The sequence below is a fragment of the Ambystoma mexicanum genome, chromosome 3p (assembly GCF_040938575.1).
Source record: "Ambystoma mexicanum isolate Mex_15411 chromosome 3p, UKY_AmexF1_1, whole genome shotgun sequence".
NCBI lineage: Eukaryota > Metazoa > Chordata > Amphibia > Caudata > Ambystomatidae > Ambystoma > Ambystoma mexicanum.
This window is the reverse complement of record NC_090925.1, coordinates 235,602,950-235,675,038: the sequence shown is the minus strand read 5'-3', so window position 1 is coordinate 235,675,038 and position 72,089 is coordinate 235,602,950.

The following is a 72,089-nucleotide window of genomic DNA, read 5'->3' as shown; positions in this document are numbered from 1 at the left end:
AAATTGTAAACTGAGCCCAATACATTTAAGGAGGAGCATGTGGACATGTGCAGTTATTACAAGTTTCAACGCGTCCGCGTGTTGCTATACTGCTGTGGTCTTCTAACTGAAGTGAGGGCAACATTTGTAAAAACGGCCCAGCAATAGATGTTACCCTTTGTATGGGCCCAGTCTATCTCTGAAATACACCAGGCACTGCTTGCCACGGTGCTGTTTATCATTTCACCACTAGGAGTGCTCTTTGCAAATGAACAGTGGTTGAACCTTCACGCTTCTGCCCTATCCACAAAAGCGCTGCACTGATGAGGAGAGTGTGGTGTAAGCACATGAACTGATGCCTCATCAACTGGGCAACACCTACATAAACTGGGCTCCAGGCATCAATGTGCTCCACTGGTATTAAGTTATATGTGTTCATAAACTGTACATTTGCCTCCTATGTTATTTATATTTGCTTGTATTGTTTTTAATTGTCCAAGGCTTTTTTTTTTATTTCACAAGCCGTGACATACGCCGTTCTAGCATATCTTAAAGGTCAATATCAGTTGGTAATTTATAGGGTCACTTCTGTCCTCCTTCAAAATATTGGGATTACCACTGATCGCTTCCAGGAAGATGGCGTAGGTCCCTGTGACGTATTGATGGTCCTTGAAAAGGTTAAACGTATAGGTAGATGTCTTCTTTTGAATTTGAAAGGAGTAATTGTATGAGATGGAATGAGAGGGATATAAAAACAGTATCTAGGTTTAATCGATTACACAGGCCTCTATGATATGTCTTTGTAGATGCGTAATTGTCAGCCTTGTTCCATTGCAGAGTCCCTGTGATGGTGTAAGATTGTGTAGTAGCATAATAACAGCACCTACTTTAGGTTTTAGCTCGTGAGGAGGCATTCGTCCTACAGCGTTTCGCTCTTTTGAGACTGAAACATTGAGCTCATAATTAACTGTTCATTGACGCTGGTACCCACGTAACCTGTGTGAAGACAACTTGAAATTATTCCGAATTTTTGAGAAAGTGGAAGATGAAGGTGACCGCGTAGAACCGTGATCATCCTGTTTGTTAAAATGATAGCTGTTGTTGAATTGGAAGGGCACACAGAGGTGCACTTTGCCATTTGGACAGCAGAGTGCATTCTAAACTTGCATCAACTGAGTACGGAAACATGCCAAAGCATTAGATAGATGTGGTTGTATGTGTTTTGTTTGGTGCAGGAAACAAGGTTGGGCTGCCATAGAATGTTTTTGGTATTGTTATTTATTGTATATCATTTTTGTATTTACTGTTTCTGTGCTGTTTTTACTCTGTATAATGCTATTGATGCTTTGATTATTTCTTGATTTTTTTAAAAATAAAATACAGACACACAGTTGCATTTGAGTATTTTACCATTGGACAACTGCTTCTCTAAGAATGTGTAAGGTTTATTGTCATGTACTACATAAAACACACACATGCTAAGCTTCCAAATGCATGTGGAAGGTAACAACTACTGTAGACAAGAATCGACTCCACTTTTTAATGACTTTTCAAAACATGTGTTTCTTCAACAACAACAAAAAAATCACATACAACTGCATTCCTCTCGCTGCCTTTCCCACTGCCACGCACACAACTCTGAGTGGAAGCTGATTGCTGGCTGATGCTTTCAGTTTTTAGCCCATCACAAATACTTGGTGCGGTGGCTCTGAAATCGAGTCCCTGGATGTGGTAAAAACGAGCGTAATGGCAGTGAATAGTTTGAACGCATTCAGTATGTATAGCTACTTTATTATTTATTGTACATCTAACACCTCTGTTGTCAAGGTCCATTGCATAAACATTCTTGTCATCTACATTATGTATTGTTTTATAGCTGCATTTAATTTTGCATGCTCGGACTAAATGTCCTTGAATGAAAAGGGCATCTTGGCATGCACTCTACAAAACACATTGATCCTGTAGTTGGAAAGACATTTTACAGGCCTTCTAAACATTTCGAATATGCTATTGCATTGAAGCTGTCCTCCATTTACATCCCTTCTTACCCCATATGTTCATATATGACTGAGTGATGAGTGTGGCGCTGGAAGCAGACCTATCCTCCTTACCCTCCCAATCACCTTATTTGTTTTAAACATTTTTTATTGGTTAAGTGATTTTCAACCTTTAACATAATCACATACCCTATTTACATATCATTATCCTCATCAACCTCCTGTATCCATTAATCAACCTCTATATCAAACTCTAGTCAAATCATTCTTATTGAAAGTCAAGTGAGTTCCTCAATGGAGGTCTTACTGAAAAGTTTCTCTGCAAATTTGAGTGCATTCATTTTCCGACCTAATCTATTTGCTGTTAGAATGTTCTCCCACAACTCTTCCTCCTCCTTTGAATCATAGACCCGAAGCTGGAGATTCATTTCCTTTTCCCTTCTCTTGTTTAAAGCAGGGCATCTCAAAGTCCAATGTGTTATGGTTTCAATTGAGTGTCTTTCTTAGCAGTATCTACAACCTGCTTCTTTTGTTGTTAATTTCTTCCTTCTCAGCATAACTTCTCCAGTTGCCACGGAATTTAACCTTATCCGTAGTAGTAGGTCTTTGTAATGCGCTGATGGAAATATTGTCTTGTAGAGTGGCAATTCATTGATCTTCGCATGTTCCCAAATGAAGCTATAGCATAATTTGCTTTGAACTTTTGAAATGAATAGTTCCTATCCAAACCTTTTCCTGAAGCTTTTTCTTCACATGGTCAGGATTCGCTTTCAGGATTTCAAGATCAATGCTTATGCTGTCCAAAACTGCTTTGCATCTATCTCTCCATCTCTGAAGATAAGTATCTCAAAAGGACCAGGAGGAGTAACTGATAGTGACCCATCTCATTGATGTTTTTATTAATCCATATTCCGAGGTAAATTATAGAGTCAACTACCTCCTGTCAATAGACCATTTAAAATGCCAATTCTTTCCCATCTTGCTTGATGCAGACCTCATGATAAGTACCTTAGATTTATCTACATTGACCTTCAAATGATTTTCCTCCAGATAAATGTTAAAGGCTGCCAACCTTGTCTGGAGACCTATTGCGGTTTGATCAATAAAGACCAGGTCATCCGCATATAGGATCCAGGGAAGTTCACCTCCTTCAATTTTTGGTGGGAAAGCTCTAATTTGCTGCTGGGAGATCTTCATATCCACCAAGTATAGGGCAAAAAGGAATGGGGCGAGGGCACACCCTTGCTTTATCCCTCGATAGATGTGTATTTTCCTGGTTATAATCCCATCTCTAGCCAGTTGGATCTGGATACTAGTTACAGTGTAAAGGGCTTTCATTGTATCCAGCAGGTCGTCCGGGCAATTCCATGACTTTAGCTTTTTCCAGAGCCATTCTCTACTTAGAGCGTCAAAAGCTTGTTCCAAGTCTATGAACCCACTTTTTCCTTTGTTTCCAGTGCCTGCTGTTTAAGGCGATTAAGAAGAAATAGGTTGAGTGACGTACCAACTCCACTTATAAAGGCCGTTTGGCACTTTTCCAAGATGGTTTCCTTAATTGCCCAATATTTGAGATCTCTTAACAGTATTTCTGCAAAGATTTTCCCGATGGAATCTAATAGGGCAATTGGCCTGTAATTCGTAGGTTCGCTACAGTCTCCTTTTTTAAAGATTGGGACTATAACCGCGTCCTTCCATGATGGTGATACTGTTCTTGTTTCCTTCACCCTGTTGAAAATCAAGTATATCATATTAGCTCAGTTCTCTTTACTTTCTTTTAGCATCTGATTGGAGATGCCATCGGGCCCGCTGCCCGTGATTAACTAAGTTTATTTATTCTTTCTAGTATTTCCAGGCGATCAAACTTGATGTCCCATCCCTTCAGGTTTTGGATTTTACCCATAACCTCTATTTGTTGCTTACATTCAATGAGGGCCATATAACATTGTATCCATCTTTCCTCTGGAACTTGATTTATTATTGAAGCTGCTTGACGGTCATCCCCTTTGTTTATAATGTCCCATAGATGTTTTGGATTACATACACGGACCGCCACTAGAATTCTTTCTGTGTCCTTTTGTAATCTTATGATCTTTGTCTCCTTCAACCAGTGTTCATAAGATTTTTAGTTTTTCTAATCAGCTGTAATGCTCACCTGGTATCCACAGGACGTCACTCAGCCTGTTCTGATCTCTTACGACCTCAAATCCTTCCCTGGAGGCTATTCGACTGGCGACTGGGCCTGAAACACAGGATTGGTAGAGTTTAACTCCCTATTGTCTCTGTGTGCTTGAACCCCTTCTTCCCCGGGGTCCAACCCTTCCCTTTGATCCGCAGCTCACCTTGTTTTCTTGGATAGTGTGCTCTCCGTCGTGCTTTCAGCGCAGGGGCGCGTTCATTGATGCAGGCTCGTTGCTGCCTAGTTACTTCACTGGCAAGAGTCCGACAGGTAAGTATAATGAGTTTTTTGAACAGTTCTCTAACTTTGTCCTTTCCTTCCTTAGATGATGGCCGGCATCCGGGGATGGCGGCGTGCTGCTAAAATGAGTAGCGCTGAAGGTGAGTGAGAGCACGATGCACCTCTTTCGTATTTGTGGTATGCGGCGCCTCTAGATGTTTTCACGCTAACCTGGAGTGTCTTTTCCCTCTTGCAGATAGATGAGAAGTTCAGGAGACAGAGTTCCCCCAGAGCGGCTGGGATTCAGGTAAGCATTTGAAGCTCGTACAGTATTTACAAATAAGCAAAGATTTGCAGAATGTTTACTAATGCCTTTTTTCTGTTCTTTTCCCTTTTCCTTAGGAAGCGGCATGCCGGGATGGGAATGACACCGCCGAAGATGCCCGCAGAACAGAAGTAGTGATGAATGATGGGCAGAAGCGCTGCAAGGTAAGGCTGTTCCTAACGGTGTTCTTGTTCTTGCAGGAGCTGAGCGCAGAAGAAAGATGCAGGCCTACTGGAGACCGATCCGAACACGGTGAGTGTCACGCTGCAGGTGCAGAAAACACAAAGCATGTTTCTCAGCCTGGGCATGGCTTAAATAGTCTCTGGGTATCCCAGGTGTCTCTGGGCTGAACCACACCCAAAAGACTAGACTGCACATGCAGTTCTGGGAACCGTAATATGTCGGGGCATCCATCTTGTCCCCATCAATGCACTACAAGTCCAATCCCCAATGTTATCCTATGGGAGTGAGTGAGTCTGGTGCCACAAGCGCCAAGTCTGACTCCAAGTGGGTCTTTGGAGGGATGGAGAGGCCCTTGAGGGCCATGTAGGTGATCGTGGCCTGGCTCCAGCCTGACATCGTGGAGGGCTGGGGACATGAGGGGCAGGAATCATGACAGCAGCTCCATTTTTTCTGGCACATCGCTCTTTGTCAACTTTTGCAAATGTGCTCTGTATTCTTTCCTTTTCCCTACCAATTATTTATGGTATGCATGTATCCTATTAGCAGTCATGATCTTACATGAGTTTTTCCGGATTTCCAAATCCTTCAGCAGCCATCGATAGTCTACTTCTGTTGGATTTACGGCCAGGTTATGGTCAAAAGAGTCTACCATTTTAGGAAGCAAATCCTGTTTGATTCTGAGTTTATTCCTGCCTCTTGAGATTTCAAATAGGGGTAAGTTAACTTTTTAACTTTGTTAACTGTCCAATTCATTTCAATGTCCGACACGGCATGATCACTCACATGTTGTTTTCTAACAGTTAGAGCTTTAATATATTTCACAGAATTTCCAGCCACAAAACAATAGTCCAAACAAGCTCCACTGGATCCGTTGAACCAAGTATTAACCCCCTTAACATCTCCATTTATCGATCCATTTAACATTTTCATCGAGCGAATGTCCATCTCTAATTTCCTGGGTTGAACCTTCTTTTCTAATTCTGTGATTTTTTATTGGCTTTCCATCCTTATTTAGTAGCTTGAAGTTCAGATCGCCCCATACCAAATCAGCTGGTTTGGAATATCTATCATGGATTTATCGATTGCGTCTGTGATGTCACTGATGTATTTATTGTTTTTCTCTTCCATCTCACTCCAATAGGTGTTTACCAAAATGATCTTATCTTTCTTACTCCTAGTAACTTTATTGATACTAAGGATCTGTACATAGGGATTTGGAATGATGCACTCTACATGTAGATCACTATTTATTTTTACCAGTAATAGGAGACCAGCATATGGCCTCCCCTTTTCACCTTTTCTTGCAGGGTTCATGAAAACCTCATAGCCTTCACATACTGATTTTTCTCTAATCCAGGTTTCTTGAAGACAGATAATCTTGTATTCCCCTAAGAAATTGTCTTCACCCGTTTAAAGGTGTTTAAAACCCTGCGTGTTCCAAGAAGCAATTCTCATTTTCTTTTTCTCCTTTCCTATTGCTTCTTCTTGGCCACCAGGGCTTTGGCCATCCAGGACCGGTTGGCCTCCGTTGAGACCTTTTGTTCCGAGGGCTTCTTAACCCCACTCAAGTTCTTAGAGTTATCTATCGTAAAAGATTAGTTTACCAACTTTGTCCCTCAAGGGGTTAGGTCTTTTATTTGCTCGCATCGCCAGTTTTTTTTGGTTCATGATTACCCCCCTCTTTCTTCATCATCTCTCTTATCATCTGAATCTGATTTTTTTTGTGAGTCGGCATGACCTTTGTCCTTGTCCATTCTGTCCCCTATTTTGTGGGGGATTTTTGACTAACCCTTTTCCCGAGTTACATCTTTAGCCCTCTCCTTTCTTTTGGATATCAAGTTCTCCAAGGATTTATCAACCATAACTTTATAACCCAGTTGAGCAATTTTGACCTTCATTTCCATTAGCTAGTCTTTGATCATGCTGGTTCTTAGATGCAATATTGCCCGATTGTCAAGTCTTGAGGATCGCATAAAGTATGTATACTTCTGTCCCTAAGCAACCAAAAGAGAGATACAAAAACTTGCTGTTCAAGGGTTAGGGCCACAGGTGGCAAGTACAGGAACACCAGGACCTCTGAATGGCTGCTTCAAAGGAAGGGCAGGTTATGTATAGAACATACTAGAGGCAGTGTATTGGTAACAGAACAACAAGAAGGGGAACTACCAGAACAAGAGCTGCAGGTCGCTTACCGGGAGGAACTGAGTATTGATACCAGAAAAGCAAGGTAAGGAACCCATTCCCTCAGTGGGCTAGAGATGAAAGCAGGGAGTGTACCTGGATGTATAGACAGACACTCTGTTAGCTCACTGGAAGCAGCTGAGGACCATGAAGGGTTACTGAGGCAAAGACTGAGGGGTAGGATTCAGCAGAGTTTGTGGGTTCCGAGAACAGGATTCAAAGGTATGTCAAGGAAGAATATGTACAAAAGGAGAATCCAAAGGCAGTCCGTGGTTCAATCCGAGGTCGAGCAGAAGAGGAAGTCTTTGTAACGAGGCAACGTAGCAGGTAATGGCAAGGCAAGGAAAACCCAAGAAAACATAATACAAGGTTGTATTAACAGTGAAACAAGATCCAGAACACGAAACACCAAACTGCGAATTACAACAGCTGAGAAGCAATGTCCGACAGGAACCACAGCTGTTTTAAGGTGTTGCTATGGGCAGCAGGTCACGTGAGCCTGAGGCATGCATCACCTGTTGGGGCCCACAGTTCATTGCCAGGAAAGCGTGACCGTTTGAAGGGCGTGAGGCATTTCGAGACGGCATGTCACGTGATCGTGGATTCAGGAAGTGTTGCCTTCTCACGCATGGGATTGCCATAGAAAAATGCTTTTAGCCGATCGTGTATATAATCGCCATGGGAGTTGCCATCTATGAAACAGGCGATGATGTCCCACCCAGCATGTCATTCGCATACCCTTATGCCAGAAAGCCGGTGGAACAGACCTCTAATGCTGCAGCTGAGTAACAGGATGTCTAAACTTGAGTGGTGTCTGTGATCTAGGGAGAGAACCCGAGTGAACTTGTGTATGTATGGCTGAGCCTGGGAACATGTATGGATGACACCGATCCAATCTTTTGTCTGTTTGAAATTCCACACTTGTGATATCATTGGGAGTTAAGTATCACAGAATTGGATTTTGCCATAAGATGGACATCACCTTTTTGCGGTTTAGCAGTATTTCCCCTTTCTCTTTCCCAATTTTCTCCATTTTCACTTTGTGAGCACTCCCGGAGTTCTTTTTGTTGGTGGTATTTTTTGTTTTCTGCCCTCACCTGTCTCTCACTGATTTTTATTTGCGTCTTCTCTAGACTTTTAAGGGCATTGTTTTTTTCCCCCCGTCTCCATCATGGCTCTTTCAACCTTATTTAATCGGCTATTTTCCCCATCGGACATTTTCTTCTTTTTCTTTTGTTCTTTTATTTTATCATTTGTCCTTTTACTTGGCTCCTTTTGTCTTGTTTTACCCTCCTCAGAGAGGTCAGAGACCTGTATTTCAATCTCCAGCCAGTCTGACGGGTCAAAGCTATCGCAGGCCTCTGCATCTTTGTTTTCATCCAGACGGTCTATGAGATCACTTAGGCAGGATTCTGAAATTGCAGATTCATCAATAATTATAGTTGTCTCACTTATATTCACTGTCCCAGATTCTTCCAAATTGTGTATGTCTTTCTCTAATACCATTTCTCTTCTTGTTTTTTGTGCCTTTCGATGCTCTTCTAAGCTTGGAGGAGATCTCATATTCCTTAAAAAGGCTCTTGAGTCATTTTGTTTTCTGCATTTAATTATGTTTTTTTGTTTTGTTCCCTTTTTCCAATTCTGGCAGTTGATTTTCATTATGTTTAGCCAACCCCAGGGGGTTTAAAATCAGGAAACTTGATTTATTGCTAGCTTTCTCTTTCTCTTCCCAAATTTAGACAATTTTTTTGCTCCTACATCTGTTTTCTCCTTTATGTTGGGGAGATTTCCCGACAATTTCTTTGGGCCTGACTTTGACTTGTTTTGAGGACTAGATTTTTTACCATCAGTTTGGTTTTCCTTGTCTGGGTTCAGTCAATGACATTCTGATTCCCTATTTTCCTTTTCATTCCGTGGTGGATCCCTGCTCTTTCCTTCCTGGATATAGTATTTTTTCCAATGTATGGATGCTTCTCATCCATGTACAGTCTTCTAATACCACCTCCATTAGCAGCATTTTGTCATTTGCTTCACTCCTGGCTAAATCACTTAGGTGGTTTTGCCACAGTCTAGTTTGCTCCGCTTCTACGTTCAACCTTTGATCCACTGTTTTCACAAAATTATTAAAATCTGCCAATTGTTCCTTAGACTGCAACTCATTTGTGATGAAATTGTGTAAGGTTTCATTCAGATTTTCATATAACTTGAGAAAAGGTGCAACAGCTATCGTTAGGGCTGCCATCACAGTGTTTTGTGTATGGGATAAGTCTTTCAATCTATTGATGCTGAGGTTTTCATTCAAATTTGAGGGGGCAGGTTTTTGCGCCAAAGCACCATCATCTCTGTCTGTCAATTCTGAGAGGAGATCATCATCACTATTCACCAGCTGCGCTAGTGGTGGTGTCCTCTCACTTTCTTCGGGCAGCAGAATCTCATCCATGTCCAAGCTTTTTTTGCTTTTCCCTCACAATTTTTCCCGTCAAGTCTGAAATGTCTTTAATTAATTTTTCTGCCAAGAATGAGTTACTCACATTTCTGTCACCTGTTTCTTCAGGCATATTGATGTCAAGGATACCAATAAAGGTTCATTAACTAACTAATCCTTGTTCAAGGTATGTGTGACCCTTTTTTGTTCCTCCACTTGGCCCTCTTGGGTGGCGCTTTCAAACACATCCCAGTCCTCCAGGTCTTCCCAATTTTCCATTATATGGGGTTCGTGAAACTCTTCATTTTTGATCGGATTTGCAGAGTTTGTATGTTTTTTCCCTCTGTTTTTCCCTTTTCTCAGTGGCATTTTGCCCTTCCTTCCTTAGGCAGAGGAGGGAGTTTTACAGTATGTAGATTTTCCTCTTACTTTGCCCCACCTCACCCCTCCTTCCAATAGATTTTTCTTTTCCCCTCATACCCTCAAGCTCCCCCCTCCCCTGCATGCTCTGCTCCCCTACACCGCCTAGACACAGCACCTGCCACAGGTGTGGGGCCGGAGGAACAGGAGGAGAGGAGGCAGAGGAGGGCGGAGGGCGGAGGGCGGAGGGGAGGAGCTGGTGGGGCTGGAGGGCGGGCCTTGACTCGCTCGAGTCTGCAGCCCGATGATCCTCTCCTCTAGACACAGGCGTCCTCTGGGCCCCTGTGCAGCCATCCCACTGGATGCCATCCGCCAACACATTTGGGCCCTCGAGGCCCGCCGAGTGCGCCGAAGAACCCCTCACCGCCGGTCATGGCAGCCTCTAGGAGGGCGTCACCCACTCCACCACTCTGCTGCGGCACACAAACAGCCTGGGATGCCACGCGGACCGGTCTTTCTGCCGGCACTATGCCTAAGGGGGGAACCCCCCCACCAACCCCGGCAACGAACCGCTGCAGCTCAAAGTCAGGCTGACAGTCTTCCCTGGCAGCCGCACTCCCTTCCCCCACTCTCATCTCCTCTAATACAGAGCTCAGCTCAGTTGGAGCCACAGCCAACTCGCACACAATGGGTTCAGCCCCCTCCACGGCGGATGCATGAACCGGCTGTCTCGCGTCCATCGATGGTAAGCAACAGTATTTTATTCCTTCGTTCTCTATCCCCAGCAGTTTTTTGTCTCGCAATGTATGTGCTGCCGCTTCTTCCCAGACGAAATCAGAGACCCTCATCAGGGGGATTTACTTTCTTTCCTGGTGTTATTGAATCCAATTGCTGTATGTTGTTTGCCAGCAAGTTTGGCGCAGCATTTTCTTTCCCCATTTGCTTTCCATTTGATTTTGAGAGTGGGGTCTGATCATATGGTAGAGAATTAAGGTCGCAAACATTAAAGGGGAGGCGCGATTGTTTTAAAGGTGGGAGCGCTGTTTTTAAAGGGACATAAGGGGAAGTTTTTGATGGACAGGAAATTCCCCTTTGCCTCATCTGAAGCCGTGTACGAGATCCTGTGTTATCCTGTATTTCTGAAAGACTTCCAGCAATCTCCTCCACTCTTTTCATTTTGTTGTGCAGCTCCTCACACAATTACCCCAGGAGATAAGCGGCACCACTCCCACCAGCAAACACCAGACAACACCTCTTGCAGACCACTTTCACGGTGGTCTGTGATTTTATGGGTAGATTTCCAGCAGCCCACAGGATTCAAGCCCCACCTCCAGACAGGGTTAAAGTGGTAGTAGCAGCAGCAGCAGGTCCACACACCAGACAACACCACTTGCAGACCACTTTTCCCATCACCTATGCCTATTCAGTAGTATTCAGATTAAGGCACTGTTTGGTGCAAAGAAGCCAGCCAACTACACGGCGCTCTGGATCCTCATGTGCCAGGAAACATTGCAGTGGACGTTTCAGTCCAATTCGTCCTCTATGCTTCCAAAAATAAAATGTCAATCATGAAATTATATGGAATAACATATTTCATCAACATTGAAAACAAGAATAATATGAATAGTTAATGTACTAAAATAAACCCAAGATACACACAGGTAACACATTCTCTGGTGCCCCATTCCTTTTGATGATCACTGGCAAGACATTTTAATTTGGGGGATTTATCTGCAGCAACTATATTGAGTAAGTATTGAGACCAAAATGTGTAGATGACAATAATTATCTTTGCCCTGTTCGTGGGTTTATGAAGTCACATATCGCTTAAGGTGTGTTCACACCATTCCAATTGGTTCTAAGTCACGGAACTCAGTTGAGTCCAAATCCAAATAAATAACCAAGATAAGCGTTGCCTAGCAATCATTGTCCTGTAATAATTGTCCTGTGTTATCCTTCAATTGTAAAGATGCCTTTGCACATGTGGGATCAAGGACACGTGTGGGATCGGCAGCACACAGACCATATGTTTCTATTAAGGCTATGCACAAATGGAGAGTCTGCCCTCCAGCAGTAATTACTCATATAAGGTATGTATGGGCACCCTGACATCCAACAGCATAAAGTATTAAACCACACAGCACCCACCATGTTAAAGGGCACTATACTACCCTTTGTCATTCCAATGCTTAATTCTTCCCATCGGTGGATGTGCCTGTCTATTTATGGGATAGTCATTGGCAGACCCAGTGAGGGAAATCGCAAGAGTAACAAAGCATTGTTCTATTTTGGTAATGGAATACCCAGTGCCAAAAAGTCTTACAAGTTCACACATGTATCTCTGGGTCAATAGTTATAGGCATTGCTCCAAACGTACAGCAGGTACAGTGCCTTATGATTTGAAATGCACAATTAACAACTCTACAGCCATCCTCAAAGTGGGGTGATTTAAATATGGAACTGTTATGTGTTCACACCACACACGAAATACAACCAACTTGTAGCACATTTTGCAATAAAGAATCATACCTTTTCTAGACTGGCAGTTCTGTGTTTGAAATGTGTGATTCTTCGCAGAGCATGAACAAAACGTGGTGTTGGATGCCAGCATTGTTGCACAGGCTCTGGCATATCCACTTCAGCCACCAATGCACGCCAAGAGTACATAACCCACGCCCCCTGGGTGCATATGTTTTTACACTTTCGTACATTGCAATAGGCAGAGAAATACAAGAAATTGGCTTTGGAGGAGATGGGATTCAAACCTAGCTCTAATAGCTGTATGATATTTGAAGGACTACACATTAACATTGCCAACCACTCGTCATGCAAATGGCATATCAATAGGAACACGAATACAGCTTGATGTCAGCTAAAACTTCTCAGCTAAATTAATCCTTTCTTCATACTTGCGGACATTAGGACCAGTGTCCAATTGTGAGTGCTCGCTTAGATGGTGTAGACACACTCATATCTCTGGTCCTAGTTTCAACCATGTCATTTGGATTAGTGAAAAATGTTGCTGAAAGTATAATCACTGAAATCCAGATGTTTGAGCATTACTTTCCAACGCTATGGGAAATTGGCTGCCAATAATATTCTAGATTGCCTCCTAAACCAGCAGTACCCAAGCACAACCCTATTTATCTAAAAACCGAGCCATTTCTTGGAGTCAAAATAATTCTATAAGTGGGAGGGGATCATGAGACTGGAAAACAATACATGCCAGAACGAATAAAAAAAAAACATGAAACGTGCCTTCTCTTGTTACACACCTGCAATGTGAAACACAATAACACCACATTTCCATTTGGCTCCTGCATTGTAACTCTTCAGGAAAGAAGTTAAAACCCTCTATTTTGGACAGATTCCCAGTTACTGTCACCTTGTACACTGCTCTGTTGCCACACTAGCTAGATTTTTGCTATATACAAACCATTTTTACATATATGCATTTGTCTTGGGGGAGCTCTGCTTTACTCCAGGTGCCAGGTGTAAATGATGGATCCATCAGGTTTGCAGCCCCTCTCTATTTCCCATGTTTGCATTGTTCTGACATGGAATCTATATATATATTTGTAAAAGTGTGTTTGTATGTTTGTGCTGGGTTTCAGCCCCATAACAGATAGTGTGCTGAAATTTTGGTCCGAGGTTGGCATACTGGGGTGTACTGGCGATAGTGACTTTTGACCAATACCACCCATTTGCCCTGCAGAGGACAGGGTCTGGGCCTTTGTTATCAGTATAAGCAGTTTCGGGAGATTGCTGATTTTGCTATTGTTTGTTCTTGCCCCACCACAGTAGGTGGGCTGCCATTTTGGCCTGAAGTTGGCATACCAATCTGAGTTATACTGGCGATGGTGAAATCTGACCAACCCCATCCGTTCGACCTGCACAGAATAGGTGATTTTGGGAGATTGCATGTTGCGACTTTTGCACAAATAGGAGATAAGGACACAAGGTCGGCATATCAGTCTGGGGTACACAAGTGATAGTGAAATTTGACCAGCCCTACCCATTCGCCCTGCATAGGGGTGGAGTGGTATACGCCCCTTTGCTATCAATATAGGTGATTTCGGAAGATTGCTCATTTTGGGATTTTTCAAAAATAGGAAGTTATGACACAATCAAATGTACACAAGGCTATAGCCCCCCACGTGCATGTCAGCTACAGACCAGTGCAGCGCTGGGTGGTACGGCTAGTATAGCAATTAAACCTATCAAGCTATTCCAGATGGGCAAACATTTCAACAACACCTGTAATTAATGTAAAATACCTGGGATTTGTTTAGCTGTAGAATTCCAGCAATGTTAATTGAACATCCCTGATTCATTCCAATTAAACAATGGCAGGGATGTAGCCACAGCTTTAGAGGCAATCAATGCTGGGATTAAATGATTCAACAGATGTTGTCTAAAAGATCATTCTGCAAAACTTGTCATTTGCTTGGAAAATCTATTTGGCCAAGTCATTATCGTTTCCATACATGGGTTCCTCTTGACTAGTGCCTGAACTAAGGATGCTGACTTTCATTGGGAGGATACCATTTACCATACAAATGAAAACTACATATATTGACAATGGATATGGAGTATGGCTGTAGCTCCCATTTCTGTCAAGTCATGCATATAATAGTACGGGCAGGGTAGATCAATGCAGCTTTAACCAAACTGTCCAGGAAGAGTTCCAGACCAGTTTGATTTCATCAGACGTTTCATAAATATTTCATATGAAAATTTGATTTTGTGGTTAGTTCAGCGTTTGATGAATGGAACAGATTAATACATTCTACATACTACACCCTCCAAGAAGTCCATTAAAATTGGAGAAACCTTTCATACCTGCATTTGTGAAAAGAAAAGTTGTGTTTGACATTGAGTGGAGATTATTCGGTTCTGATTTAAGCTTTCCCAGAAAGTGGATCTTGCTCTGTTTCTATTTATGCAGAGTCACCGTTCTTTCATCCATTGATATATGTGATATAGCTGCTCATGCATAATCATCTAAATAACCAACGTGTTTTCCAGTCGTAAAATGATTTGGGCATTGTTAACATTCATTTGGAGATGAAACTTGTACAGCCCCTGGTTCCCTGCTAGTGGGTCAATAGATGTGCTTTACTGGTGGAAAAAGAGAGAGGACCCCGTTGGCACACTGCTAGCAGCCATATTTGAAGACAAAACATCTAGGTTCATTTGTACGTGTTGACTATGATTGTCAAAGGTGGACATGATACATTTTCAGCTGATGCCCTCTACCCTTGCCCATTCTGTGAGCTGTCTGATGAGGACCCGGTGCTCAACAGTATCAAATGAGGCCTACTGTGCAAGATGAGCAAGATCTGCTTACTGATCATCATCAAGGGTGGTAAAGGATTATTCTCTGATGACGGATGCTAGGGCAGGATTTGAGCCTCTCTTTTTTTAATTTTCTACAAAATCATCGCTCACAGAAGCTCTTCTGCAGTCTCACTAGATAGCGAGGGATTGCCTTCTGGAAAAGGTCCTTCTGTTGACGGTATCAATCCTAGTCACATTTATGCATAATATATTTACATTTTATATAATCAAATGAAACCACAGACCTAGTACCCCAGATATCAGGGATCTAAAGTGTTTCCAACTTTATCCAGCTTTTACAGATTAACTTTTTTATCACTAATGGCTGATATGGATTATTCCAGGTGAAGATGTTTAAATATGAATAGTATTCTCATTGATTTGTGTGTAATTACCCTCTCAAGCAATATAATATCAATAGGGCAATGTTTCCCTTACTGTCATGATGTTTCAATACAAAGGTATCCATTTATGTAAAGGAAGCCACCCCCCTTTTCTTATACTGTAACACATATCACTCCAATACTTTAAGGTGAGTTGAAGTTCATTCCAACTGTGATAGTTGAATTCATCTGAGATATCAATTTTTCAAAGTTTGTTGGGATTATCTGTTTCACTTACCTATTGCAACAGAGTCTGCTTTATGTAGCTTTCTGTTGAGTCTGAGATGGCAGTGTGGACCATGTGCTGCCACCTGTTGTGTGATGTTTAGTCCAGAGGATATACGCAGAGGATCCCCTAAAATACCCCACAACCCCCTGGTTCTTGGCAGGGGCTTGTCACATGGATCAAGAACATGCCCATGTCCCTTTAAGTAATTCTATATAGTTACAGCGGGAATCCGATCGCCTGCAGGCTGTTATTATATTCCCTCATAACCCCAGAGACGATAACATTGTGATTGCCAATAAAAAAAGGGTTAGCCATGTCTTGCCCATAAAGACAAAACACTGAAAGAAGTGTCAAGAACTTGAGAAAACAATGTCCCTGGTAAATGTACTGCCACCATATTGAAATGCCTTGCATGGATAACTTCTCTCTAAGAAACATGCATGCTGCTGTATTTTATGCGCAGCAGAGCAATACCTACTTTTAGCTCTAGGCATAGCGATCTGCTGCAACACACCTGCTCCTGGCAAGTAAAACATTTATTTTCAAGATAGTAGATGGCCTTAATAAAGGCTCAAAACGTGGGTCCACACAGAGAGGAGTTAAGCAACACATGCTCCAGCGTAGCAGACACAAATCAGAATCTTGACTATCCAATTCCAAGAGCAATAAGGGTGAAAATGTGAGTGCAGTTAAGCAAGGAGGGTTCATGGGGGATGGGCCAACCAGGTCTGTAGCTTTGTGGAATTTTCACAAGTATTGTGCATGATTGGAGATGGAGAAGGACTTTTGGGGAGAACTGGAGGTGAAATAAGTAGGAATGCGAACTGGAGGAAGGAGGCTGGAAAGCGGTTACCATAGAGTACACACGGAGAGGGGAGATGAAGCAGTAGGAAGGTGGTGAGAGGAGATATGAGGATGAGCGAGGGCACATAGAGTAAGAACTAAGGAGGGGAAAGAAGTATAGTAGTGGTGGCAGTGACATCAAGGGAGAAGTTGAGGAGTGTTTATGAGGATGTTGGAGGTAATATCAAGGAAAGGGTAGAGGAGTATGTACAGAAGGATGTTGGAGTTGATATCGAGTGGTGGAGTTGGAATAAGCAGTGATTGGAAGTGAAATATAGTGAGAGGTTGAAGCATCCATTCAGACGGTGGCTGTCTAATGATTGCCTGGAAAAACCCAAGATTATGCAGAGGATCAGGAGCCAGAAAAACTCAGACTCAATAACGGAAATAGACGAAGTTAAAGTCAAACTTAACTTTTGTAACATCCAAAATAAAGCAGGCACAGCATACAAACAACAAATTGTCACTCTCGGAGATACAAAACAACATGCATTATATAGAAAACACATCAGAATGACGGCATAGTGATATGAAACCTATGGGCTCGGGGATTGGTTAGGGTAATTGACTATATACAATTTCTATATCAGTTAAACTATAATTTGGAAAATGGTTAACTGATGGCTCCTTCTAAGACCACCTCTAAATAGATAACAACAAGAATACATCATTTATATTAGAAACTATACACGGCAACACGCTGGAGCCTGTGCGCTTTTCTATGCCAAAGGCAATTAGTGAATGGTAACTCAGTTTGGCCAAAAGGTAAGTGCCTGCTGCAGGTGGTTGGTAGTTAATGGAACCAGTGGCCCACGGTATCCAGAATAAGCAGATGGATTTAATATGCGCAAGGAACAAAATATAAGGATGAATATAGCCGACATGTGTTTTGACCCAACAGCCTTCTTCCAGGCTACTATTCCCAAAATCATAGGTTACATACAAATTTGAGAGTATGTATGTAAAACAAAGGGTCATGCATGTTTAGTCACAGGGCATTCCAGAGGCATATGGGATGACATGATTTTTCCCCATAATATCATGAATGAATAAAATGATACAATTGTGTAACAGCCAATATACAAATTATCAAAGTAATGACACTGCATAATGCAAAAGATTTAGATTTCAATTTTGTAAAGGATACACAGTATCATCCCAATCGGGTGAAGTTGGCCATACATTGAGAAAAACAATGAAAGAAAAAGCAAAGTTGTTGACAAGCATAAGCATATATTAGCTAATCTTGGATATCATTAATACATCATGAATTGTAAAAATTCAAATACATTAGTATTCCATTACATGCGTGTTTCAGACACGCATGTACCCACTGCCAAAGCAGCTATCATATTTAAACTGATGTATTCCACCAGATTAGTAATGTATTTGGCAATATTATGATCCCAGTATCCTGACAGCAATATTCCACTAATACCATTTTGGTTTTTATCTAATTCCATCTAACAACAAGCAATTTCAGCCTACCTGCAATGTTCAAACACACCCTCTTAGTTGAGAGGGGCCCTTAAAAGAAGACAGTAATTAGTAAACAGTCACCAGATAAACTATCAAGTCCTTGTTAAAAACACCCAACCATTGTCTAAAGAAATAATGCCACTTACCACAGATAGCTAATCTCCACCTCTTGTTCGTTAAGAATTCTACAAATGCAGGCTAAAGAGCAGGAGGTTGCCGAGTATCATATTACCTGAAGTAACTGAAATTATTCAGACCGCTAGTGTGGACCGCCACTATAGGTTCCCAACGTGCATGTACGACTCTTTGTTTTAAATACATACTCGCAAATTTTTATGTAACCTATGATTATGTGAATAGTGGCCTGGAAGAAGACTGTTGGGTCGAAACACGTGTTGACTATATTCATCCTTAAATGGTGTTCCTTGTGCATATTAACTCCATTGCAATAGCGCAGTGTGGCTGTGTAACTTTTTACATACATCATTTATAGGTTTAACTATTGGATAATACAATACGTAATGGGTGGCTTGTCACCAGGAATTTTGATTGGTTGACATTGCACTGACCAACCATGGGCAGCTGCCAGGTCATCAAGACATGAGCCAAAGGGATTAGGGGAAGAGAGGTCCACAGGCTACTTGTCTTAATTCAAGACAAATACCATCCCTCATTCCTAGGCCATGAGCCTGGATAATCGCTTTTGAAGTTAGCTTTGTGCGATGCATCATGTCTGGTAATATGTGTAAGGAGTGAGGTAGGTGTTCAATATCTGTTCTTCACTAATGAATAGACAGTGTTCTTCAATTATGGGCCATATGTGAGAGGACTGCATTTGAATTTTATTCACTCAGTTTCTGAGAGTATTTTAGCTAATATGATTGCATATAAGGAGCTTATTCTTCATGGGTTCTTCTGACTAGTAATTACCCTGCACCTGGCTCACAATGGTCGTTGCACTTTTCCAAACTTGAATTCATTGGCACATGGACCTGCCTAATTTCTTAGTAACCTTTCCTCAAGATACAAGCTACTGCCTGAGGATCTTAATTTTGTTATTTCAACGATTTGAATTCTCATAAAACCTTGAGAGCTTTCATTAACTTAGATGCAAAATAGAGTTTCGATTTTATAAAAGATAGCTGTCCATTATTGTTGCATTTCTTTATTAGTGAGCTATACTTGTGTGCAGTTTATGTTGCATTCAGCGTATATATTGCTTATGTTAGTATTCTTCATGTCTTTATGGCTACAATATTAATATTTTTCATGTATAAATGCATTTTTTGACCTAATGCATTTTCTTCAGGGGGAGCGGGTGTGTGCTTTGTGTCTAATGGGTGCATATGTGTTATTCTAGGATCAGATTTACGTATTTTCGCCATCTTCAGCTTACATCATATTCATCCCTTGTTGCACCTGTCTAGGATAAGGATGGTATTGTTATCTTAAATAATAACGTTTCTCACTTTTATGGTTTTGGACTGGGGGAGGGGCCAGAGTCATAGATGATGTATTCATCTGTCTAGATTAGACTGGAGTATTTACAGGTGCTGATTGCAGGAGAAACGAAAGGGGAGGTGGCAGAGTCTCTTGAGGAAGGTTGAAGAAAGAAACTGGGCAATATTAGAGATAGAGCATTGGGGAGGGCCAATGGGGAGGAAGATAGATGTAATATCTGCAGAAAGCAGTAAGGGGGTGTAAGGGAGGACGTCAGAAAAGGTGCTCTATAGGAACAGAGGATTATAGGAGAGGGGGCCAGTAAAGAAGACCAGAAAGAGGGAAGAAAGGAGTAGACACACCTTACGCCTGAGTGGAGCAAGTTGTCGAGGAGTGGGGATGCAATATGTGGGGATGCAAGGATGCAAAGATGAGAGAGGGTATAGGCAGTTTAGAATTATTCCACTTACATATGAGGCTGTGGTGACTAATGAAGCTGGCAGAAGACGTTGGGGTTTTGGTGGTGAAGAACCCATTGAGAAACTCATCTGGTCAGCATCTTTGTGGAAGCTCCTTCAGGGAGAATTCTCCAAAATTGCTAATTTTCCTTACCTACTAAGTCCCTCAGCAGCTTTGCTGGATTTCTAGGATTTATTTTTTTCACCTGGTAAGAGTGTGAGCCTTTTTTCCCACTCTTACATGTGTTTTGCTGTGTGTGTTTGACATGTTCATAGACTGTGGAGCCTCACCTACTCCACAGGCATCATCTTTTTGCTGTGTGTTACACAGCACCCTCAGTGCAGTGACACAAGGTTGTCTTTTAGACTTCCCAACTCAGACTCCATTTTCTGGGACTGACTACTGTCTCCCAGAACATGTAAAGTTGCCATTAACTTTATTACTCTCTTTTAATCCACAGACCCAGTACAAGCTATCTTACATAGAGTACTGGAAAAGTGTAATACTTATTCCTTGTTGTCTGTTTCTCTTGGAGCCTTGTTTCTCCCTCTTTTCATAAAAACTTGGCTGGTGGCAGTGGTAACTACCCTATTTTTCCTACCGCGGTTATCTTTAATAACCTTGGTATAGTTTAAGGCTATCTTGGTGGCCTCGAACTAAAATCCGCTGGACCATACTTGTTTTAATTTTGTTCCGGCTGGGTTTATTCGCCATTTCTTTTTGAAAAAGTCGTTCTCTTGTTTTTCTGTGCATGCCAAACCAGGTTTGGATCCTTTGTTCACCGTCTTTCACGGGCTTCTGCACAGAAGCCCTCCTTAGGCGCCTGAAAGTGTGGGTAGGCTGGATGTGAAGGAGGGGTCTTAGGACCCCTGCCGTGGGTTCCCTTGGTAACCAAAGTCACACTCCCGTTTGATTGGCTAGGTGACTATCCCGCCAGGACAGCCACCCTGCTGTGTGAATGATAGCCAGGCTGTGTGAATGGGGGAAAACTGCATAAAAAAGTAGGTCTCTGGGGCTGGAAAGGCAGAGTCACCACTGGAACGAAAGAACCGAAAAGGAGATGACAGAAGAGGACCCCTACAACGACTGAACTGCCCGGTGAAGCCCTGCTGCAGGTCCAAATCTTCAGACTCCAACGACAGGAAAGATCTTCAAGGAATCTTCTCCCCTTGAGCTGGTGGGAGCAACCAGTTCACCCAAACTGCATGCCAGGTCTCCCTCCTCTGGTCGAATTTGCTGTACATGAAATGAAATTAAATGATAAATCAAATGATATTATATTTATATCGCACTCATGTTTCAGAGCGTGACTAGGCAGAAAGGGAGGGGAACAAGGGAGATAAAAAAAAAAACAGAAAACAGCGATCTTACTAGGCCTAGTGACATTTAAGAAAGCGCAAGTGCACGGGAAAGGAAAATGGGGGAAAAGTTCAGGGTGGAATGGGGAAAAAGTGCAGGGTGGAATGGGGGAAAAGTGCAGGGTACAGAGCTACAGTGAACCGGATAGCCAGGAAGGTCAGACCCTGCTTGGGTTTTAAGGAGCGCACCTTTTATTTGTTGCTTTGCTCTGCTGCTGGTTTCTTCCCTGTGCAGTGCAGGACCCTCCAGTCTTCTTACTTTGTGTAAGTCCGACAGTCGCTTCAGGAACCGTGAGCCTGAAGGACCTGCCACGAACGTCCATCTCAGCTACAGCTGCTTCTCCATTTTAAGGTACTGTTCAAATCCGGTTGTTTGTTTCGTCCAGCCACAGTGAAAGTGTGTGAAACCTTTCGGCAATCCGAGGGCTTGTTTTTCTCTATTCTTCAAACTAACTGTTCTGCTGATCAACTCCATCCGGAACTCTTGGCAAAGACTTAACCGTGAACTACCCTGAACTGTGTGATCTTGAGAAAAATACTTTTATCCTATTGACTTTGGCCGTAAGCCTTTTGATTTGATTCCCTCACTGTAGTTCTTTTTTCTAGATTGCCCTGCTTACCTGCCTGTTGGTGCTGTTGGAATGCAGTTTTGCTCACACTTCATTTTTGAGCTTAAAGGGATGGTCTAGTAAAAATGTTTATTTAAAAAATAGATAGGCCACATAAAAAAAAAATACTAGCATCCTCCGTTTTAAAACTTACTATGTAAAATTTTGAGCTATTCAAGCTCAAAATTCGAAAAAGCAAGCACAGGGGCGCAGCCATTTTGTGAAATGGAGGCCATCCTGTGCTGGCTTTTGCTTTTGCGGCACTAATGAAGGAAAAGCCAGCCAGCTGTAGTAAACAAAGTCTACCGCTGGGTGGCTTTCCCTTCATTAGTGCCGGGACTCGGAGGACGCGGACCAGAGACCAGAGCAGGAAAGCTGCAGCTGAATCTCGGTAAGTGCAATTTATTTTTTTTTACAAAAAATAAGCACTAGCTGCGTTTTTTTTTCTAAGTTTTCCGGGCTGGAGGAGCCCGGAAAACATAGAAATAAAACCGCAGCTTTAAAAACGTTGTATTTATGTTTGCGGTCGCTTTTGAGGCGACCGGAAACATAAATACAACGTTATTGTGTTGGAAAACGCTGCGGTTTTTCTTTCCAAGTTTCTCAGGCTCCTCCGGCTTGGAGGAGCCTGAGAAACTTGGAAAGAAAAAACGCAGCGTTTTCCAACACAACCGTGTGTGTTTCTGCCTGCTGTGGCTATCACTTTGGGTCTCCGGTGCTCCGAGGGAGCACCGGAGACCCAAAGTGAAAGCCACAGCAGGCAGAAACACACGCGGTTATGTTTACATGCCGTGTAGTGTTTCTACCTGCAGCTGATTTCCCATTTGGGGCTCTCGGGCTCCCCGTGGGGAGCCCGAGAGCCCCAAATGGGAAAGCAGATTCAGGCAGACACAACGCGGTTGTTTTCCCCAATGCCGCGTTGTGTCTGCCTGAATCTGCTTTTCCATTTGGGGCTCTCGGGCTCCCCGTGGGGAGCCGGAGAGCCCCAAATGGTAAAGCAGATTCAGGCAGACACAACGCGGTTGTTTTCCGCAATGCCGCGTTGTGTCTGCCTGAATCTGCTTTTCCATTTGGGGCTCTCGAGCTCCCGAGAGCCCCAAATGGGAAAGCAGATTCAGGCAGACACAATGCGGTTGTGTTGGAAAACGCTGCGGTTTTAAAACCGCAGCGTTTTCCAACACAATAATGTTGTATTTATGTTTGCGGTCACTTCAAAAGCGACCGCAAACATAAATACAACGTTTTTAAAGCTGTGGTTTTATTTCTAAGTTTTCCGGGCTCCTCCAGCCCGGAAAACTTAGAAAAAAAAACCCAGCTAGTGCTTATTTTTTGTAAAAAAAATAAATAGCACTTACCGAGATTCAGCTGCAGCTTTCCTGCTCTGGTCTCCGGTCCGCGTCCTCCGAGTCCCGGCACTAATGAAGGGAAAGCCACCCAGCGGTAGACTTTGTTTACTACAGCTGGCTGGCTTTTCCTTCATTAGTGCCGCAAAAGCAAAAGCCAGCACAGGAGGGCCTCCATTTCACAAAATGGCTGCGCCCCTGTGCTTGCTTTTTCAAATTGTGAGCTTGAATAGCTCAAAATTTTACATAGGAAGTTTTAAAACGGAGGATGCTAGTATTTTTTTTATGTGGCCTATCTATTTTTTAAATAAAATTTTTTACTAGAACATCCCTTTAACTTGTACAAAATCTACTGGGAGTGGTGTGGTGTATTAAGAGTGTGATTTTTCAACTGCTTTACTTTAGTGAAATGTTTTACAACTGATGTGTAAATAAATGAATATTCTTTTACTCATAAACCTTGAGTCAGTGTTTGTTTGAATCATAGTAATTGTTGTCCTTTGTGTAACTATCGATACTGCTCACTTGCTTTTGAGATACGTCTGGCTGATTATTAGCCATCACTATCACTTTACTGTGTAGTACAGGCTTGTACCAAAGGTGAATGTGTACTGTTACTTGTAGTCTTAATTGTGTGTGATGTTCCCAAAGGGTACTGCATATAATTTTGCCTAACAAGCTCTGTTGCATATGCCACTATCATCATGTACAAAATTGTCCAGTTCTAACATGCAGGCACATATGGGACATGTAGAATCAGGAGTGATTACCTGCCAGTATTCGAAGATGAGGCCAGGGTACCTGCAGCTCTAGAACAAAGTGTCACAAAAGGATTGTGGGTCCTTACAAGACAGTGAGTGACTGAGAAGTGAAAACACAGCCTGTGAATGGATCTCTGGATTGAGGTTTGGGAAACAGAGAAACCTGTTGCTTAAGCATAAGACACATTGCTGCTCTTTTTTCTCATATGTTTTGCCCCAAAGAGACTACCAGGTTGATGTCCAAATCATAATTACTCAAGTGAAGTTCCATTGGAATTTTGGAAGTGGTTTCAAGGTGTTTTTTAAAGCAGTCACAACCTTGCAATAATGCTGGAAAAACACCTGATTTGGCTATCTCAGTGGCTACCTGGTGTTGATTGGCTTCATGACACTATATAGTTAAATTGTTGGGTAGTCTACCCCTTTCCTAGCCCATTGAACTATTTCTCTGAACTTAGTTTTATGTACATATCCAAATTCTGAAAGAAAAACATTGCAGTCACATCAGTAAAAGGATTAATATTCCAATGTTTCACCACTTAGCAAGCCCTGCCCACCTGGTGCCTTCCTGCTTCCTGCTCTATTTCACCACTTAGCAAGCCCCGCCCACCTGGTGCTTTCCTGCTTGCCGCTCTTTTTCACCACTTAGCAAGCCCCACCCACCTGGTGCCTTCCTGCTTGCCGCTCTTTTTCCCAACTTAAGGCACCCACCAGCCTCTTTTTCTTTGAAGATGGGGTGCAGGTGCAAGTGGATCTAGGTCACCTGGCCTTAGCTCTGCCCGCCTGGTGCCTTCCTGCCTGCCGCTCTTTTTCACCACTTACAAAGCCCCGCAACCTCCTGGTGCCTTCATGCTTGCCGCTCTTTTTCCCTACTTAAGGAGCCCTCCAGCCTCTTTTCCTTTGCAGATGGGGAGCAGGTGCAAGTGGATCTAGGTCACCTGACCTAAGCCCAGCCCACCTTCTTAGCCCTGCCTCTTCCTTCCTGCTCTTAACTCTTAGATCAAAGGTGTCTATCGCCCAGGCGTCGGGAGTGAAGGGCAGTCAAAGAAAAGGGCAATTCCTGTTTGGACCTGTTTGGACCAGGAGGGCGCAGAGTCCGACCCCCTGTTTAGACAGCAAGTAAGCATGCACAAACCTGTGTTACTCCCTCTGTCCCCAGGGGCCATACCCACCCCCTCTGGTCCCCCTGTGATGTACCCTGTTCCCGCCTCACCCCCCTGCAGCCTACTTCTGCAGGAGTCTGTCCTGATAAATTCTTGTTTCACTATCTCTGTCTTGTGGCCAATGCTGGATTTAAATTTTATGGACTTCATTCAGGGTGTGTCATCCTTTCTCAACTCTCATGCTGGACTTCCTTTGCATCTTGTACTCATGGTGGCCCTGAATTGTGCTGTTCCCATCTTCATCTTGTATCCTGGCTTGCAACATTATGTGTTACTACTGACTTCTGCAATTATATTCACTCTCTCCTCTTGCTTCTCCACTCTTTTAACTGCTAACTCTCTGTTCTCTCCTCTTTTCCCTTCTCCCTTTTCCTATCTCCTCCCCTTACTTTCTTCTATGCACTTACTCTATCAGAATTGCCCCTGGACCTAGTATGATAGCAACCTCGTCTGTCTCCTCCCCACCCCTCCCTCCAGCACCATTTGAAATGTCATCAGGCCTAGTATGATAGTTGCTTGTTTTGTTCCTCCCCTCCCTTTCTGCACCCCTCTCCCTCACCTCTTGTTTTTTTTTTTCTCTGGCTATACCAGAAATGTCATCAGGCCTAGTACGGTAGTCGCCTGTCTGTTTCCATTTATTTCCCACTCTCCCCCTCCCTTCCTTATCGATGTCTTAGCTCTTGCACTATCTGAAATGTTGTCAAGCCAAGTGTGATAGTTAATTTCAAATCCTTACTGTTCATGACTTGCAAGAATGCCATTGTATTTTTCCTTGTTCCCTCCCTTGCCTTGAAGTGCTTTGCAGCACATTGTCTATAGGCGCTATATAAATAAACTATCATATCAATGTTGAATGTGTTTGTGGAAGAAATTATCTGAGATAAGGAAGATGTCTGACTTCTCACAATGTATTAAACAGCAGCAAATACCCAAAAGCTCCTCGATGGGAATTGTAGACCTTCAACGATGCTTCTTTTTATATGCTTCTGACAGCCAAAGCACACAGGTAAGCCCTGCCAGGCTTGCTCGACCTCCACCTCCATTTTATTTTTAAAGAGGGTTCAAATATCCTGTGCTTTTGGGCGCAGCACACCCCCAGACGAGGTTGCTTCCTTATTTCCCCTGCTCCCTCCACCGACCAACCTGCCCACCAACATTGTAATTGGTCTCTAAGGCTGTTACACATTGCAATAGGGAACTAGTCCCCCTGCAGTTGGCCTGGGCACTCTTCTGCCAGCCAAAGCCCACAGGTAAACCCTGCCAGGCCACGGTTGACCCTGCCTCCATTTTCTTTAAAGGGTTAAAGAAACCTGCACTCTCGGGGGAAGCAAATCCCCACCCCAGGTCACTTTCTTATTTCCCCGGATCCCTCCATCCACCAACCCACCCACCAACATCGTGATTGGCCTCTAAGGCTGTTACACATTGTAACAAGGAACTAGTCCCCCTGCAGCAGGCCCGGGCACTCTTCTGCCAGCCAAAGCTCACATGTAAGCCCTGCCAGGCATTGCTTGACCCTGCCTCCGCTTCTTTTTTTCTTTTTAAAGGGTTAGAAAACCCTGCACTGTTGGGTGCAGCAGACCTGAACCCCAGGTCACTTCCTTATTTCCCCTGATCCCTCCAACAAACAACCCACCCTCCAGCATCGTGATTGGCGTCTAAGGCTGTTACACATTACAACAGGGAACTAGTCCACCTGCAGCAGACCTGGGCACTTTTGCCAGCCAAAGCCCACAGGTAAGCCCTGCCAGGCCTCGCTCAATCCTTGCCTCCATTAAAAAAAAAAAAAAACATTTTTAAAAACCCTGTGCTTCCTTATTTCCCCTGCTCCCTCCACCCACCAACCCATCTACCAACTTTGTGATTGGCATCTAAGTCTGTTATCAAAGACCCCTCTGGGCAGACCCTGGCTAAGTGCCCCAAGGCAAAGGACAACTCCCAAAGAAGCAGCTCCAGATAGTGTTTCACTGTGGAACCTGCAGCTCAGCCATCAACCAGCAGCAACTGGCAACGTAACCGAGGTCCAGGCAGTGGGAACAGCCATTACTGCTCCCCATTAAACTGTCCCACCACTCTTATTACCTAAAAGCTTGATCTCTGTTCTACATAGCCTACAGATGCATGGTAGTCATATCTGGCATTTAGGCCAACTGTGTTAGTTAGCAATATCTGGCTTAGGTCACTCTCCCACTTGCCAGGTGCCCCAATCTTCAGGTATCCCAAATGTAGGTATTCCCATACTGTTGTGTCCTCAATCTAGGTGTTTCTCCCACTTGCCAGGTGTCCTCAATATAGCCTCTCTCCCACTTGCCAAGTATCCCATATCGAGGTATTACCGTTTTTGCTGTTGTGTCCTCAATCTGGGCTTTTTTCTCACTTGCCAGGTGCCCCAAAGCTAGGGTTTACCACTTTTACTATTGTGTCCTTAATATGGGACTCTCTCCTACTTGCCAGGTATCTGAAATCTAGGTGTTACCGTTTGATGTTGTGTCCTCAATCTAGGCTTTTCTCCCACTTGCCAGGCATCCTCAGTAGGTGTCCTCAATATAGGCCTCTCTCCCCCTAGCCAAGTATCCCAAATATAGGTAGTGTCATTGTTGCTGTTGTGCCCTTAATCTGAGCTTTTCTTCCACTTGCCAGGTGTACCAAAGCTAGGTGTCTCGGTGCTTACTGGTGTGTCCTCAATATAGGCCTCTCTCCCACTTGCCAGGTATCTCAAATGTATGTTACCACTTGTACTGTTGTGTCCTCAAGCTACCGAATTGCCAGGTATACCCAATCTAGATGTTACCACTTTTACTATTTTGTCCTCAGGCTACCAAATTGCCAGCTATCCCAAGTCTAGGTGTCACCATTTTTACTTTTGTGTCCTCAGCATGGAACTCCCTCCCACTTGCCAGCTATCCCAAATCTAGGTGTTGCCACGTGTACTGTTGTGTCCTCAAGCTACCCAATTGCCAGGTATCCCAAATCCAGGCGTTACCATTTTACTGTTGTGTCCTCAATATAGGTCTCCCACTTGCCAGGTATCACAAATAGAGGTGTTATCACTTTTATTGTTGTGCCCTCAATTTACCCAATTGCCAGGTATCCTGAATCCAGGTGTTACCATTGTTCTGCTGTGTCCTCAATATAGGCATCTCTCCCACGTTTCAGGCATCCCAAATCTAGGTCTTACCACTTTTACTGCTGTGCCCTAAATGTAACCAATTGCTAGAGATCCCAAATCTAGGTGTTATCATTTGCTGATGTGTACTCAATCCAGGCTTATCTCCCAGTTGCCAGGTGTCCTCAATATAGGCATCTCTCCCACTTTCCAGGTATCCCAAATCTAGGTCTTACCACTTTTACTGCTGTGCCCTAAATGTAACCAATTGCTAGAGATCCCAAATCTAGGTGTTATCATTTGCTGATGTGTACTCAATCCAGGCTTATCTCCCAGTTGCCAGGTGTCCTCAATATAGGCCTCTCTCCCACTTTCCAAGAATCAACAATCTAGGAATTACTGCTTGCTGTTGTATACTCAATCTAGGGTTTTCTCTCACTTGCCAGGTGCCCCACTTGCCATGTATCCCAAATCTTGGTCTTACCTTGTTGCTGCTGTGTCCCCGGGCTGGGCTCTTCTCCCACTTTCCAGGTGTCCCAAATCTAGGTGTTTTCACCTTTACTGTTGTGTCCTCGATTTTCCTACTTGCCAGGTATCCCAAATCTAGGTGTTACCATTGTTACTGTAGTGTCCTCAATTTACCCACTTGCCAGGTGTCCCAAACCTAGTTGTTACTGCTTTTATTGTTCTGTCCTCAATCTAGGCCTTTCTCTGATGTGCCGGATTTCCCAAAACTAGATGTTACTGCATGTACTGCTGTGTCCCCAATCAAGGCCTTTCTCCCACTGCCAGGTATCCCAAGTCTAGGGATTATTGCTTTTACGGTTGAGTCCAAAATCTAAACCTTTCTTCCACTTGCAAGGTAGCCCAGATCTAGGTGTTACTGCTTTGACTGTTGTGCCCCTGATTTAGGCTTTTCTCCCGCTTACCAGGCATCCCCAAACTAAGTGCTGATGCTGTGCTCCTAGCTTGGGCTTGCCCCCAATCTCTTGTTATCTAAGGTGCAGGTGCCCTTTGTGTGATCGCTGTGTCTCCAGCCCAGACACTTCCTTCCTCGTACCTTAGCTCTCCCACCTAGCATGGTACACCAACCCTGGTTGTTCCCACCCCCACAACCATGTCCCCATCCTATGGGCTGAACATCAGTTCGGCTTTCCAAACTGTAGGGGTCATCCCTCTTCCACTGCACGGAAAACACAAGGTCTCGACCACTTCACTGGTTAGCTAGTCGCACAGCCTGTCCTTTTCACAGTTGCAACCTATCTTTTAATAACCCCTTAACAGAACCATACCCCATGGCTAACCATAATACTTGCTGCCCTAGATAGCCCATTTGGAGTTGTTGAACAGCTGCTCACCTGAACCTACACAAAAAACAAACTGCGTCGATGATCAGAAACTACATCGGGCGAATCACCAACTTTGTACCCTCAGAACAAGACAAAGTCGACCCTACAATATCAACCAGAGGACCCCCAAGATAAACAACAAAAACACATCGGAGCCACAAAGGAAATACCAGTAAATTATTGAGCCGCAAGAGTTTACAACCCCTGGTTCAACAACTACAACCTCACCAACTACAAGCAATAACTAACCACAAACAGCAAAGACCGAACCCCAAGGACCAGGAAACATAACAATCCAAAGAGTACGCCCACTCAAAGGAATCAAACCCACAACCCAAACACCATGCCTCAGCACAAGAAAGACGCAGAAGCTAGAATGGACAACAGAAATAATAAGGAACCCTCAGCCATGTAGGAAGGTGCCGACCAGCAAGATCTCACAACTCTGAAAAAACTGGGTGATGAAGAGGTCAGACGGCCCGAGGACACATACAAAGAAGAGAGCAAAGACAGACTCTCCACATAAGACTGCTTTGTGCATAAAGATGGACCACCAACACCAAACCCACAGGCAAGAAGCAAAACAAATACAGACCCCACCGAGATTCCAAACACAACACGACAATTGATAAACCACCCCAACCCAGACTACACCATAGACAATACTCTAACTAGAATCATGGACAAACTGGAATCCATTACACTCTACATGCCCTAAATCACCAAAGGCTAGAACAAAGGACAGGCTCCAACAGAACTCACCAGCCAGAAACAAACCAAAACCTATCAACCCTGCCATCAACCTTATAAGTTTACTCGACAAAGAGACTGGCCACCAAAGAACTCCTCCTCCCAACAGGCACAACCAGACGAGAACCACCAGCAATGGAAACCCAACCGGCAACACAACAAACTGAACCAACAATACAATCAGCAACCCAAAAGTAAAATCAAACAAGCTACACTGGGGTCTACTCAACGTTAGATCCATGGCAAAAAACGCAATAGAAATCCTTGACCTTCGAAGCAAAGGTGAATAGATGTTTTCTTTTTTACAGAAACCTGGTTACCAGACAACTACAAAGCCATCGTGAACAAAGCAATATCGGACAACTTTAAATTAGTTCTCGGCAACAGAGAAAACTGAGGAGGAGGAGGAATCGTAATCATACGCAAACAACACATCCGATCACCTCAACTCATCCCAACCGACGTAGAAGATTGTGAATCCCTCCTCATCAAGACCAAACTGAACCACCAAACCAACATAGTATTCCTCCTGATCTACAGACCACCATCTTGCAACCCCAACTTTGCAACAATTTTTGCTGATGCAGCCGCCGTTTTATCATCCTACCACAATAACCTAGTCATACTGGGAGTCTTCGACATCTGGTTCGAAAAAGAAAACAAAACCACAGCAAACTCACTCTGCACACTCCAGGAAACATTGCATTTAAAGCAAATAGTAAATGGATCTACCACAGTGCCGGACACACCTTGGACATCATTTTCTGCAGAGAAGGACTAAGTGCATATTCACCACCTACACCGATGGTATTGAGTGACCATTACTTGATACCATTCTACATCACACTCCAAACCCGCCTGCCAGCCAGAAAGGACATACTCCATGCCAGCAATAAAAGAAACGGAAAGAACCAAGACCTGGAGGCCTTAACAAACTTACTAGACTCGACCCTTCTAAGCAGAAAAGAACCTGCTGAAACAACGGTAGATGCAGCAGAAAACACACTCAACACCTGGATCACCAAGGACCTAGACCGCCTTGCACCAGCAAAAACCATTCAAAGTCACATCAAAAAGAACTGGCAGAAAAATGGTTCACAGAAGAACTGAAAGAAATAAAATTTTAAAAAAATGGAAACAAAAATGGGGAGAACAATACAACCGACAAGACAAAATAAAATACCAAAGACAGCTGAGACTATATAAATCAACAGTCCTCAAAGCAAAAAAAAACACTATCACGCCACAAGAATAGAATCCACAAACAACCCACCGAAAGAACTGTTCAAAATCATCAAAGAGATAGAAAAAAAACTCATCCTGCAAGAACTCCATCATCCTAACACAAGAACTTTGTGACAACATCACCACAACTTATTCTATAGAACCACATCCGCCGAACCACTGACCACGAGTGAAACACTGACTATTGTTATTGTTATTGTTATTGTTATTTTGCACTTATATAGCGCCTTATATACCATTGGTATGGTCTGAAGGCGCTGGTAGGTTGAACGCCCTTGGGAACCGAAGTTCAGATCAGTAGAGAGAGTAGGGAGAGTCAAAAGGTGCGTGTGTGCACCGGATATGTGTGCAGCTCGTGCGGTACACATGTAATAGCTGATTCTTATTGATAGGTGTGGTGGTTGAGAGATCAGGAGAATGTGTTCGTTCTGGCAGGATTTATCCGGAACGGATGTGGCTGCGTTAGGCCTGAGGAAAACGCCTGGCTGGGGTGTGAGACCAGCAGTGTTTACATAGAATGATGTGGAGTAACCGGTGGATGTTCGTATGGGAACAGTTATACCGAATGGTGTCATAGTATCTCTGTGTTCTAGTTGAGTGGTGATGTAAAGGAGAGAGTAAGTCTGGGGTGTGGTAAGAATGGTTATATGCTCTTTCAATGTGCAAACTTCTAAAATCACTTTCCCAGAGAGGCTACCGGGGGAACTTCTGAGTACAATTTTCCATACAGAGGCTATTGGGAACGTTTCTAAATTCAGTTTATCAGCGAGGCTACTAGGCACACTTCTAAGTGTAACACTCGCGGAGGCTATTGGGTACACTTCTAAATGCAAATTTTCACAGAGCGTCTACTGGGCTACATTTCTAAGTTCAATTTTCCAGAGAGGCTATTGGGCAAACCTCTACTTGAGACTTTCCAGGGTGTCTATTGGACTACAGCAAAACTCACCTGCCTAGATCAAATGGTATACAGTTCTTTTGCCGCGGGATTTTTCATTGCGAGACTTTTCATCGCCGTTTATTTAACGAAAAAAAAATCATTGTTTTTTTTTTTGGGGGGTTAAAAAATGTAATAAATATTTGTGGGTGAAAAGGAATAATTAAAAAAAAAGTGTGGTTTGGAGGGTAACCCCCCCAAAAAAAAAAGAACAAGTTTTTTACGATGAAAAGTCCCGCGATGAAAAATCCTGCGGCAAAATAACGTAGAACCAATCAAATTACAGAAGAAACCTTCACCACACTGATCAAGGACACCAAACTTTCAACCTGCCCCTGTGATATCTTCAAAGGAATCCTCAACCAAAGCATCCTGGTGACACACTTCCAGAACCTAATGAACTTATCACTCAAAAGAGGAATCATACCTTTTGCCTTCAAATCAGAATACATCAAACCACTGATAAAAAAGGAATCAGAAGAACCGATTACCTACAGACCAATATTTAACCTGCCCTACAAGCAAAGATCCTGAAGAACCATGTGTACAAGATCCTACTTAAAAACATTGAAACAAACAGAATACTCGACCAGTCACAGGTTGGCTTCAGACCAATGAGAGTAACAGAATCAGTGCTCCTATTGATATGGGACGAGCTGAAAATAAACACAGACATCGATGCCCCATCGGCCCTCTATCTATATTGGACATATCAGCTTCTTTTGAAACAATCAGCCACGCAACACTAATACAAAGACTGATTGAATCTGGCATACAGAAATCTGCACTAAAGTGGCTTACCTCATTCATTCCTAACAAACCAAATTGAAAGAACCTACCTACCACCATGCACATCAAACACCAAAAATATATCCTGCATATTCCCACAGCGATCCAGCCTCTCGCCTCTGATTTTCAACATTTACATGTGCCTGCTGATGAAAATCATTAGAACTCACGGGCTAACTGCCTACAACTGCACAGAGGACACACAAGTGATTGTGAAAACGAACACAATCCAGGAACAAAATAACTGCCTCAACAACTGCCTCACATACATCTACAATTGGATGACAACCTGACCCAGCAAAAAGACCCAGCAAAAAGAGAAATAATGCCGGCCGGCAGGGAACAAAACCGGAGACTGTCAATGTAGTAAATAACCTAGGAATATTCATGGACAATGGACTATCCCTGGAACTGCAAGTCAACACAAATACCAAAAAAGCTACTTCTTCCTAAGATTTCCCAGAGGATTACTCCCCTTCTCCTCTACCTCTGTTTCCCTCACAGAACCCTCACAAACATATCCATGATACACACAGGAATTGACTACGCAAACATCTTCTTCCTAGGAATGCCAGAAAGACTCACCAAGAAACTCCAATGGGTGCAAAATACAGCAGCCAGGATCCTATTAAGAGTAATCAGAAAATACCACATCACTCAAGCACTGAAAGGCCCACAATGGTTACAAGTAAAACACACATTAAATTGAAAGCACTCTGCATCGTCCCCAAATGCTTGCACAGACAAGGAGCTGAATTCGTCCAAGACATGATCAGTGGGTACCACCCAAGAAGGGCCATAAAATCCAACAAAGACCTACAAATAGAGACAAAACATTACGAAAAAAGAACATTTCCCGGAGCAGCATTCTCACATCTAATTGCACACATCTGAAACAACATGCACAAAGAAATGAGAACCACAGAAGAACACATCACTTTCAGGAATTTACTCAAAACCTGGTTATTCAACAGACAATGACAACCACAAAGGGACACCGGCAGCAGCAATATCACAGTCAAACAGCTGGTGAGGGGACGAGATGGGCTGACGAAGTGCAACCAAGAACGTGGGTAGATACAATTGAGATTGAGCGGAAGTCAAAGAGTGATACCAAAGGCTCCACCAAACCAACTGACTTACTTAACCACTTCCCCTTCCTGATCCTCCAACATAACCAATGCTGCTACACTAGTCATTGGGCTAGCCAGACTACACATAAACACACCAAGAATCAATTCAATTTTCACACCCGACCATCTCTCTGAGATTCTGGAAGCACACCTAGAGTGAACTAGTCGCCACATAGTCCATAAAACTGTCAACGAAACAAGCACACACCAGATAGTCATAAAGCAACAGCCCACCCATGACTCTGGATCCCTTATGGACACAATCTAACTAGCCCATACAACGACACACTAACACCAACTCAAACATTAGCATACACCAGAGGCACTGAATCTTACACATACGGTTACAATGCACGTGGCCTCCCACACAAACTATACATGCAAAACAAAAATCACAATGCCAGTTCCTCCTGGTTCTGAACCTATCCTCTCATCCTATCCTCACTAACACCCCCCGACCACACTCCAATTACCCTTGTTTGAAGAGGCATGTGAGTCTCTGGAGACTGTCCATTGGTGGTTACAGTGCTCAGTGTAAATCAGGATAACATAACATATCATGTTTACAAAGACATTCATGTTTGCCTGAATACAAAGTTCTAGCTTCATTCATACCGTTCAGGAGCTCTACCACAATGTGAAACTAATAAAAAAGACATTCCTTGTGGGTTCTGTTTGCTTGAACTTGACTCCTTCACGCTTCTTTTAGTTAGTTTGGCCTTTAAACAATGAGCAACATCCGATGTTTAGCTCTTGTATGTCTCTGCCACATGTTGTTAACTATGACGTCTATTTGATATTAAGACATATATTGAATGCTGCCATTGTTTCCTCCTTCTTCCCTCTGGATCCCTCAACATTTACCCTGTGCCTCATTTCTTTCAATGCAGGCACATGATTGCATTTGCAAGGCCTTTTTGTCTCCTTCCTTTCTCTTACACTACTCTGTTCTACCTTTATCCTAATTATCCTACTCATCCACTATCACTTAGTCCTAGACTGTGGCCCTCAGCTTAGCTGTGAAAACTCCAGACCATCTCCCCTCACCTGCTGCTCTTTGTCCCTCTGAATCATTTCCCTTCTCTATTAGGTTCTGGAATCCTTTTAGGTTATCTACAATATCTTCATGATCCCCATCACTCTCCATACCTTAAAACAATCATGTAGCCTGATACAAAACTCCAATACATACATTATTTCCAGAGATCAAACCAAAATTATGTATACAGGAGAGTTGCACATGTGCTTTAGGATCAGGTAATAGGACAGCCATGTCATCAACATAAAGAACAGAAGATTATTTCAATGTATTGAAATACCAAATACTTTGGAACATGTTCTAAAACTTTCAGTCAGCGGCTTAAGAGCAAGAAAGTGGAAAAGCGTTAGAGCAGCCTGTGGTAGCTACATATGAGAAAAGACTGACCGAGCATGCTCATTAAAGACCTTAGCACATGCCTCAAAATATCAAGTGTGGAACATCTTTTCAAATGTACTACCAAAGCAAAATGTACTCAAATCATATTTAAGGTAGTCTAATTGATCCTAACCACTGCCTTTTAGACTTCAATGAAATTGTAGCATTGGCTCCAGTTATTTAATGTCCAAGTCTGGTACATTTGAGAATGTTGGCGTTGCCATTCTGGCATTGAAAAGAGCATACAAGAGCAAGGTGAACAAAACGCACTTGGTTAACATCTTCATTACACCAGTACCACATTTTCAGCTGCAATTGATGGAGCTAACTCTGTGTTGTGGGCGTGGAGGGGCAGATAGAGGGTGGAAACAACCATAGGGATTAGCATGACCATGGGCAGTCAATTGTGGGTAGATAGCCAAACACCCATAATCTGTGTGTCCATTTTCACATACAATCTCCCTCCTATCTGTTGTCCAGTGCAAATGTTTTGGGTTAGAGGTGGCATTTAAGTGCCACCTAATGGCCACAACTAAACATGGTTACCAGAACGTGTATGCCTACTAAGTTGTTTGCCATTGTCTCAATGAAAAAATACACAACTCGTCTAAAGACTATCAAGCTGCCCTACATTTCCTAAAAAAAAAATACATGTTTTATTCATAGGCTAATATACAGGTTTATTTGGAAAAATCACAACATTGCCATTTCTCCTAGAGAGATTGCTAAACATTATTTTTATTTTTTTACGTTTTAAGGATTGTTCCTTCATCATTTCAGGACTGCAATGTATGTGATCCAGACATTTATTTATTTATTTTTTAATAAAAGGACCCAGATGTGTATATGAGTATGAAATGAAACAGTGCATTGCAATTCTCACTTCACAACCCATATTCTTTTAGGCTGCACATTATTGATCACCAGGCTGAGGTTGCGATGCCATAATGAACAAATAATTTGAAACCCGAGAGCAAGACACATAGGCATATAAATTGCATTAGGAAACATAAAATTAACGAAAACAGACATGGCTTAATGGAATTTGAAAATGTAACTATATACAGAATTGCGCGTTAACCTAGAGTGCACAGTGCATGGCTCTAACCCGTCAGCCTTCCATCACCCAGTCTTTCCGAGCAAGAAAAGTGAAATGGATGGCGCAGGGCCACAGTCCATCATTTCCTTCTATGTCGTCAGGTGGGAAGTCAATATCCTGCTCCAGCTGAACCGAGCAAGGCATATCTGAAGCCACTTTAATCTTCCAATTGTGAGCTATACAAGAAGCAATAAGGATGCAACAATGAGGCAGTGGAAGGGTTTATACCATTCAGTAATTACTTCGCCTGCTTCTTTGCAGGTGTACATTTTCAATAAAAATCATACTAATGAAAAAAAAAGTATTGCCTCTAACCCCTATCGATGTAGCACTATTGGAATTTCCTGCGTGTATATTGGTTTACATTTGTAAGCTTCTTATGAGAAAGGAGCTTATTATTAAGTTAGAATTATAATACAAGCAAAAGCAAGAGGGTACAGCATTGTCAACCCATGCGATTGTAAAGCTCTAAGACAATGACACAATGACAGCGAATGAACCAATGACGAATCATTTAATCAAGTTTGTATTACAGCTGTGGGAATATATACTTGGGTATGTGCAGACTGGTGACATTTTCGTGCGGAGGTCATAGTATACAAGTGCTATTGTTGCTACAAATGAGGAGAGGAAGGAGGTGCTCCCCCTTGGCCCCACAGCCCTCAGCTCCACCACAATCATCAAGGGAGGGTGAAAGAAAAGTTTCTAGGTAACATTTGGGAATTGTGTTAAGGAATAACCAGATCGGTTTGATTTCCTACCGCATGCAAGGTTGCTTCATTCTCCCACAACAGACGGGGGTGTATTAAGGGAGTAAACATCATGATGGCAGGATCACACTCACCCAGCACAATTATCCAGCAACGCCCCTCTTCCTGCCGCATGAGTGAGAGAGCAACATTTCAAGGATTATAGCTACTCTTGGGGAGAAGGTCTGCGCTCGATAACCAAGAAGATGGGAGGACATGGAATCATAGCATCCCACTTGTGTGCAGCAACTCAGACCAAAAACACATACCTCCACTCATGTAGTGGAACAACAAAAAACATAATTTATTCCTGTAATGAATAAATAACAAATCAAACAACTAAAGAAAAGGAGTTTTTTGCGAGATTAGATGGCCATAAGCAAAATTCTAATAAGTGATTTATTATTATTATTATTATTATTATTATTATTATTATTATTATTATTATTATTATCTCTTGCTTCGGCTGGATCACCTGGGACTGCTACTGGAGATTGCTGGGGTGAGTGACGATGATTCATACACTGATGCGCCTGAAGCTCTCCAAATTCAATACTAAAACGGTCTTCTTTGTTATGAGTTTATACTGCGGGAACGTCCCACCAATGGAATTCCCAAGTCACACTGAAACACATGATCAGTGGCCTATAGAGCTCTCGCGAGATTTGCTGGCAGGGATACTTCCTGGATTTCTGGAAGGGTCAGCAGTCAATGTGGAAGTTCAGAATGCAGGCTGTATTCACAGATATAAACCGTGGATGCACTCTCTGAGCCCCTTTACCTCCCACGCTCCTCTAGCACCTTTTAGCACCTGCATAGCTCACATTTGAGTGCTAAGGGTGAGCCACAAGAAATATTGCCTTCCAGTCCAATGCCGCGCTGTATGTTCTGAAGTCCCTTTATCTTGTTGATGATGCCACAGTCTTCAATAAGGAAAATTGACTTTTGAAATCCAGAAGTGCAAGAAATATTTCTGTTTTTTTTTCAATTTAAACACGCCCTTAGCAACCACATAGCAACTACATGGGTGCTAATGGCAATATCAACCATGGATGCGGCCTGACCGCACCAGTAATGGTGGTGTGGCCCTCATTAAGAGACCCTTGCTTCACTCAGGCCCTTAACTTGGGCGGCGGGCAGTTACCAACAGGGTTGGCCCGCTGCCTTAGGCAATATAGCCTCAGTCAAGGTCCCTTGCATGTTCAGCAATCAGGCTTTAGTGTGGCCAGACAATCAGAGCTGCCAAGCCTAGCAGACAGAATCAGCTGTCCAATCAGAGTCCTAGAATCATTAGGGTGATTTATAAAAAAGCCTACTCACTTCCTGGTGCTCTGTGGGTTGTGCTTGGCTGTTAAGGGTGGGGCAGAGCTGATCTGTTCAGGAGAGATCAGGCAAGCTTGTGCCTTAAGCATGTAGAGTGTGCGTGTGTACATGTTTGTTTGTCTTTTCCACATTTGATTACCTTTTTATGAGTTTAAGTTATTATGGTGCTTGTTTTGTGAAGTACATTACATTTGTACTCCCTCTATGTGAAGCCCTTTTTCAGAAATAATTGTATGACACCAACCTTGTAGTTCTAAATGCCTTAATCCTTCCACAGGAAAAACATAAGTGCCCTTAGTTGCTGGGAATAAAGAAATGGAACCACTGGATCAACTTGCGAGCATTATTTAATAAGAGGAAGGTGGTGGATGCTGGTATAGAGGTGGTCAGTGAATATGCACAGAATTAGGATTGAGGGTTGCATATCCTCGTAAGAACAGTGTGATGACGAGGTGTAAAGGGAGTTTGTTTATTTATTATTTATAATGCGCCGAAAAGCCCAAGGTTAACAAGGCGCAGCAGATACAAGAATTTGCAAAACTTAGTTACAGACAGTAAAATATATACAAGTATGAACACAGTAATAATAGCAATAAGCGGTAAATATAAACATATGTACAATCAACAGTTGTGTATCCAGAGTGACCAAGTGAAGGTGGGAGACAAGAGGTCCTAGATGATAGCTGTCTTCAGCCAAGACATCAGCTTTGAGCAGAAGTTTTGGTAGGGTAGGTCCATTCTAAGAGTGGGTGGTAGGGAGTTCCATAGCTTGGCCGCTTTCACTGGGAAGCTATTGCCACCTATAGTTGATCGTTTGTAAGAAGGGACGGAGAGGCAGTCTCTGTATGCTATCCTAGTCGGTCTCATGGATGTTAGTCTATAAAATCTATTGATCAGATAGGTAGGGGCCGCATTGTTAAGGGACTTATGGGTTAGTGAGGCAGTTTTTAAGGAAATTTTGTCTATGATGGGAATCCAATTTTGTTGCTTGCTATGTATTGTAATGTGGTCTCTTCTTGAGATGCCCAAGGCCGCTCTGAGTGCGTTGTTCTGGAGAGTTTGTAGCTTGCCAGTGACGGCCTTGGAGGACCCAAGATAGAGGGTGTTACAGTAGTCCAAGCGGGAGAGTATAAGGGCTCTGGCCAGGGTCAGACAACTAGCCTCGGATAGAAAAGGTTTGGCTGTCCAGATCAATTTACAAGTATAGGACGTGGAGGAGGCTAGTGAGTTCACTTGTCTGCTAAAATTGAAATTAGAGTCCAAGTAAAAGCCCAGTGTTTTGACTTCGTGTCCAACCCTGATGGTATTACCATCAATTATAAATGATGAGTATGCCGGGCTCAGTTTCTTTAGGCTAGCTTTGGTGCCCAGTGTGATGAGTTCCGTTTTATCATCATTCAGGCATAGACCGTGAGTGGCCATCCATGCCTGGATGATGATGTAAACCCTATTCACCAAGGCCAAATCCTTTGCATAATCTCCAGAAAGCGGAAGGAGGATCTGGGTATCATCTGCATAATTAGTGTAGGTGATACCGAGATGATCCAGATCGTCGAAAAGGGGCTTGGTAAATATGTTGTACAGAGTAGGGGAGACACAGGAACCCTGAGGCACACCGCAGGTGATGGGTATGGGGTCTGCCGCGTCTGTTGGCGAAAAGACCCTCATGGTTCTGCCATCAAGGAAGGATCTGATCCATGCAATGGCCTCGGGGGAGAAATGGGCAGCCGTGTGGAAGTGGGTGCAGAGGACCGAGTGATCGACCAAGTCGAATGCTGGGGATAGGTCAAGGAGGAGGAGTAAAGCTGCTTGACCATTGTCTTTGAGCAGATCAATCTGTGTTTTAGATGAGAGCTGTCTCGATCCCATGTTGGGGTCGGAAGCCTGATTGTCTGGCTCCTAGCAAGTGGTGATCCTCCAGGTGCTTCTGTATTTGTACATAGACGACCTTGTCCAGAATATTCAGAAGTAATTGTTATAGGCCTATAGTTAGTAGGTATTGCTGGGTCAAGAGTGTTTTATTTTAGTAGGGGTAGTACCCAGGATTGTTTTAAATTAGTTGGGATGGAACCGCTGGAGAAGGAAGCGTTGATTAGCTTAGTGATAAATGGGGAAAGGTCACGGGCAGCATCTTTTATGAGCTGTGCTGGGCATAAGTCTCCCTGGCAGTTAGAAGGCTTTAATGACAGGATGATTTTTTCCACTTCGAGTATGGTCACTTTGGTAAAGTTAAATCGTGAATATTCACTTGTGGTCCGCTTCTCAGGTGGCTTAGACAGGGCAGGATTGTTCAAGGAGGCTTTTTTACAGGATATTTTATTTTGTAGCGTGGCGATTTTGTTAGCTAGGGCATATTGGATGTCGGTACACCAGTTCTTGTCTTTTATGCAGGTGTCTGTAGGTGCTATGGGGGTTTCTACTTCTTTTAGAATCGAGAATAGTTCCTTTGTTTTTGAGCTGGCTTGGGAGATGCGAGAGTCAAAGGAGGTACGTTTTGCAAGGAAGATTTCTTTTTTGTACAGGGCCGCTAGTTTGGTGAATTTAATTTTGTTGGCTGCTGATGGGTCTTTTTTCCAGATAGATTCGCAGTGTCTTTTTTGTTGTCTTAAGTTTTTAAGGAGAGGTGTGTACCAGTTGTTAAGGTGGGTTTTGGACTTGCTTGGCCTGAGTTTGAGAGGGGCAATTGAGTCCAGGGAGGTAGACATGATTTTATTATATTCCTCAACCAAGGTTTCAGGGTCCAAGTTGTCAGGGAGTGAGTTAAGTGTGGGGAGTAGGTTGGGGATAAGTCTCTCCACTGTGATACTCTTTGTGTTTCTCGTAAGAGTAGGTGGTGCCCTGCACGGTAATATGGGTGGAGGTCTAGTAGTGGACAACACAAACGATACCAGGTGGTGGTCAGTCCAGGCTAGGGGTGAGATGTCAGTGACGTTGGCTAGGCAATTGTAGTCGGCTACCCAGTCTAGTATTCTGCCCTTGTCATGGGTAGGTTTTAGGCTTCTTTGAGTAAATCCTAATTCGGTGAGGGTGTTCAACGTGGTGATGGCGGCTTGGTCTTCAGGGTCATTAAAGCCCATATTGAAGTCTCCGAGGGTGAGCATCTGTGTTGCGTTTTTTAAGTTAGTGGATAGGATAGTGTTAAGATCCTCATCGAAGGTGCCTAAAGGCCCTGGGGGGCGATAGATCAAATGGACGTTAAGGGTTTGAGTATTTGTGATGGGGATTTTAGCTGAAAGTAGTTCGCAGGATGGGGCATTGGTGGGGGTAGCTAATCTTATTGGAAGGCTACATTTGTGAATGATGGCAACACCGCCTCCTCTGGAATTGGGTCGGTCTTGTCTCAGGATGGTGTAGTTCTCTGGGATTGCTAGCATCAGCATAGGTCCTGCTGCCGGGTGGAGCCAGGTCTCTGTGATGGCAAGGAGGTCCAGGTCTTCATTGATAAGTAGGTCTGCGATTTCAGTTGCGTGAGCTACTAGTGATCTGGCGTTAATTAAAGCTCCCTTGATTTGGGGGCTCACTAGAGGTGCAGTAGGGGCCCGACAGTTTCTGAGGGGGTTTAGTGTTTTTCTGGATGATGGGAGTAGTAGGGTCTTTAGTGGGATAGCTCAGAGATATTTTGGGTCTGTAGTTGTCAAGGCTAGTGAGAGTGGATTTGGATCTTTTATTAGTAGGCATGGAGCGGGCGAGTGGCTCATACATTTTGGCTAGTCTAGCTCTGAGTTTTGTGTTCCTGACTACGGTGGGGCACGGGAGGCTGATCATAATTGCTAGAGGAGCCACAGTTGTTGTTGGCAGTAAATTGATTGAGGAATTGAAATTAGGTGAGGGCGTGTACATGGTAGTAGGGAGTTGAGGTGGCATGTTGGATAGTATAATGGTAATTAAGAAGAATAGGGGGCTGGCAAGGTAGTTACTAAGCAGGGGAGGCATGCTAGTTAGTGGCAGGAGTGCGTGAAAGCGACCTTAAGGCACAGCACAATTTTAGAATGGTCTGAAAGCGGCCTTAAAGGCACCACACAATTTTAAATGGTCTGAGAGCGACCTTAAGGCACAACACAATTTTAGATGTCTGAAAGCGACCTTAAGGCACAACACAATTTTAAATGTCTGACAGCGATCTTGAGGCACAACACAATTTTAGAATGGTCTGAAAGCGACCTTAAGGCACAACACAATATTAAATGTCTGACAGCGATCTTAAGGCACAACACAATTTTAGAATGGTCTGAAAGCGACCTTAAAGGCACCACACAATTTTAAATGGTCTGAAAGCAACCTTAAGGCACAGCACAATTTTAGAATAGTCTGAAAGTGGCCTTAAAGGCACCACACAATTTTAAATGGTCCGAGAGCGACCTTAAGGCACAACACAATTTTAGATGGTCTGAAAGCGACCTTAAGGCACAACACAATTTTAAATGTCTGACAGCGATCCTAAGGCACAACACAATTTTAGAATGGTCTGAAAGTGACCTTAAAGGCATCACACAGTTTTAAATGTCTGACAGCGATCTTAAGGCACAACATGCTAGTATGCACAGAGCTGTATCTGGATTTGAGCAGCAAGGCAAACTACCGTGTACATGGCCACATCTAAATTCAAATCAGTGCGGGCAGCACAAGGCAGCACAGTTAAACTAGTGTGCGCATGACAGTATCTAGAATTGGCCAGCCAGGCAAGCTGTAGTATGATGATGAGTTAGTAAAGGCATCACAGTAAAGCTTAAGTGTATGGGGCCCCATTTGGGTTTGGTTAGCAAGAAGTACTCAGTTAGATGGTGCACAAGAAAGGCAGCAATGCCTGAGTTAGTTTAAAAGTGCATTGCAGGAGGTGATGATATGGTGCAAAAGTCATCTACTGCAGAAATTATGTAATTTTGTTGCAGGGACTAAGCAGGTAGAGCCAGACTAGTGCAGTAAACTGTATTACAGAGTTACCTTGGTGGTCATGTGTGGGAGAAGCAGGGGTTCTGGCAGACGGCAGAGTAGGCAGGTAACAGGCATGGAAACAGGAGATGGCCTTGGTAGCTGTGGGCCTTGGGTGAAGTGGGCCGGCTTCGCCTGCCGGCGCCCAATAGGAGGACAAGTAGGCTGGGGCAGCCAATCAGGAGGCTTGCTCGAGCCTCAATAGGCAGTGCAGGTACACATCAGAAAAACGGTCGGCCATTTTGAAGCTGTGTAGACACAGGACACTAGCATGGAGTCTTTCATGGACCTCCCTCAAATGATGTGACAGCATCTACGTTTATCAGGTTGAGCCGGGTTGTGTGGGAGAAGGACTTTGTGCCAGCATTCGAGGAAGTGCTAAGGCGTGTTGATGATGGTGAGACGCAGCAGGAGAAGGAAGAGAATGAGGTGCATAATGGGCAAGAAAATAGGAGGTTGCATTGGAATGGGGAGGACAGAGTTGGAGTGACAGCGGGATGCAAAGCAGAAGGAGTCAGAGTAGTGGTAAAATAAGATGGACCACTAGACACAGATATGCGGTCAGCAGGAGGGGGATCACGAGCAGAGAGATAGAGCGGGAGAAAGAGGGGGATATGACGTTGAAGATTCAGGCAGAAGGAGAAAGAGCACGAGGAGGTGGATTTGGAGCAGCAGGTGGAACAAGACGAGTTGAATATGGGAGAACAGGTGGAGCATGAGGAGAAGATGAAATATGAAGGGACAGATGAGGGGCAGCAGAAGGAGTGGAAACATGAGGAGGAAAAAAGGCAGATGCAATCAGGAGGAGGATGGTGATGCTGCTGATGTGCAGCAGGAGGAGGACACTCTGGAAGTGAAGCAGTGGCCTGGGAAAGTGGGAGAATGAGGAGCCTACCCATACTGAGACTGGTGACTCTTGTCCTTTGGCAGGGGATAGGCAGAACTATCATGTACCCACATGACTACTGAACCATCAATGTATACATTATACCTCTGTTCAGTGATGTAGTACGTCCTGTGCTTGAGCAGAAGACACAGGCAACATAGTGTACATTTGTCATCAGACTCTGCAAAAACCCTGTGTGACAGTGGAAGAAGAGTGGTCATTATTCATTGGGAACCACTGCAATGTGCATCCACATTGCATGACAGCATGAAGCAACATCTAACATCCATTTGATATCCACCACCCACACCACTCCTCAGTACCCTTCTCTGCTAATGCACATTTCATCTATAGATACAGGTGGTTCCCCACTATGACAGTGAGACAAGACAATGGCATGGGAAATAGCCCCAGCCACTGCCAATGGCACCAGATACAGCCTTCAGACCTGTGTTGACTCCCCACTCCCTGTTGACGCAAGGATGTCTGTGCCCTCATGCGGGAGCTGCTTGCATGATCAGCTATGCTGGCATGCAGGTACACATTGCCTGCATTGCAAGGTGGTGGTCAGGCAGATGGGACTCGAGAATAGTGCAGTCCACGTGGCTATGAAACGTCATCTGCATGTCCAGCAGTCCAATATCCCCCACTCATCTGAGCTGGGGATGAAAGACCAACAGCAGTTGTATGAAAAAATAGGCAGGTAGCAGGTTTAATTTGTCATTGCAACTATTTAGTGGTAGGAAGATCCAGAGATTGTTTATGTCTTCATCTCTCTTGTGACATATTATGTTTGTGGCTCTAATGTAGTGGGAAGAACTAGAACAATTCTCATATCTGAGGCACTTGTTCATAGGGGAGAACCTGAACAATACTCAAGACTGTTCTATGCACTGTTGTACGGCGGTTCTCCACTGCACAGAAGTCTGTAAATAATACCAAGAAAGTAATTAAGAACCGAACAGTGCAAGCACAAACACTAATGGCATCTCATGATAGGTCAGTCTTCAGCATTCATTTACTAGAGGTCTCCTTTTCAAAATCACAAGCTACTCTAAACAGCCCTATTCTCACTGTGACCTAAATGTAAATCTGTCCACCAAACTGCTCCCCCTACCTGTCCCAAAGAATACACTTGTCAGCATCCACAAGATGGATCAGAACTCCTAACTCAAACATGCTCACAGTTTCCCCTACCTAGCAGCACTGCAATGGAATGCCCTTCCACCACCCCTACGAGCTGAAAACTCACACATGGCCTTCCGCAAAGCAGTCGAAACACTACTCTTCATCTAATTATCACCATATACTACATCCATGTGATGTTGTTACCAACTCCTGCCTGCAATATATATTGCTTGCCTATAATGCATAATGTATGTATCCAACCTGGATGTATATGCCTCATTTAACTAAGCTCTTCACAAGTAACAGCGCCTCGATGCTCAAGGGCTTTTTGCGTGCTATACAAATGTAAAAAATAAATAAAAAATAAAGCAGACAACACATCTTCATTGTAAGAGCTAGTGTGCTGGCTCTGGCTAAGTTCCTTTCTACTGTCTTCCTCAAAATAGTGATGGTTCATCTGCATGCATGCCAGTTATTCAACAACGGGCACTGAAAGGCTTCTCTTGTATAAGATGCAGGATGCCCGGCTGCACTGACGACTCAGCCATCTTGTACATTGGCAGGGGAATAGCAGAGACATTCAGAGGGACCACTTACCAAAATAGTACTGTCGTTTTTTGTTGTTGTTGCGTGAGTTTCATCAAGTAGATCAAAACCAATGATCTGAGCTGCTAGAGGTTCACTGTATATTTGTATAGTCCCATCCACAGTGAGGATTCCTGACTCCATGAGGAGTGTGCCCGATCGGCACTCGGTTTCCTGTCTGTCACTACCAGCAGTAAGGGTCACAGACCAAGGCTCAGTCGTTATGTGCAACAAGATGATTGTTCTTCCTGAAGATGAAAAGACAATGTTCTTGACATAGCTGATCATGTGTTGAGCACAGAAAATGTTACATTTTGGTGCTGACTCAGTTCTTCACACATTTTCCTTTCCAACCACTGCATCAGTGCACCTTTGCACATTTTAACTGCGTCTTTTGTGTTGGGTTGCCGTTCACCACATTCAACTGAAAAGTAGCCATTTTAAACTGGGAATGCTGGTCAAGAAAAGATATATTTTGACCAGAGGAAGGAACACAAACAATTATCTATATGAAACAGTAGATGTACACTCAGATAACAATTTCCCAAAACAGCCACTTAGCAAATATGGGCTGCATTCTGTGTTCTATGTACTCAATAACAAACAGTGTTATCAAAAAATATCATTTTAATATATTATTCTTGTTTGAGCACAAGTAATACAAACATTAAAAAACATATACACATCATATAGTAATATACATGTTAAAATTATTCCACCTCACACCATCGAAAGTCACCAAATACTTGATCACAACAAACAACAATGGCAACTTAATTATTCTTATTTCCCATTGTGTTAAACAAGCCCAATTTATATAAGTTTCTGTCCTATGTGTTACAGGTAACTGGACATTCTTCAGGGGCAGATGTAGTCCTGTGCTTCAAGTAGATCTCGCTTTTATATTCACACACCAGATTCATATATTTAAGGGTACAAAACAAGAGCAAATTACTACACAGGCATTATGGGTCCAATTACTCGACCTAGCCAATCCCTAATCACCAATAGGGTGGACGGTATACAGAAAATAATATACCTGAACCAGAAGTTAGAAGGAAAAAATGTCTTCAAACTTGATAGCAAAACCAAATATTGCTCTTCACTTGTCTAGCCGATAGGATGGATCACTCAAAGTACCTAGAACCAATAATTAAAAGACTAACCTTTAGTCGCTAAAAAGTCTATAGCCATGCCACTTACTCTAAAAGGGTAAAGCATACCCACTAGGATACATGCCCCTATAGAAAAAAACAACTCACCCTAGGATGTAAGTTCAGTTCTTCTCCTAGACGTGACTCATTAAATGTAAAGTTTTCGACATTCCTGCCGCTCAACCTTCAAATTCACCACCTATTGCATGAAAAAGAGGTCTCAGTAAATTCCAACCTTTTGAAACAACATGGGTCTTCCCACAAAGAAACCTCAGTCAAGGTCCCTTACTTTACTCATACTGTTGTTCCCAATCAACTTCAAAAAACGACCACGTTGTGTGAAAAAACGACCCACACCATCAGGGAAAGAAACCTCCTCCTCCAAAAGGGTGAACCAAAGCAGAGGTATCAAGCCTCTAGTTCTGCAAGAAACCAACCGGGGCAAAATTAATCTATGTCCCACTCTCAACATCTTGGGAACCAAACTCTCAACGCCCACACACTCAGTAACTTACCCAGTGCAGTGCTGGTTCTCTCTAGGAGAAGAGATCAGGTCTTGCGTACCGCTGGCGGAATATATACCCGCCGCGGCTTGTTAGTATTATAGCGAAACATCAGCGTCGCGTCACGACGCTACGTGATGACATCATCACGCCACACGTTGCGCGATGACGTCACGCGTCAGAAAGACGGCCCGTGATAGAGTGACCACTGATTTACCACAGCAACAGCATAATCACTACATTGTTGCTAAGTAACTCGCCCAGGAGGGGAGAAACACAAACCCAAACCATGGATTGTGAAAAAGGACAAACCCTGCAATCTGCATAAGGAACAGAAAGCCTCAAAATGCACAACTCAATCACGTCATTAAGTGACTACACAGTGCTATATGTCAACCCGAGACCTACGGACGTGACACACAGCAGGGCTCCCTACTCCTGGAAATGCCAGAAAACTGTAAGACACCAGTAACCCAAACTCACAACTAGGCTCTACCTCATTCGAGCTCTAGAGGTGATGATCAATGGCCTAGTCACACATTTGAAAGTCATGTATCCCATAGTTCTTTATATCGACAAATTAATACTGATGTGAACATCGGTTGGTGGTAACAGAAAGCGCAAAACTCAAATTGACCAACAAGCACAGAGCCCCAGTAAGTGGCCCACTTATCTAATATTATGCCACTCGATGTTCTCATTAAGTCCTGTCACATGACTATTGGTAAGGAAGATAAGCTTCTGTTCCAGATTGATTAATTTCCAATTGATTTCATCCTGGGATCTCCCTTTAACCTTTTTTAGAATGCACCATTCAAAATGCATAAAAGTATGTCCCTTTTCTTCAAAATGTTTGACTAGGGGTGCCCTTTCGATATGGTTTTTCAAACAGCTCTTGTGCTCGATCATCAGAGTCTTGCACTTTCTGTTGGTCTTGCCTATATACAACAAATCACAAGGGCATTTAATCATATAAATTACATTCTCAGTTTTGCAATTTGTATTCTCTTTTAATGTCCCTTCTGAAGTCAGACCAAGGTTAACAGAAGTCGTTTTGCGTGTAAGGGGACACATAACACATTCTCCACAAGGATAATGTCCCACAACTCGGGGCATACCCCACAAAGTACTTTGAACGGCCTCTGAAATGACAGTCTTGTGTACATCATTCTTCATGACCAGACTGCGGATATTAGTGCTTTTTTTAAAAGCTATCAAGGGCAATGGAATGTTCATGGTCTTTTTCCAGTTCCTACAAATAATGTTCTTAACTTTGTAGGACATGTTACTGAAAGTATTCACAAACACCAATGGGGTATCGTGGTTTCCGTTATTTTTCTTTTTCTTTTCAAAGAGGGCTTCTTGATTATTATTGAAAGCTCGTTTGGCAGATTGTCTGACAATTTTAGCAGGGTAGCCTCTGTCGATCAATTTGTCCATTAATACATTAGCAGCTTCCTCATAATCATGTCTGGTACTACTATTGCGTTTAAGCCGTAAAAAATTGCCCAAAGGGCAACTTGTCACGAACATGCTTGGCATGATGGCTTTTGTAATGAAGAAGGGCATTTTTATCAGTCCTTTTCACATACGGTTTGACCCATAGTTGGTTGTTCTGATGGTAAATCGTCAGGTCCAAATAGTTGACCTCAATGGAGCTCATGGACGCTGTCAATTTCAGATATCTATTCTGATTATTCAACCATACCAGAAAATTGTTTGCCTCATCAATCAACCCATGCGATACCATGAACACATCGTCGATGTATCTCAACCATTGTGTTATTTGATGTTTGAAAGGATTGACTTCTGAATAAATCACAGTTTGTTCCACCATATCAACATACAAATTTGCCAAATTAGGAGCCATGTCTGCACCCATGGCCGTGCCCTCTACCTTTAGGTAGAATTGACCCAAAAACTGAAAAAAATTGTTCACCAAAGCTGTCTCTGCACACCACAAAATAAAGGCGTTGCTCACTGGATGATTATCTTCACGTTGTAATAATGTCTCCTCCACAACTTCAAGTGTGGCTCGTTGTGGGATATTAGTGTAAAGAGATTGTATATCCAGGCAAATAAGTATGTCTTTGGTGTGGTCAAAAGTCAAACCTTCAATTTTCCCAATGGCATCTCTGGTAACTTGTACATAGCTTCTCATCGTCATTACAAATGAGCGTAAGTAAAAGTCCACAAATTTGGATAAAGGTTCCAAAATAGAATTTACTCCAGACACAATGGGTCTGCCCGGGGGTATCTCCATATTTTTATGGATCTCAGGCAAGATGTAAAAAATTTGAATTCTCGCTGTCTCTCTGGATAGGTAATCTCCTTCTTGTTTGCTTATTAATTGTAAATCAACTGCTTTGTCCACTTTTTCAAGAAAAGATGCCAAGAGGAATTCACTGATTTATTTAATTGTGACAGTAAGGGTATCCCCATGCAATGGTGTGAGCACATCATTCATCAGACAATTTGTATGTGAATTCCCAACCAAATCAACCTTATCATGTTGGATAGGTTCATTTCTAGCAGGTACACCTTTTTACAGTACCTCACTGAGTGATACACGGTGCAGGCTAACACACTTGATATAAGTAACTGGTGGGGTGCACTGAGCACAATTCTCAAACTGCGACTGGTAGAAAAGGACAGTGTGGGCTGGCCAAGTTACATTTGTATAGGCAATGGGTGATGAGGCTCTGACGTCACCTGTAAGCTAAATACAAAGATCATCAAAAGATTACTATAGCCCAATCATGGTAGATCTGTAATAATATCATGAACCATCTTTTGTTCCTGTCAGATTAATTGCAAGTTAATGGTGTGTAATAGTGCACTTGCCGATAGTGTTACATATTTGAAATTGTATTCATAGGTCGAAGTCCACAGTGTTCAAGCCTACATGTGTTTCGACCCACACAGTTCTTTCTCAAGGTAAAAGGAGTAAACTGTTCCTTATCAGTGTCTCTACAGTAAGTGAGTCTCTTGCTTGCTGATACCTACGTTTTTGAATCTTGTAGTAAGTCCTCCCAACCTGTAAGTTCTTCCATGAAAGTTCAAGAATAATCCTACATTGGTAAGTGTATGACTTGGAAGGTGTCATAATCTAGGTCTGGAGGTTGGATGAAAAGCGATCAACTTTGTGTGAGGATGCCTAGTTGCTGTTCTGGCCATGCAGTCTCCAAAGAAGTCTCAACAATAGATGTCAGTACATCCTGCAACATTCAGCGGAGTCTGGGCATTGCTCACACAAAGATCACCACATTTCCAGTAGTACCGTACTCCAGAAATTGTTAAACCCCATGTCTTGCAATGTAGGCTTGGCTGAAGTGTGAGGTGATCTTCTGGCCCATGGCAATCATTGCCTTCCCAGGTGGCCAACTGCAGATGAAATGTGCCACCACGAAGTGAAGCACATGCATAAAGCATGGAACATGCTTGTTATGTGTCCAATTCCTAGGGCAGCAAGGACTTTAGGCCCATTATCAGCGGCAACACAACCCAGCTGTGGGTGTTGATGGCTTAGCTGCTGTGGCACTACCTCCTCCAACTTCTGAGAGATATTGTCTTCTCTGTGACCTCTGTCAATCAATCCTTGCCTAGATAAAGGAGCTAGGTGCCAAATTGTATGCACTCAGTTACTACCTGGGAATTGGCATCCTTCTCGGTTATCAAGGGGAAGGGCAGTTCACCCAATGGACAGTCAAAACCATGCAGTCAATGCTCTGTCTACTGGTCAATATGTAAATTGTAAAGAGGGCTTTCTGGCCCTCATATTAATCTAGTGTCTGCCCCACTATGAAAAGAACCATGTGATGGAACGCTGATACAGCCTCCTATAAAAAGTCAAGTCAACTGGACATTTCATTGCAGTCATCGAATTTACTCATAAAACAATGAAAGCTCATTTTTTTCTTAAAAGTAATAATATGGCATCAACAACATTTCCACAGGGTTAGCAATAAGCAACTGGACTCTCTCGTGTGCCTTTTGATATTGGCCAGGGTCAAATGCTTCCATCAAACTGATCTTCGCAAAGCAGTATCACTGCTGGAATGGAAGTTGGGTCTCAGCATCCAGAACAATGTTGGCACATCATCTGTTTATCGGACCCACAGTAAGGGCTGTGAGGTGGTATGGTGATGTGATGGAGCAATTAATGCTTTTAAGTTAATCACAGTGTTTTGTATGGTGCTGAATTATATGAGACCGCAAAGATGTCATACCCAACTTAATCCAAGGATTCCCAAAAGCGTTTTATTTTTACACATATTGTAGATAGCAAGATGTTTTTGTTCTTTGTGCTTTATGAACAAAACAATTGACATTTGTACATTTGTGGTGGGTAAAGCGTCACCCACAGCACTCATCAATCCACAAAGGTGGTGCTGGTGGAGATTATGTTTTGCTCTTCCAGGTTGTGCACACATTTTACTCCAAGCTCTATAAATGCAGCATGTTATTTGTGAAAAAGCATCAAAATAACACATGAGTTAGAAAATTAAAGTTCATCACCTTCATTTATAAACATCAGGACTTCATCTACCAGCACATATTTCATAACTGGCCTTAGGGAAGGAGCCAAAAAAGCTGTGATTCAGCAGTACTTGGAGGAATGTATCCCGCGCCTCCTTCCCAGATGCCAAGCTTTCATGACCTCATGACCTTACCTTATAGAAAGTTCACTGGGGCTGCCACTGGAGGCTGGGGGACCACCAAGCCTTATCATCCTAATTCTACTCCATTATCGTGAGTGAGACAACAATCTAAAAGATGTAAAGGAGCTGAAGGAAGTTTGCTTTGAAAACACAGAATGAAAGTTTTGTTTTTCCAGAGTTCAGTCTTGTAGAACAAAGAACCAACAGGTTGTTTGAATCTCTGAAGTGCCCCTTGTGAGAGAAAGTTGTGCAGTACTCCATGACACTTTCACCATCATCGCTAATACATTTTAAAAAGCCACCATACTTGCCAAAGCCTCCTCCCTCAACACAAGAATCACCAATGCCAGCTCCAACTCAAAGGACTTATTCTCCATCCTTAAAGAATTGGAAACTCCAGCCCCTCAAGTCTCCCTTATCCACAAGGACTCTTCCTGTGTAACACCATACAGAACACACTTCTGATGAAAATTGAAATATTAAAATAAAAAATCCAAGCAAAAACAAACCTGCATCACGCAACAAGCCTTATTCACGCCTACAGTCCACATGCCCAATACCACTACTTTCAACTTCAACAATGTCACTACCCACCAAACTCTCATAATCCTACAGAGTATAAAGCCCTCCAGATGTAAAGGGGACATTTCCCAGTGCAATCAATCAAAGACTGTGCCCTTGAACTAGCCCCCTTTATCAGAGCTTTTATCAACGCCTCTTTTAACACAGATATACTACCCATGTGCCTCAAGAAGCATAGGCCCTTCCTTTACTAAAGAAACCTATGCTTGACCCCACCACTACCAACTATTGGACTATTACCACTGTCCCCTTCCTCCTTAAAATCTTCTCCAGAGCTGGCTACTGTGGGATATATTTACCCACTCAGCTGTACTCCCTTCCATTTCCAAGCTGCACTTCAGCAGAAGCAGCAAAATGCCTGTGCTGGCTCCTGTGAGCACCATTGCCTCACACCAAAACTGTGTCTTCAGCTACAAAACGATGGCTGCACCGTCTTGCCAAGCACATTTTGGGCCTGATGGAACAAGGGGGCACACTGAGAAAGCTCGCTAGTGTGTTCTCACATGTACAAAAGAAAGGGAGTGAAAAAAGCAGCACTGCTTTGCTGCAAGCCCAAAGTTCCCATTGAAAAAGGGAAATAGTTACATTTAAAAATGATGCCACTTTGATGTTCTTTTTCTTCTGGTCCTCATCACAATACTTTTATTCATGAGACCTTGCCATGCTCCTCCACATTCACTTTGTGCTCTAAGCAGTTGTTCAGATCTGAAGAAATCAAAAGAAGCTTTACTTCAGCTACACAGGAAATGCTTTACTTTTGGGCTACAAAATGTCATGGATCAATGCATCAAAAAGGCCCTGGTTTTCTGGGCCTTTGTCAATTTCAGTGCATATGTGTTTTAACCCATTGCTTCATACCAGAAGCTAACTATGGCTACAAAACAATGTGGGAATTCAGATGGAAGAGAAAAATCGAATTTGCAAGGAAAATGTAGTCACTTTTGCGCACTAAGAAAAATACTTGTTTAAAGGTGTATGTTGATTAAGGCCCTGCCCTTATCTAGCAAGGTGAATGGGGTTGTGTTCTGTAAACATACATGGGAGATCTTATTCAACAGGCTTCATTGTGATTTATAACAAAAATAAAAATAATAAGGAATTCAATTGCATTGGTTGCAGTGGGGGAAATCAGCCCAAACAGGTTTCTGCTTGGGGGTTGCCAGCAACAGAAGGCCCCTCACAGCAGATGCTAGAACACACACATCATAATTGCTACTTTGGCAGACTTTCATCTGGGCTGAGGCCTATTACAATGGAAGCTCCAGGACACCAACCTGTGCATTGGAAGCAGACATAAACCTTCAATCAAACTGGGAAAACCCCTCCCCACACTGGGCTGAAGTAACAGTTGGAGGCAGCTGAAGAGAAAAAGAAATCATCCCATTGAAGGACAAAGGATGCCCATTTGTTTCAAAAGACTATTTTATTAAGAAACTTTGATGACAGTTATTTTTACAACGGAAATTCACAGGAATGTAAAAGGTTGATAGTTTTAATATAATGTTTGGGGTTTTAATTTAAGACACTGTAGCCTTCACTGCCATAAAGCGAACAGAAATGGCAGAGAATCGGGTATTCCACGGAAAGTGTATATGATGCCAATGTAAAAATCAATACTGATATGCCTGATGATAATCCATACACACGTGTAAAGTTATAGAATTTTAGGCGGAATATTTCCTCATAAAATGACCAAAAATGATTAGAAGGGCAAAATAATGTCTTACAAATTGTAAAAGTGGACTGGCATGTTCTGCATAAAATATGTAACCTGCTGATGTAATTTGTTAGAAGGCCCCAACTGTACAACTGTGCCATTTATGGCACAACTGAATTGCAGCTAAAGTAACTGTGGGAGGTTCTGGACATTGTAAAATCACATAATAAATCTGATATCATGCCCTTGTAACCCAACCAGCTGGGAGGAAGGTGGTTACTATCTCCCCTGACCAATCCAGTTGTTTAGAGGTGTGCTTAGCTAAGCCTACCCTGCCGTATAATCCTATGATGTCACCATGCTCTATAAAAAGGGTGGCTGACAAAACTATAGACAGACTCTTTCCTGAATTTCCTGCGCCTGTATTCCTGATCTTCTACATTCATCTTGCCTGATTCCAGATCCCACTGCAAAGCCAAAGCATAGCTGATTCCAGATCCCACTGCAAAGCCGAATCATAGCTGATTCCAGACTCCACTGCAAGGCCAAAGGATTGCTAACCATCCCAGCAAGGCCTCAATCTAGAGATCCCACTAAAAAATCCCAATAACCAAAGGGAAAAGTGGTGGTGTTCTTTTGGGAAGCATTCTGAAACCAGACTGTCTTTTGCCCACTAACTGCAAGCTGCTTCAACCGTGCCATCAGGCTGTCATGATTATCCGGTGACCAGACAGGCCCAGCTTTTGTTCTGCTAAGAGAGTCTGCCGCTACCTGGTGACCCGAACCATAGAGTCCAGAACCCGGTTGACTGTTCCTAATCCCAAATTTAAGAGCGGACTGTGAGTATCCCCCACCCCATAACACATAGTCTACCCCATCTTGACTTTTGTCTTTGTGCCACTCTCTAAGCACCCCAATCCATACCCTGATAACATGTATAGACTGTTCCAATTTTCTGTGCACCCTGTTCTTGTCTCCTAGTGTTAGCGGAATTCTTTCCTTCATCTCATCTTGTAACTCATTAATAATATTTGGATTCATTAAAATTAATTCCCATATAGATCTGGACACGGTGGAGAAAGGTTGATGTCGCGAATCAATCTTTAAATATACCGTGGCTTTCTTTAACAATATAGTCTAAATAATTTAGTTTAAGTAAACTCATTCTACCTTCTAAATCTTTCTCAATTCACCAGCTATAGCCCTCCTTTCACTTCAATATTGTCCCTGTTCTGTGCATCTATCCCCCTGCCAAAAAAATGCATTCCGATTCAGTGTTTCTCACCCGTTTAAAAAAAAATATGTTTTTGCATTTAAAACTGCAAACCAGAAAAAATGTAATTTTTCCATGTGTGAATTCGGCTGCACTGGGTTTTCCATTTCAATCTGTTTTGTGAACTGTATGCTTTTGTGATACCTTGCCTGATGGTTGATAGTGAGATACCATCCCTAATACTGTGACAAAACATATGCATATCATTTTTTAACACACATATAATTAATTATTTTACAAAATCCGAGTGTCATTTTAGGCCTTTGCAAAGGGTTTTTGCCTCTTATTTTGTGAGGGAGGTCGTATTTTGATTCTGTTAGCTGCCTCTTATCCCTGACTGCCTGCTGTTTTGTTCTATGCACTCAGAGATCGATTATTGGTGGGTTGAGGGACCATTGCAGGGGAAACCCTACCTTGGGTGCTATCTATCCTAATTCAAAAAGTGCTCCTATTTTCTTGTGCTTTGGATATGTTCTACTAGAAGGTTAACCCAGTGCATTGCTTCTATTTCCATTGTCATTATCACCCCATTGATGATTGTTATGGGTGTAATTTTAGGGGGGCGGGGGTGTTTGTCCTCCTAACTTTCATGGCACACCATTTTGTCCCCATTCATTTAGCTGGGGCACCTTTTCTTCAGATGTAATGTCCCCCCCAACTTTTTCAGCAAAGTTACTCCACTGGTGATTGCTGCTCAATATTAAAATGCATGTGATTTTTGTGAATTTTATAATAAATAAATATTGTATTTTCACCAACCAGCCTGGTTCATGGTTCATTGTGACCCGGGGTATTTGTAAAAGGGTGTGTGAGACGAATCGGGTACCGGCTGAATTTGAATTTGTTGAAATTAAAGTAAAACCATTCCTATTAAGCACCACATCCCACTCTAAGACCAAGGGGCTCATCACGAGTTGGGCGCTAATGCCGGCGGTATTACCGCCGCTGCCAATAGCCCTACCGCCAAACCCCCCAGTGGTATTAGCACCAGATCACAGGTTTGGCAGAACGGTTGGGGCCTATTCCCCATTGGGCCCATTCCGGAATTCCTCATTCCCCATTGGGCCCAATGGGGAATTTTCGCGCTATTACTGCCAGCGAATATCCCTCCAGCGGTAATAGCACCGAAAATCAACAAACTTTCAGCAGATTTCCCCCCAGCTCAGAGCTGGGGGGAAGGCCATGATTTGGCGGACCCTTACATTCAGCAGTAATAGCGTTACCGCCACATTTAAGGGTTACCACCAAACTCGTGATGAGGCCCAAGTGTCCTGGTCCAGTGTGGAATGCCCAATTGGAATCCTTAACAAATTGGGGGCTCAAGTCAGGGATTGAGTTTGTTTATTCACCCGTGACAGCCTAACACACCAGACTAACCTTCAATGTAGGAATACCATGTGTGGCTGGAACACTTTGTTACGCTGTGGACGCGCCTCCCCAAATTAAAAATCCTAAGTACCAGGCCTGTGTATAAAATTAAAGCTAAATCAACCCTAAAAATAGATAAAAAGCAATAGAATACAGATTACCCTTCTATAAATAAATTAATAAAGAAAGAACACTTTCCAAAATGGCCACGGTAAAGAGCAACACAGCTAGGGAATACCTTCTGCACAAATTATTTGTCACGGGGAATGGCCAGAACAAGATGAAAAAATCTGGCTAGAAGAAATAACGCAACAGGTCACTGCCATAGACATGGATACATGGCAGAATGGTCGCCTATTACACCAAGCTTTGAGCGAGTTATACATGACTCCGAAAATTAAAGAGAAGCAGATTAAAATTGTCAGAATTGCGGCCTATATGTACCTTCATATGGGAGTGATGCGGGAAAAGCATGAGGAAAATACAACTCTTGTGCAAAATCAATCCGAACCTTTAGCTCATATCCAGACTGAACTGAAATTAGCGGAACAAAAATTGCAACAGAGCCAAGATTGCATGCACAAATTTGGTATGACTTTCTGAATATGTACTAGTTCTTTAATTGAAATATGTATATTCTTATCTGCATGTAGCTATACTGTTTTATTATTTATTGTTGACTATTAGTTGGTGTTTTGTAAAATGTACAAATAAATATATAAAATTTTTAAAATAAAATAAAAAATAAAAAAACAGAGCCAGGATTCTGAGGCAGAATCTTGAGATTACATTAAAAAATTAAAAAAGAACAATGTAGACCAAGTGGCCCAATTAGATGCATTAAGCGTATAGTGTTAGGAAAAGTTTGACCCAGGACATCAAAGATGACATCTCAAATGTCAATGATGACCAATCCTTGATTGTATTAGTTAATTGTGAACCAACAAAAAATGAAACAATTTGGCAGCAATTAGTCAACTTAAACAAAGTTAGACAAGCCCTGCAATAGCTGAATGATAACAATGAATACTACAAAGATATACATATAGAGGAAAACTTAAGATAAACCACCCAAATAATTAAACATTCACCAGCAACTGACCAATTTGAACGTGTAGAACCATTAACTCATCCAACATTTTAGACCAGTATACAATTCACCCACTACACTCAAAATACACCATTGAAGATGCATTGGAAACATATCAAATGTGTCAAGCCAAATGATCCCCAATGAGCATATGGGAAAAATGTGTGGAAGCATACTCTTTTCCTCTAGTCTATCCTACAGGAAAAGCAGGAAGAGATGATGAAAGATCCACACAAATTAGTTCATCAGAATATCACGGTTGACAAATGTTTTCTAAAGACCCTAGATTCAGACAAAATGTATAATACATTTTCCACCGCCTGTTCGAAAGTGAACTAGCAACTTTATTTTATGGAGTTGCACACACATTAAAAACAGGCTCTAATATTTTAAATATGTCTGCTACCCAACTGCTTCAAAAGATAGAACACAAAGATGAAGTTTTGCAGTAAAGTATCACAAATCTCTTGGCAAACATGCATGGTACTAATGAATACTAATTCCAAAGTCACACTGATGCTAAGGAACCTACGCCCACCCACATGGTTTGTGAATTTAAGTCATACAGAATATTCATAGGATGACTTGCACAACTTCTTACGCATAGCAAACCAAAACAAGGAAGGAATAGGCATAAAAACACCAGGAGAACTCTGTTCTCTTGACCCTGTCAATGAATCAAGGTACTTTTCACCATCCCTTTATTGCCATGCTGCACGTCATCTGCAAGAAAACTCCCCCTCCTCTCAGAGAAGTGCAACACTTCTTTTGGAGAAAAGAATATCAATCCAAAGGAGCACCACATATCCACGTGATTTTGTGGATAAACGCTACTCCCAAATTTGGCCATGACAGTGATTCCACTGTTTTACAGTTTATTGAAAACAAAAACATTACCTGCGACATCCCTTTAGAAACCACACAGTGACCTACATACACAAATCATATGGTTCGAAAAAATAAGTGTGGCAAATACTGCCTACGTAGATATAAAAACAAAGGTACATATTATATCAAATGTCACTTTGGCTTCCATGTACCAGTTTGCTTGATGTCTTCTGTTAGACACACTGTAAAAGGCATATCCCCTAAAAACACATACAGCATCCAAGTACATCAATAATTACAATGCACTCATTGCCCCATTGTGGAATGCAAATACAGACATACAATCCATTGCAAACAATTCCACTGCAGTTGCAAGATATGTCACAGTCTATCTCACCAAAGCTGAAAACAACAGAGCTAAAAGACCTGTGGGATAACACATCATCTGACAAAACACTGTCACAACAATTGGACACCTTTGGTATAATAGGTTCCCATAGAGAATGTGGGTGCTAACAAGTACAGCCTTATATGGCAAATCTGTACAAATCATCTGGCTAAACCTTGGTCCAGCTTCATCCTGAAAAAGAGTACTAAAATCCTATCAAGAGATAGAAACAATAGCCACGAATGATCCCAACAGCCAGGACATTTAAAAAATAATGTAATTGACAAATACTATCCAAACAGAAGTACTGCTTTGGAAAACATGTACCTGTACAACATAGCGTAAAATTAATCCTACAAAAACATTGTCACACCAAATGAGACAACTGGTAAATATTCAGTCTCAACTTGTGAAGGAAGACTAGTGAAACTTACTAAACCCAGCCTAATTAATCATATAAAGTTATCATTTAAATCATTGCAACATAGAGAACTGTATTAGATGGCCCCAATCCACCAAACCAACTGACTTACTTAACCACTTCCCCTTCCTGATCCTCCAACATAACCAATGCTGCTACACTAGTCATTGGGCTAGCCAGACTACACATAAACACACCAAGAATCAATTCAATTTTCACACCCGACCATCTCTCTGAGATTCTGGAAGCACACCTAGAGTGAACTAGTCGCCACATAGTCCATAAAACTGTCAACGAAACAAGCACACACCAGATAGTCATAAAGCAACAGCCCACCCATGACTCTGGATCCCTTATGGACACAATCTAACTAGCCCATACAACGACACACTAACACCAACTCAAACATTAGCATACACCAGAGGCACTGAATCTTACACATACGGTTACAATGCACGTGGCCTCCCACACAAACTATACATGCAAAACAAAAATCACAATGCCAGTTCCTCCTGGTTCTGAACCTATCCTCTCATCCTATCCTCACTAACACCCCCCGACCACACTCCAATTACCCTTGTTTGAAGAGGCATGTGAGTCTCTGGAGACTGTCCATTGGTGGTTACAGTGCTCAGTGTAAATCAGGATAACATAACATATCATGTTTACAAAGACATTCATGTTTGCCTGAATACAAAGTTCTAGCTTCATTCATACCGTTCAGGAGCTCTACCACAATGTGAAACTAATAAAAAAGACATTCCTTGTGGGTTCTGTTTGCTTGAACTTGACTCCTTCACGCTTCTTTTAGTTAGTTTGGCCTTTAAACAATGAGCAACATCCGATGTTTAGCTCTTGTATGTCTCTGCCACATGTTGTTAACTATGACGTCTATTTGATATTAAGACATATATTGAATGCTGCCATTGTTTCCTCCTTCTTCCCTCTGGATCCCTCAACATTTACCCTGTGCCTCATTTCTTTCAATGCAGGCACATGATTGCATTTGCAAGGCCTTTTTGTCTCCTTCCTTTCTCTTACACTACTCTGTTCTACCTTTATCCTAATTATCCTACTCATCCACTATCACTTAGTCCTAGACTGTGGCCCTCAGCTTAGCTGTGAAAACTCCAGACCATCTCCCCTCACCTGCTGCTCTTTGTCCCTCTGAATCATTTCCCTTCTCTATTAGGTTCTGGAATCCTTTTAGGTTATCTACAATATCTTCATGATCCCCATCACTCTCCATACCTTAAAACAATCATGTAGCCTGATACAAAACTCCAATACATACATTATTTCCAGAGATCAAACCAAAATTATGTATACAGGAGAGTTGCACATGTGCTTTAGGATCAGGTAATAGGACAGCCATGTCATCAACATAAAGAACAGAAGATTATTTCAATGTATTGAAATACCAAATACTTTGGAACATGTTCTAAAACTTTCAGTCAGCGGCTTAAGAGCAAGAAAGTGGAAAAGCGTTAGAGCAGCCTGTGGTAGCTACATATGAGAAAAGACTGACCGAGCATGCTCATTAAAGACCTTAGCACATGCCTCAAAATATCAAGTGTGGAACATCTTTTCAAATGTACTACCAAAGCAAAATGTACTCAAATCATATTTAAGGTAGTCTAATTGATCCTAACCACTGCCTTTTAGACTTCAATGAAATTGTAGCATTGGCTCCAGTTATTTAATGTCCAAGTCTGGTACATTTGAGAATGTTGGCGTTGCCATTCTGGCATTGAAAAGAGCATACAAGAGCAAGGTGAACAAAACGCACTTGGTTAACATCTTCATTACACCAGTACCACATTTTCAGCTGCAATTGATGGAGCTAACTCTGTGTTGTGGGCGTGGAGGGGCAGATAGAGGGTGGAAACAACCATAGGGATTAGCATGACCATGGGCAGTCAATTGTGGGTAGATAGCCAAACACCCATAATCTGTGTGTCCATTTTCACATACAATCTCCCTCCTATCTGTTGTCCAGTGCAAATGTTTTGGGTTAGAGGTGGCATTTAAGTGCCACCTAATGGCCACAACTAAACATGGTTACCAGAACGTGTATGCCTACTAAGTTGTTTGCCATTGTCTCAATGAAAAAATACACAACTCGTCTAAAGACTATCAAGCTGCCCTACATTTCCTAAAAAAAAAATACATGTTTTATTCATAGGCTAATATACAGGTTTATTTGGAAAAATCACAACATTGCCATTTCTCCTAGAGAGATTGCTAAACATTATTTTTATTTTTTTACGTTTTAAGGATTGTTCCTTCATCATTTCAGGACTGCAATGTATGTGATCCAGACATTTATTTATTTATTTTTTAATAAAAGGACCCAGATGTGTATATGAGTATGAAATGAAACAGTGCATTGCAATTCTCACTTCACAACCCATATTCTTTTAGGCTGCACATTATTGATCACCAGGCTGAGGTTGCGATGCCATAATGAACAAATAATTTGAAACCCGAGAGCAAGACACATAGGCATATAAATTGCATTAGGAAACATAAAATTAACGAAAACAGACATGGCTTAATGGAATTTGAAAATGTAACTATATACAGAATTGCGCGTTAACCTAGAGTGCACAGTGCATGGCTCTAACCCGTCAGCCTTCCATCACCCAGTCTTTCCGAGCAAGAAAAGTGAAATGGATGGCGCAGGGCCACAGTCCATCATTTCCTTCTATGTCGTCAGGTGGGAAGTCAATATCCTGCTCCAGCTGAACCGAGCAAGGCATATCTGAAGCCACTTTAATCTTCCAATTGTGAGCTATACAAGAAGCAATAAGGATGCAACAATGAGGCAGTGGAAGGGTTTATACCATTCAGTAATTACTTCGCCTGCTTCTTTGCAGGTGTACATTTTCAATAAAAATCATACTAATGAAAAAAAAAGTATTGCCTCTAACCCCTATCGATGTAGCACTATTGGAATTTCCTGCGTGTATATTGGTTTACATTTGTAAGCTTCTTATGAGAAAGGAGCTTATTATTAAGTTAGAATTATAATACAAGCAAAAGCAAGAGGGTACAGCATTGTCAACCCATGCGATTGTAAAGCTCTAAGACAATGACACAATGACAGCGAATGAACCAATGACGAATCATTTAATCAAGTTTGTATTACAGCTGTGGGAATATATACTTGGGTATGTGCAGACTGGTGACATTTTCGTGCGGAGGTCATAGTATACAAGTGCTATTGTTGCTACAAATGAGGAGAGGAAGGAGGTGCTCCCCCTTGGCCCCACAGCCCTCAGCTCCACCACAATCATCAAGGGAGGGTGAAAGAAAAGTTTCTAGGTAACATTTGGGAATTGTGTTAAGGAATAACCAGATCGGTTTGATTTCCTACCGCATGCAAGGTTGCTTCATTCTCCCACAACAGACGGGGGTGTATTAAGGGAGTAAACATCATGATGGCAGGATCACACTCACCCAGCACAATTATCCAGCAACGCCCCTCTTCCTGCCGCATGAGTGAGAGAGCAACATTTCAAGGATTATAGCTACTCTTGGGGAGAAGGTCTGCGCTCGATAACCAAGAAGATGGGAGGACATGGAATCATAGCATCCCACTTGTGTGCAGCAACTCAGACCAAAAACACATACCTCCACTCATGTAGTGGAACAACAAAAAACATAATTTATTCCTGTAATGAATAAATAACAAATCAAACAACTAAAGAAAAGGAGTTTTTTGCGAGATTAGATGGCCATAAGCAAAATTCTAATAAGTGATTTATTATTATTATTATTATTATTATTATTATTATTATTATTATTATTATTATTATCTCTTGCTTCGGCTGGATCACCTGGGACTGCTACTGGAGATTGCTGGGGTGAGTGACGATGATTCATACACTGATGCGCCTGAAGCTCTCCAAATTCAATACTAAAACGGTCTTCTTTGTTATGAGTTTATACTGCGGGAACGTCCCACCAATGGAATTCCCAAGTCACACTGAAACACATGATCAGTGGCCTATAGAGCTCTCGCGAGATTTGCTGGCAGGGATACTTCCTGGATTTCTGGAAGGGTCAGCAGTCAATGTGGAAGTTCAGAATGCAGGCTGTATTCACAGATATAAACCGTGGATGCACTCTCTGAGCCCCTTTACCTCCCACGCTCCTCTAGCACCTTTTAGCACCTGCATAGCTCACATTTGAGTGCTAAGGGTGAGCCACAAGAAATATTGCCTTCCAGTCCAATGCCGCGCTGTATGTTCTGAAGTCCCTTTATCTTGTTGATGATGCCACAGTCTTCAATAAGGAAAATTGACTTTTGAAATCCAGAAGTGCAAGAAATATTTCTGTTTTTTTTTCAATTTAAACACGCCCTTAGCAACCACATAGCAACTACATGGGTGCTAATGGCAATATCAACCATGGATGCGGCCTGACCGCACCAGTAATGGTGGTGTGGCCCTCATTAAGAGACCCTTGCTTCACTCAGGCCCTTAACTTGGGCGGCGGGCAGTTACCAACAGGGTTGGCCCGCTGCCTTAGGCAATATAGCCTCAGTCAAGGTCCCTTGCATGTTCAGCAATCAGGCTTTAGTGTGGCCAGACAATCAGAGCTGCCAAGCCTAGCAGACAGAATCAGCTGTCCAATCAGAGTCCTAGAATCATTAGGGTGATTTATAAAAAAGCCTACTCACTTCCTGGTGCTCTGTGGGTTGTGCTTGGCTGTTAAGGGTGGGGCAGAGCTGATCTGTTCAGGAGAGATCAGGCAAGCTTGTGCCTTAAGCATGTAGAGTGTGCGTGTGTACATGTTTGTTTGTCTTTTCCACATTTGATTACCTTTTTATGAGTTTAAGTTATTATGGTGCTTGTTTTGTGAAGTACATTACATTTGTACTCCCTCTATGTGAAGCCCTTTTTCAGAAATAATTGTATGACACCAACCTTGTAGTTCTAAATGCCTTAATCCTTCCACAGGAAAAACATAAGTGCCCTTAGTTGCTGGGAATAAAGAAATGGAACCACTGGATCAACTTGCGAGCATTATTTAATAAGAGGAAGGTGGTGGATGCTGGTATAGAGGTGGTCAGTGAATATGCACAGAATTAGGATTGAGGGTTGCATATCCTCGTAAGAACAGTGTGATGACGAGGTGTAAAGGGAGTTTGTTTATTTATTATTTATAATGCGCCGAAAAGCCCAAGGTTAACAAGGCGCAGCAGATACAAGAATTTGCAAAACTTAGTTACAGACAGTAAAATATATACAAGTATGAACACAGTAATAATAGCAATAAGCGGTAAATATAAACATATGTACAATCAACAGTTGTGTATCCAGAGTGACCAAGTGAAGGTGGGAGACAAGAGGTCCTAGATGATAGCTGTCTTCAGCCAAGACATCAGCTTTGAGCAGAAGTTTTGGTAGGGTAGGTCCATTCTAAGAGTGGGTGGTAGGGAGTTCCATAGCTTGGCCGCTTTCACTGGGAAGCTATTGCCACCTATAGTTGATCGTTTGTAAGAAGGGACGGAGAGGCAGTCTCTGTATGCTATCCTAGTCGGTCTCATGGATGTTAGTCTATAAAATCTATTGATCAGATAGGTAGGGGCCGCATTGTTAAGGGACTTATGGGTTAGTGAGGCAGTTTTTAAGGAAATTTTGTCTATGATGGGAATCCAATTTTGTTGCTTGCTATGTATTGTAATGTGGTCTCTTCTTGAGATGCCCAAGGCCGCTCTGAGTGCGTTGTTCTGGAGAGTTTGTAGCTTGCCAGTGACGGCCTTGGAGGACCCAAGATAGAGGGTGTTACAGTAGTCCAAGCGGGAGAGTATAAGGGCTCTGGCCAGGGTCAGACAACTAGCCTCGGATAGAAAAGGTTTGGCTGTCCAGATCAATTTACAAGTATAGGACGTGGAGGAGGCTAGTGAGTTCACTTGTCTGCTAAAATTGAAATTAGAGTCCAAGTAAAAGCCCAGTGTTTTGACTTCGTGTCCAACCCTGATGGTATTACCATCAATTATAAATGATGAGTATGCCGGGCTCAGTTTCTTTAGGCTAGCTTTGGTGCCCAGTGTGATGAGTTCCGTTTTATCATCATTCAGGCATAGACCGTGAGTGGCCATCCATGCCTGGATGATGATGTAAACCCTATTCACCAAGGCCAAATCCTTTGCATAATCTCCAGAAAGCGGAAGGAGGATCTGGGTATCATCTGCATAATTAGTGTAGGTGATACCGAGATGATCCAGATCGTCGAAAAGGGGCTTGGTAAATATGTTGTACAGAGTAGGGGAGACACAGGAACCCTGAGGCACACCGCAGGTGATGGGTATGGGGTCTGCCGCGTCTGTTGGCGAAAAGACCCTCATGGTTCTGCCATCAAGGAAGGATCTGATCCATGCAATGGCCTCGGGGGAGAAATGGGCAGCCGTGTGGAAGTGGGTGCAGAGGACCGAGTGATCGACCAAGTCGAATGCTGGGGATAGGTCAAGGAGGAGGAGTAAAGCTGCTTGACCATTGTCTTTGAGCAGATCAATCTGTGTTTTAGATGAGAGCTGTCTCGATCCCATGTTGGGGTCGGAAGCCTGATTGTCTGGCTCCTAGCAAGTGGTGATCCTCCAGGTGCTTCTGTATTTGTACATAGACGACCTTGTCCAGAATATTCAGAAGTAATTGTTATAGGCCTATAGTTAGTAGGTATTGCTGGGTCAAGAGTGTTTTATTTTAGTAGGGGTAGTACCCAGGATTGTTTTAAATTAGTTGGGATGGAACCGCTGGAGAAGGAAGCGTTGATTAGCTTAGTGATAAATGGGGAAAGGTCACGGGCAGCATCTTTTATGAGCTGTGCTGGGCATAAGTCTCCCTGGCAGTTAGAAGGCTTTAATGACAGGATGATTTTTTCCACTTCGAGTATGGTCACTTTGGTAAAGTTAAATCGTGAATATTCACTTGTGGTCCGCTTCTCAGGTGGCTTAGACAGGGCAGGATTGTTCAAGGAGGCTTTTTTACAGGATATTTTATTTTGTAGCGTGGCGATTTTGTTAGCTAGGGCATATTGGATGTCGGTACACCAGTTCTTGTCTTTTATGCAGGTGTCTGTAGGTGCTATGGGGGTTTCTACTTCTTTTAGAATCGAGAATAGTTCCTTTGTTTTTGAGCTGGCTTGGGAGATGCGAGAGTCAAAGGAGGTACGTTTTGCAAGGAAGATTTCTTTTTTGTACAGGGCCGCTAGTTTGGTGAATTTAATTTTGTTGGCTGCTGATGGGTCTTTTTTCCAGATAGATTCGCAGTGTCTTTTTTGTTGTCTTAAGTTTTTAAGGAGAGGTGTGTACCAGTTGTTAAGGTGGGTTTTGGACTTGCTTGGCCTGAGTTTGAGAGGGGCAATTGAGTCCAGGGAGGTAGACATGATTTTATTATATTCCTCAACCAAGGTTTCAGGGTCCAAGTTGTCAGGGAGTGAGTTAAGTGTGGGGAGTAGGTTGGGGATAAGTCTCTCCACTGTGATACTCTTTGTGTTTCTCGTAAGAGTAGGTGGTGCCCTGCACGGTAATATGGGTGGAGGTCTAGTAGTGGACAACACAAACGATACCAGGTGGTGGTCAGTCCAGGCTAGGGGTGAGATGTCAGTGACGTTGGCTAGGCAATTGTAGTCGGCTACCCAGTCTAGTATTCTGCCCTTGTCATGGGTAGGTTTTAGGCTTCTTTGAGTAAATCCTAATTCGGTGAGGGTGTTCAACGTGGTGATGGCGGCTTGGTCTTCAGGGTCATTAAAGCCCATATTGAAGTCTCCGAGGGTGAGCATCTGTGTTGCGTTTTTTAAGTTAGTGGATAGGATAGTGTTAAGATCCTCATCGAAGGTGCCTAAAGGCCCTGGGGGGCGATAGATCAAATGGACGTTAAGGGTTTGAGTATTTGTGATGGGGATTTTAGCTGAAAGTAGTTCGCAGGATGGGGCATTGGTGGGGGTAGCTAATCTTATTGGAAGGCTACATTTGTGAATGATGGCAACACCGCCTCCTCTGGAATTGGGTCGGTCTTGTCTCAGGATGGTGTAGTTCTCTGGGATTGCTAGCATCAGCATAGGTCCTGCTGCCGGGTGGAGCCAGGTCTCTGTGATGGCAAGGAGGTCCAGGTCTTCATTGATAAGTAGGTCTGCGATTTCAGTTGCGTGAGCTACTAGTGATCTGGCGTTAATTAAAGCTCCCTTGATTTGGGGGCTCACTAGAGGTGCAGTAGGGGCCCGACAGTTTCTGAGGGGGTTTAGTGTTTTTCTGGATGATGGGAGTAGTAGGGTCTTTAGTGGGATAGCTCAGAGATATTTTGGGTCTGTAGTTGTCAAGGCTAGTGAGAGTGGATTTGGATCTTTTATTAGTAGGCATGGAGCGGGCGAGTGGCTCATACATTTTGGCTAGTCTAGCTCTGAGTTTTGTGTTCCTGACTACGGTGGGGCACGGGAGGCTGATCATAATTGCTAGAGGAGCCACAGTTGTTGTTGGCAGTAAATTGATTGAGGAATTGAAATTAGGTGAGGGCGTGTACATGGTAGTAGGGAGTTGAGGTGGCATGTTGGATAGTATAATGGTAATTAAGAAGAATAGGGGGCTGGCAAGGTAGTTACTAAGCAGGGGAGGCATGCTAGTTAGTGGCAGGAGTGCGTGAAAGCGACCTTAAGGCACAGCACAATTTTAGAATGGTCTGAAAGCGGCCTTAAAGGCACCACACAATTTTAAATGGTCTGAGAGCGACCTTAAGGCACAACACAATTTTAGATGTCTGAAAGCGACCTTAAGGCACAACACAATTTTAAATGTCTGACAGCGATCTTGAGGCACAACACAATTTTAGAATGGTCTGAAAGCGACCTTAAGGCACAACACAATATTAAATGTCTGACAGCGATCTTAAGGCACAACACAATTTTAGAATGGTCTGAAAGCGACCTTAAAGGCACCACACAATTTTAAATGGTCTGAAAGCAACCTTAAGGCACAGCACAATTTTAGAATAGTCTGAAAGTGGCCTTAAAGGCACCACACAATTTTAAATGGTCTGAGAGCGACCTTAAGGCACAACACAATTTTAGATGGTCTGAAAGCGACCTTAAGGCACAACACAATTTTAAATGTCTGACAGCGATCCTAAGGCACAACACAATTTTAGAATGGTCTGAAAGTGACCTTAAAGGCATCACACAGTTTTAAATGTCTGACAGCGATCTTAAGGCACAACATGCTAGTATGCACAGAGCTGTATCTGGATTTGAGCAGCAAGGCAAACTACCGTGTACATGGCCACATCTAAATTCAAATCAGTGCGGGCAGCACAAGGCAGCACAGTTAAACTAGTGTGCGCATGACAGTATCTAGAATTGGCCAGCCAGGCAAGCTGTAGTATGATGATGAGTTAGTAAAGGCATCACAGTAAAGCTTAAGTGTATGGGGCCCCATTTGGGTTTGGTTAGCAAGAAGTACTCAGTTAGATGGTGCACAAGAAAGGCAGCAATGCCTGAGTTAGTTTAAAAGTGCATTGCAGGAGGTGATGATATGGTGCAAAAGTCATCTACTGCAGAAATTATGTAATTTTGTTGCAGGGACTAAGCAGGTAGAGCCAGACTAGTGCAGTAAACTGTATTACAGAGTTACCTTGGTGGTCATGTGTGGGAGAAGCAGGGGTTCTGGCAGACGGCAGAGTAGGCAGGTAACAGGCATGGAAACAGGAGATGGCCTTGGTAGCTGTGGGCCTTGGGTGAAGTGGGCCGGCTTCACCTGCCGGCGCCCAATAGGAGGACAAGTAGGCTGGGGCAGCCAATCAGGAGGCTTGCTCGAGCCTCAATAGGCAGTGCAGGTACACATCAGAAAAACGGTCGGCCATTTTGAAGCTGTGTAGACACAGGACACTAGCATGGAGTCTTTCATGGACCTCCCTCAAATGATGTGACAGCATCTACGTTTATCAGGTTGAGCCGGGTTGTGTGGGAGAAGGACTTTGTGCCAGCATTCGAGGAAGTGCTAAGGCGTGTTGATGATGGTGAGACGCAGCAGGAGAAGGAAGAGAATGAGGTGCATAATGGGCAAGAAAATAGGAGGTTGCATTGGAATGGGGAGGACAGAGTTGGAGTGACAGCGGGATGCAAAGCAGAAGGAGTCAGAGTAGTGGTAAAATAAGATGGACCACTAGACACAGATATGCGGTCAGCAGGAGGGGGATCACGAGCAGAGAGATAGAGCGGGAGAAAGAGGGGGATATGACGTTGAAGATTCAGGCAGAAGGAGAAAGAGCACGAGGAGGTGGATTTGGAGCAGCAGGTGGAACAAGACGAGTTGAATATGGGAGAACAGGTGGAGCATGAGGAGAAGATGAAATATGAAGGGACAGATGAGGGGCAGCAGAAGGAGTGGAAACATGAGGAGGAAAAAAGGCAGATGCAATCAGGAGGAGGATGGTGATGCTGCTGATGTGCAGCAGGAGGAGGACACTCTGGAAGTGAAGCAGTGGCCTGGGAAAGTGGGAGAATGAGGAGCCTACCCATACTGAGACTGGTGACTCTTGTCCTTTGGCAGGGGATAGGCAGAACTATCATGTACCCACATGACTACTGAACCATCAATGTATACATTATACCTCTGTTCAGTGATGTAGTACGTCCTGTGCTTGAGCAGAAGACACAGGCAACATAGTGTACATTTGTCATCAGACTCTGCAAAAACCCTGTGTGACAGTGGAAGAAGAGTGGTCATTATTCATTGGGAACCACTGCAATGTGCATCCACATTGCATGACAGCATGAAGCAACATCTAACATCCATTTGATATCCACCACCCACACCACTCCTCAGTACCCTTCTCTGCTAATGCACATTTCATCTATAGATACAGGTGGTTCCCCACTATGACAGTGAGACAAGACAATGGCATGGGAAATAGCCCCAGCCACTGCCAATGGCACCAGATACAGCCTTCAGACCTGTGTTGACTCCCCACTCCCTGTTGACGCAAGGATGTCTGTGCCCTCATGCGGGAGCTGCTTGCATGATCAGCTATGCTGGCATGCAGGTACACATTGCCTGCATTGCAAGGTGGTGGTCAGGCAGATGGGACTCGAGAATAGTGCAGTCCACGTGGCTATGAAACGTCATCTGCATGTCCAGCAGTCCAATATCCCCCACTCATCTGAGCTGGGGATGAAAGACCAACAGCAGTTGTATGAAAAAATAGGCAGGTAGCAGGTTTAATTTGTCATTGCAACTATTTAGTGGTAGGAAGATCCAGAGATTGTTTATGTCTTCATCTCTCTTGTGACATATTATGTTTGTGGCTCTAATGTAGTGGGAAGAACTAGAACAATTCTCATATCTGAGGCACTTGTTCATAGGGGAGAACCTGAACAATACTCAAGACTGTTCTATGCACTGTTGTACGGCGGTTCTCCACTGCACAGAAGTCTGTAAATAATACCAAGAAAGTAATTAAGAACCGAACAGTGCAAGCACAAACACTAA